Here is a 72,089-nt window from a genome sequence, read left to right on the forward strand (position 1 = left end):
GTGAAATTTCTTGTTCTAGTTCTGTGAAAAATGCCTTTGGTAGTTTGATAGGGATTGCAATGTATCTGTACATTGCTTTGGGTAGTATAGTCATTTTCACAATGTTGATTCTTCACAACGGTATACCTCTCCATCTGTTTGTATCATCTTTAATTTCTATCATCAGTGTCTTATAGTTTTCTGCATACAGAAATTTGTCTCTTTAGGTATGTTCAGTCCTAGGTATTTTATTCTTTTTGTTGCAATGGTAAATGGGAGCATTTCCTTAATTTCTCTTTCAGATATTTCATCAGTACTGTATGAGAATGCAAGAGATTTCTGTGCATTAATTTTGTATCCTACTACTTTACCAAATTCATTGATTAGTTCTAGTAGTTTTCTGGTAGCATCTTTAGGATTCTCTATGTATAGTATCATGTCTGCAAACAGTGACAGCTTTAATTCTTCTTTTCTGGCTTGGATTTCTTTTATTTCTTTTTCTTCTCTGGCTGCTGTGGCTAAAACTTCCCAAACTATGTTGACTAATAGTGGTGAGAGTGGATAACCTTGTCTTATTCCTGATCTTAGAGGAAATGGTTTCAGTTTTTCACCATTGAGAACAACGCTGGCTGTGGGTTTGTTATATATGACCTTTATTATGTTGACGAAAGTTCCCTCTATGCTTACTTTCGGGAGGATTTTTATCATAAATGGGTGTTGAATTTTGTCGAAAGCTTTTTCTGCATTTATTGAGATGAACATATGTTTTTCTCCTTCAGTTTTTTAATATGCTTTATTACATTAATTGATTTGCATATATTTAAGAATACTTGCAATCCTGGGATAAACCCCACTTGATCATGGTGTATGATCATTTTAATGTGCTGTTGGATTCTGTTTGCTAGTAATTTGTTGAGGATTTTTGCATCTATGATCATCAGTGATATTGGTCTGTGGTTTTCTTTTTTTGTGACATCTTTGTCTGGTTTTGGTATCAGGGTGATGGTGGCCTCGTAGAATGAGTTTGGGAGTGTTCTTTCTTCTGCTACATTTTAGAAGAGCTTGAGAAGGATAGGTGTTAGTTCTTCTCTAAATGTTTTATAGAATTCGCCTGTGAAGCCATCTGGTCCTGTGCTTTTGTTTGTTGGAAGATGTTTAACCACAGTCTCAATTTCAGTGTTTGTGATTGGTCTGTTCATATTTCCTATTTCTTCCTGGTTCAGTCTCAGAGGGTTGTGCTTTTCTAAGAATTTGTCCATTTCTTCCAGGATGTCCATTTTATTGGCATATACTTGCTTATAGTAATTTCTCATGATCCTTTTTATTTCTGCAGTGTTAGTTGTTACTTCTTTTTCATTTATAATTCTGTTGATTTGAGCCTTCTCCCTTTTTTCGTTGATGAGTTCGGCTAATGGTTTATCAATTTTGTTTATCTTCTCAAAGAACCAGCTTTAGTTTTATTGATCTTTGCCAATGTTTCCTTCATTTCTTTTCCATTTATTTCTTATCTGATCTTTATGATTTCTTTCCTTCTGCTAACTTTGGAGTATTTTTTTTTTCTTCTTTTTCTAATTGCTTTAGGTGTAACATTAGGTTGTTATTTGAGATTTTTCTTGTTTCTTGAGGTAGGATTGTATTGCTATAAACTTCCCTCTTAGAACTGCTTTTTCTGCATCCCATAGGTTTTGGGTCATCGTGTTTTCATTGTCATTCATTTCTAGGTATTTTTTGATTTCCTCTTTGATTTCTTCAGTGATCCCTTGGTTATTTAGTAATGTATTATTTGGTCTCTGTGTTTTTTTTTTTTTTTTTTACAGATTTTTTTCCTGTAATTGATATCTAGTCTCATAGCCTTGTGGTTGGAAAAGATACTTGACATGATTTCAGTTTTCTTAAATTTACCAAGGCTTGATTTTTGACCCAAGATATGATCTATCCTGAAGAATGTTCCATGAGCACTTGAGAAGAAAGTGTATTCTGTTTTTTGGGGATGGAATATCTTATAAATATCAATTAAGTTCATCTTGTTTAATGTGTCAATTAAAGCTTGTGTTTCCTTATTTATTTCATTTTGGATAATCTATCCATTGGTGAAAGTGGGTGTTAAAGTCCCCTACTATGATTGTGTTACTGTCAATTTCCCCAAATATGGCATTTGCCTTATGTATTGAGGTGCTCCTATGATGGGTGCCTAAATGTTTACAATTGTTATATCTTCTTCTTGGATTGATCCCTTGATCATCAATCATGTAGTGTCCTTCTGTGTCTCTTGTAATAATCTTTATTTTAAAGTCTACTTTGTCTGATATGAGAATTGCTACTCCAGCTTGCTTTTGATTTCCTTTTGCATGGAATATCTTTTGCCATCCCCTCACTTTCAGTCTGTATGTGTCCCTAGGTCTGAAGTGGGTATCTTTTAGATAGCATATATATGGGTCTTGTTTTTGTATCCATTCAGCCAGTCTATGTCTTTTAGTTGGAGCATTTAATCCATTTACATTTAAGGTACTTATAGATATGTATGTTCATGTTACCATTTTCTTAATTGTTTTGGTTTTGTTATTGTAGGTCTTTTCCTTCTCTTATGTTTCCTGCCTAGAGTAGTTCCTTTAGCATTTGTTGTAAAGCTGGTTTGGTGGTGCTGAATTCTCTCAGCTTTTGTTTGTCTGTAAAGGTTTTAATTTCTCCATTGAATCTGAATGAGATCCTTGCTGGGTAGAGTAATCTTAGTTGTAGGTTTTTACCTTTCATCACTTTAAATATGTCCTGCCACTCACATCTGGCTTGCACAGTTTCTGCTGAGAGATCAGCTGTTAACCTTATGGGGATTCCCTTGTAGGTCATTAGTTGTTTTTTCCCTTGCTGCTTTTAATATTTTTTCTTTATATTTAATTTTTGATAGCTTGATTAATATATGTCTTGCCATGTTTCTCTTTGGATTTATCCTGTATGGGACTCTCTGTGCTTCCTGGACTTCACTGACTATTTCCTTTCCCATATTAGGGAAGTTTTCAACTATAATCTCTTAAAATATTTTCTCAGTCCCTTTCTTTTTCTTTTTTTTTTCTGGCACCCCCTCCCCTATAATTCAAATGTTGGTGCATTTAACGTTGTCCCAGACATCTCTGAGACTGTCTTCAATTCTTTTTTTTTTGTTTGTTTGTTTCTTGTGGTACACGGGCCTCTCACTGTTGTGGCCTATTCCCGTTGCAGAGCACAGGCTCCAGATGCGCAGGCTCAGTGGCCATGGCTCACAGGCCCAGCTGCTCCACGACATGTGGGATCTTCCTGGACCGGGGCACAAACCCGTGTCCCCTGCGTCGGCAGGCGGACTCTCAACCGCTGCGCCACCAGGGAAGCCCTGTCTTCAATTCTTTTCATTCTTTTTTCTTTATTCTGATCTGCAGTAGTTATTTTCACTATTTTATGTTCCAGGTCACTTATGCTTTCTTCTGCCTCAGTTATTCTATTATTGATTCCTTCTAGAGAATTTTTCAGTCATTTCTTGTGTTGTTCATCTTTTTTTTTTTTTTTTTTGCTCTTTAGTTCTTCTAGTTCCTTGTTAAACGTTTCTTGTATTTTCTCTATTCTATTTCCAAGATTTTGGATCACCTTTACTCTCATTACTCTGAATTCTTTTTCAGGTAGACTGCCTATTTCCTCTTCATTTGTTTGTTCTGGTGGGTTTTTATCTTGCTCCTTCATCTGCTCTGTGTTTCTCTGTCTTCTAATTTTTCTTAACTAAATGTGTTTGAGGTCTCCTTTTTGCAGGCTGCAAGTTCGTAGGTCCCATTGTTTTTGGTGTCTGCCCGTAGTGCGTTAAGGTTGGTTCAGTCAGTTGTGTAGGCTTCCTGGTGGAGGGGCTGGTGCCTCTGTTCTGGTGGATGAGACTGGATCTTGCCTTTCTGGTGGGCAGGACTGCATCCGGTGGTGTGTTTTTGGGTGTCTGTGACCTTATTATGATTCTAGGCAGCCTCTCTGCTAATAGGTGAGGTTGTGTTCCTGTCTTGCTAGTTGTTTGGCATAGGGTGTCCTGCACTGTAGCTTGCTGGTCGTTGAGTGGAGCTGGGTCTTAGCATTGAGATGGAGTTCTCTGGGAGAGCTTTCGCCATTTGATATTACATGTTGCTGGTAAACCTTTGTTGGACAGATGTCCTGAACTTGGCTCTCCCACCTCAGAGGCCCCGGCCTGATGCGTGGCTGGAACACCAAGACCCTGTCAGACACACAGCTCGGAAGAAAAGGGAGAAAAAAGAAAGAAAGAAAGAATAAAATAAAATAAACTTATTAAAATAACAAAATTTGAAAAATGTAAAAGTAATTAAAAAAAAGAAAGAAAGAAGAGAGCAACCAAACCAAAAAACAAATCCACAAATGATAGCATGTGCTAAAAACTATACTAAAAACAAACAAACAAACGAAACAGACAGAATCCTAGAACAAATGGTAAAAGCAAAGCTATACAGACAAAATCACACAAAGAGGCATACACACACACTCACACAAAGAGAAAAAGGAAAAAAGTATCTATCTATCTATCTATATATATATAAAAAGGAAGAGAGCAACCAAATCACTAAACAAATCTACCAATATTGACAAACTAAATACTAAAGTAAGAGAAACATAAAACCAGAAACAAATTAGATGCAGAAAGCAAACCTCAAGGCTCCAGTTTCTTCCAAAGTCCTCTGTCTCAATTTTGGGATGATTTGTTGTGCATTGAGGTATTCCAGAGATACAGGGTATTGATTGTGGAGATTTAATCCGCTGCTTCTGAGGCTGCTGGGAGAGATCTCCCTTTCTCTTCTTTGTTCGCACATCTCCCGAGGTTCAGCTTTGAATTTGGACCTGTTTCTGCGTGTAGGTCACCTGAGGGCGTCTGTTCTTCGCTCAGACAGGACGGGTTTAAAGGAGCAGCTGATTCGGGGCCTCTGGCTCACTCAGGCCGAGGGGAGGGAGGGGTACGGATGTGGGGCGAGCCTGCAGTGGCAGAGGCCGGCGTGACATTGCAACAGCCTGAGGCATGCCGTGTGTTCTCCAGGGGAAGTTGTCCCTGGATCCCAGGACCCTGACAGTGGCGGGCTACAGAGGCTCCCGGGAGGGGAGGTGTAGATAGTGACCTGGGCTCGCACACAGGCTTCTTGGTGGCAGCAGCAGCAGCCTTAGCCTCTCATGCCCGTCTCTGGGGTCCGTGCTGATAGCCACGGCTTATGCCCATCTCTAGAGCTCGTTTAGGTGGCGCTCCTCTCTGGCTGGTGAGTGCTGGTTGGCACCTATCCTCTGGGCGGGAATCTCTCCACTTTGCCCTCTGCACCACTGTTGTTGCACTCTCCTCCGTGGCTCTGAAGCTTTGCCCCTGCCACCCCTGTCTCTGCCAGTGAAGGGGCTTCCTAGTGTGTGGAAACTTTTCCTCCTTCACAGCTCCCTCCCAGAGGTGCAGGTCCTGTCCCTATTCTTTTGTCTGTTTTTTCTTTTTTCTTTGCCCTTCCCAAGTATGTGGTGAGTTTCTTGCCTTCTGAAAAGTCTGAGGTCTTCTGCCAGCATTCAGTAAGTGTTCTGTAGGAGTTGTTCCACATGTAGATGTATTTCTGATGTATTTGTGGGCAGAAAGGTGATCTCGATGTCTTACTCCTCCGCCTACTTGAAGGTTTTACTTTTACAACATTTACTTTGTTGTAAAGAATTTTCTCCTTGACTTGGACTTCCTTAAAAAAGGAATTTACTTGTTTATGTAAAAGTTAAATTAGCATGGGACATGGAATCATATAAATGGAATCAAATTCAAGGAAAGTGTTTTGAGTTTTTCATAATTAATTTTTTCCATTTCATGACAACATTAAGATTATTATGAAAACTGATGTTCTATTTCCTGGAGTTTTGTCCACATTAAGCCTCATGCTAAGATTGTCCACTTATTTCTTGTATTTTATTTTATCAGCATTGTTATGGCACAGATGAGTGAATAAAATGCTTGGTGAATATCTGCTTTGTCACTCTGGCAGCTATTTCTGCAATCTTTCAACCCTCCTCTTTCCTTCAACACTCACAGAAGATGCCATGCTTCCCAGGGGCAATAGAATCCATTTGGTAGAAACATTCTCAAGTCTTTGTAGCCCCACCTATTCGTATACCTACTTTCCTGCCTATTCTTGCTTGCATCCTTCCCCCTCATAGTGGAAAATGTTATCCTTCTGTGTTCCAGATGCCATCTGCTCACAACTTTTTCAAGGACCTCAGTCTAGAGATTTCTCCTCTATCTGCTTTCTCCCCTCCATCTCTCTCATGTATTGTCAACTTCTTCTTCTCTACATATTTTGTTGTTTATTTTAAGAATAATTATTTTGCAGTATAACAACAAAACATCTTAGTTGTAAAAATTTCACATGAACATTTATAGTAAATTTTTGGATTGCCTGTTCCTTTTTTTGTGTAACAATTTTATTGTGATGTAATTCACTTACCAGCCATTTGAAGTACACAGTTCAATCCTTTTTAGTATATTCACAGAACTCTGCAACAATCTCCACAATTTTAGAAAATTCTTGTCACACCCAAAAGAAACCCTGTTCCCATTAAAAATCACTCTCTATGTTTCCTCAATATCTCACCCCCAGCCTTAGGCAACCATTAATCTTTCAGCCTCCACAGTTTTGCCTATTTTGAACATTTCATATAGTAAGAGAATTATATTTTTAAAGTTCTTTAAAGAATTCTAATATGGCTTCTTTTATTTCTCATAATGTTTTCTAGATTCATCTATATTATAGTACATATCAGTACTTTTTATTGCTGAATATTCCATTGTATGCATTTTCCACATTTAATTTATTCCATTCGTCAGTTATGGACATTTGAGTTGTTTCTACTTTTTGGCTATTATGACTAATATTGCTAATATGCTATGTGTACATAAATATTTGTGTGGACATATGTTTTTGTTTCCCTTGGGTGAACAAGTAGGATGTCCAGTAGGAGCTGGATCATACTGTAATTTCCTTGGCTCAAATTTTTGCCTCTTAAATACATAGTCTTCCTTCAAAATCCAACTGCATTTTCACTTTTCCTCTCTCCCACGAACAGTGAGTAAATCATTCCATCTTATCTGCTTTTATAACGTTTCATACATAAATATGTTGAGTGTTTTATTATTGTTGTTATAATTATGAGTTTATAAATCTGTCTCCCCACTCCTTGTGAGAATTTCTGTGGAAGGAAAGAAATTTTATTCATCTTTTTTTCTCCAGCTACTAACTCATAGTTCTCAGTAGATGGTCAACTAAGAAATCAGGCATGAATGAACAATTTGTGGCTTATTCCAGTTTAATAATTCAATTCAACAGTATTACATACTGTGGGTCAGGCATTGTACTGTGCCTTGAAGATGAGTAAAAAGAGGCTCCTGGTCATGAGGGCAAAAATAGAGAAAAATGCACAGGAAGGTTTCCTGCAGACACCCTGCACACGTTGGCTCAAAAGCCCATGCCCTTTCTCCTGATTGCTCAGCCTCACATTGCCTGTGCTCTGCTGGAAAGGAGATGGGGAGAAAGCCAGGGAACCAGGCAGGAATGTTGGAGCAGGAGCTTGCCTGCTGAGTGGAAACTGAAAGGTGATAACAGTCAGAGGCCCAAAGTAGACAGATGAGCAGGAACCTAGGTTTTAGAATAGATACTATTTCAAATGTGATGAGAGTTGTATTTATTTCAAAGGCAAAGGCAGCCCAGTATTATATCTAAAAGCAAACCACTAGCCAAAAGTGTTTTTAGCTAGACTGAAATATGGGGGAGAGGGCAGTGGGAAAAGGGGAGGCCAGTTTAAATCTGGAGATGTTGTTAAGTTATTTATTTATAGTGTAACACATGTTGATTGAGCAAATATCAATACAAAGGCCCACAGTGTGCTGGCCCTTGGGAAACAGAGGTGAGTAAGGAAATATCCTGACTGATATACGCATACATATATATATGACATACATATGTGTATTATTTCCTCATTTGTAAGATACCATCACAAATTTAATATTAGTTTTTTGGGGGAAAAGCACTATGTTAAACATAAAAGTCAATTGTAAGATACATTCCAATATTTGAAATGTAATAATATGAAAAAAAAGTTGTGTTCTAAAATTGAGGAAATGTTATACAATATACTAAATGTTATACCTATCTATAACGTATTTATGTTATATAATATTCAAATAAATGAATCTGAATGATACTGAGTGCTAAGTGTTTTTCACATGTGATCTCATCCATTCCTCCCCACAACCAAACTACAGTAGGGAACACAGATGGAGCACACACAACGTGCTCTTATATTTTCTATGCAATCTTACCAACAACTCTACCAGGTAGGTACTATACTGTTAGAAAACAAAGGCAAAGTTATTCCCCAAGGTCACTGAATAACTAGCCCACAGACATGAAGTGAATGGGTGAGCCAAAATTTCAACCCACGCAATATGTGTGTCTGTGCTTTAATTATAAGACAATACCACTTCCTACATAAGGCGGATTTTATCCTTATTTTACAAATGAAGAAATTGGAGGTCAGAGAGAGTGATATGATATTCATAAGTAGTTCATAAGAATTTTAAAAGAAATTAAACCTTTTTTTTACTATTTTATTGAGATATAATTGACTTACAATATAACTTACCATATAAGTTTAAGGTATACAGCATAATGATTTGACTTATCATGAAACAATTGTCACAATGTTTAGTGAACATCCATCATATATAGATGCAACATTAGAGAAATAAATTTTTTTTCCTTGTGATGAAAACTCAGGATTAACTCTCTTAACAACATTCATATATAATGTACAACAGTGTTAATTATATTTATCATGTTGTATATTACTTTCCTGGAAACAATTTATCTTATAACTGGAAGACTGTACCCTTCGGCTACCTTCATCCTATTCCGCTTTTCCCTACCCTACCCCCACCTCTGGTAGCCACAAATCTGATCTCTTTTTCTATGAGTTTCTTTGCTTGTTTTTGAAGTATAATTGATCTACAACACAATGTTAGTTCCTTGTACACAACATAGTGATTCAATATTTCTGCACATTTCAAAATGATCACCATGATAAATCTAGTTACCGTAAGCTAAACTTGATTTTAACCCAAACTCGTGGGTTCTAATATCTGTAATTTTTTACTATATTTTTGCCATACCATCAAGCTTTTCTAAATGAGTAGATTAGTAAATATGCTCATATAAAAATTAGTTTTGTTTTAAATGTCTCTTGGCAACATATATTCTTAAGTAAATATCTGTTGTGTATCTTCAAGGTTAGGCTCTGTTGCTCTGGGGATATATTTAGGAATGAGAATTTTGCATGACACCCCTCACATCACACTTGAAGGAATTTGGGGACAACCTCTGTCCTGAAACACATTGCCCTTTAATGCTAAGCTATGTGTCATTAGTACAGACTAGCATGTTAGGCTTATATAAATGAATAGGTAACATTTTAGTCCTTAGCCCATACTGCATTTTAAAGTGCTTCATATATTTATTATTTATCACAACACTTATTTTTAAAAATTACAAAATATTTATTATTATCACAAAAGCACACGATTTGTTGATTTGAATGGGTTGCAAGAAGAGTTTGAGAATATTTACTAGTGACCATCCTTTTGTGTATAGAAATTCATGTGAAACACCCTCACTCTTGAGCTTCCAAACACTCCCAAGCTATAAAAATAAAAACAGAGAAAAAGTTCTTTTTAAATGTGACATGAAGTCATTATTTAGAAAATGTTCTGACCTTGGACATTTAAACTCTTTGCTTCCTTTATTCTCTTTTGCTCACTATTGGAATAACATGCTTTGTCTTGAGAGTGTTAGTTTCTAGCTTTCACAGAAACTTTTCTTGAAGTCATGAAGAAAAATGTACATTTTACAGACGATCAAAGGGAAAATGTCTCAATACCATAACAGCATACTGAAGGGAAATAGAAAAAATAATCCAGGATATTTTTAAGAGATTCATTTTTGGGTTCAGGTAAAGGATTACATAGAATTAATGCCTTCTTGTTTTCTTTTCTCTGGAATGTATAAAAAAGATGTATTAGTTTCCCATTGTTGCTGTTAACTACACCTTACAGTTCTTTCCTTCCATTCCATTATGAAACCCTCTGCTATGTTTAAAACCCTCCACCTCTGGCTTTAATTTATGTTCAATTTACTAAAAAATATATATTTTTTTTATGAAATATCTTTCTTTTTCAAATCTGATATGTTTTCCTTGTATCAAAAGACATGGGGAGGGAACTAAGAAAAACATTGTTATCCTTTGGTACATTAGTTATCTGTTGCTGAGGAATATACTACCATAAATTTAGCATCTTACAACAACACACATTTAAGTATCTCACAGTTTCCATGGATCAGGAGTCTGACACAGTTTTCTGCTTCAGGGGCTCACAGGTAGCAATCAAGTTGTCAGGAGGGCTGGAATCTCATCTGAGGCTCAGGGTTCTCTTTCAAGCTCATATGATTGTGGCTGTTGGCAGAATTCAGTTCCCTGGAGCTGAAGACCTGAAACGCTAGGTTCCTATAGATTGCCCACAGTTCCCTGCCATGTGACCCTCTCTATAGGTGGTTTACAACACAGCAGTGTGCTTCCTCAAGGTCAGCAGGAGAGCAGACTGAGTCTGCTTGGAGTCATAATGTGTATAGATAATGTGCTATAATCATGGGAGTACTATCCTTACCTTTACAGTATAATATAATCACAAGAGTGACAGCCCATCCCAGTTTCTATATTCTATTGGTTCAAAACAAGTCACATGTCCCACTCACACCCAAGGGGAATGGATTACACAAAAGAACGGTAATAAATAGCCTGACTCCATTTTTGATGTTTTATTGCATACAACGTTTATGCTTCACCCTTCCTTCTTCCCCTTCTGCTCACATCTGAGCAAGTGATAGCAAAGTCCTTCCTCTTTGGGGCCTGTGGGAAAGTCACATCACACAAGCCCTGTCTACATGTAAGTACACTGACCTCAGTACCCACTCTAACTACCATAACAACCCCAAATCAAATTCCTTTCCCTGCTCTGTGAGGTCATTGTCAGACCAGGCCAAGACACCTGTCTTGCTCTCCTACAAAGCCTCGTTATGTGAGTGATACACCTTTTCATACCCTCTGGTGTAAGTATGACATCATCATTCTTGACTTCTGAACCATATTTCAGGTGCAGGGTCCAACCGTTTCTGCAGAGTGTTTACAACAAGCATAAACACCAGGGAGTGGGGATCACTGACAGTCACCCTGGGGTCTATGTACCGCACCAACTTTTGATGTCGCAGCAGGAAAAATGCATAGTCCCTCTAATTTGAAGCTTTTTTAGAGCTTCTGTTATGGGAGGTATAGAAACCATGTTACAGGAGATTCTGCCTTGCCATTATAAAAATAGGTTGGATAACTATAGATATAAGAAAAACAACACTTCTGATATTCCATATTTTCAGATGTCAGTAGGCATAATCACAAACTTGATTATATGTGCAATTGACAAAGAATATTTTGAAAATGAAATGGTGAGAAATGTTTAAATATTGAATGAGCATGAAATATGTGTGTATGTATACATATATACATGTCCCCAGCTGTACCTGGTCATAGGGAAAGTCCAAATGGTCATAGGGAAAGTCCAAATGGATCCTGATTAGTTCTGCATTGGTCAGGAAGTGAAGTGTTTTTTAAACTCCCATCTCCTCACCAGGTTTCGAAGACCTCCAATTTTCATTCAGTTAAACTTCCAGTATGTTTTCCATTTGTCTATAGACAATGGGTCAGTAAGGAGGAGGGGGAACACATATTGGAGAATAGCGAGTAATGAACTCTTTCAGTTTTGCTCCCCAGTACTTGTAATAGAAAAATCCAACCTTGTCCTCTCCTTGGTGGAATCAGACCCCTCTACTCTTCCTCTCTAGATATAGTCCTCCTTTCCCACTGTCCTTGCTTTACTAATCTTTGACTACCAAAAATATACCTCCATTAGTACATAGGTGTGTCATTCTGACTTGTACTTGTACACGTATCTTTTTGAGTCTTTTTTTATTTCAGTGTAGGGTTAGGGAACTAAAAATAGCTCCCAGCTTAATAATAGAGAGTAGAAGAGAGGGGCAAAAACTCAGAAGAAGCAGAAATTAATATTTTGAGCTATAACTCTGCCTCCAGAAATAGATTTGTTTGTTTTAAGTTAGATGCTCTTCCTCAACCAATAATAAGGTGCATTAGTTAAATATACATAAACACAGTATTTTTAATATATCAACTTTGTGGGGAGCTTATTGTGGCAGGGAATATGTTTTTTTCTTCTGTATAATTACAGTGTTAATAATGATGCCTGGCAATGAAGGCACTCAATAAATACAGATTTAATTGAGTTTTATATGCTATACTTAATAACAAATAGTTTAATTAGAACAGAGGTTCTCACTTATGCTAACATACTATTATTCTTTATCCTTTGACTTGTGAAATAAATTTATTGTACAAATCTTAAAACTGCTTTTAGTTTCCCCCTAAAATAAAAAATATGTGCTTTTGGTAGGGTATAGGAGCTGCAATAGGTTAATTTTTATCCTTTCGTTACTAATTGATTAACATGGCATACTGACTTGTGACTCTGCCACTCAATATTCAGCTTTTCTTTCTTTGTTGCAAAGTTGTATCATTTAGCTATTGCTGCATAACAAACCATCTCAAGACTTGGTTACTTAAAATAATAATTATTAAATCTCTTATGTCACAAGGCTGTGTGTTGGTTGATCTTGACTAGGCTTGCTCGTATTGCTACAAGTTAATTCTACTTCCTGTGTCTCTCATCTTCCTCTTAAGCCCTGAGGGTCAGTCCAAGCACGTTCTTCTTGCATTATGACAGAGTCTATAAGAGCAAGATTTCTCAAATTCAACTGTATTTCTATTTTAGATTGAATAATTCCTTCTTTTGGAAAGTTGTCATGTCCATTACAGGATGTTTACCAGCATCACTGGCCTCTACTCACTAGATGCCAGTAGAATCCCCCAAATCGTGACAACTAATAATGTTTCCAGAAATTGCCAAATTCCCCTGGGAGAAAAATTTCCCCAGGTGAGAACTACTTCTCTAACAGCAGAAATGTGCAAGGCTTCGTGAGTCCTGTGCTTGGAGCTGCACACCATCACTTCTACTTCATTCTATTGGCCAAAACAAGTTAGATGGAGAATGAAGCAAGAGGAAGCGCAGACCAACTTGCTCATGGCAAAGTTACATGGGAAGGGGTATGAATACAGGTAGATTGGAAGAACTGGGCTGTTAAAACAGTAAATGTACCTTAGCAGTTATAAGTTCAGGAATTTTGCTCTAGTATAGACTCTCTTCCAAGCCCATAATGTTTTCCATAATTTTCGATCTTATTAGAACAAATTTCCAGGACTTGGATCCTGTGCTATGACTAATTCTCTTTTGGTCTGATTGTTTGCAATATCTACAAGACATAATAAGTAGAACATAAATAAAATAACATTACCTCTTTTATACTTTACATATTAGGTTTTTCCAATATAACACACAAAGCAGTCCAATCTAAAAATTATTTTTTTTTAATTGAGGTATAGTTGATCTACAATGTTGTGTTAGTTTCTGGTGTACAGCAAAGTGATTCATTATGTATATATTCATATATATTCTTTTTCATATTATATTCCATTGTGGTTTATTAGAGGATATTGAATATAGTTCCCTGTGCTATACAGGAGGACCTTGTTGTTTATCTATTTTATATATAGTCGCTTGTATCTGCTAATCCCAAACTCCTAGTTTATCCCTCCCCCACCCCCTTTTCCCTTTGGTAACCATAAGTTTGTTTTCTATGTCTGTGAATCTATTTCTATTTTATAAATAAGTTCATTTGTGTCTTTTTAAAAAGATTCCACATACAAGCAATATCATATGATATTTGTCTTTGCCTGACTTACTTCACTTAGTATGATAATATCTAGGTCCATCCATGTTGCTGCAAATGGCATTATTTCATTCTTTTTTATGGCTGAGCAGTATTCCATTGTTTATATATACCACAACTTTATCCATTCATCTGTCACTGGACATTTAAATTGCTTCCATGTCTTGGGTATTGTAAATAGTGCTGCTATGAACATTGGGGCACATGTATCTTTTCGAATTATCATTTTCTCCACATATATGCCCAGGAGTAGGATTGCTGGTAACTCTATTTTTAGTTTTTTAAGGAACCTCCATACTGTTTTCCATAGTGGCTGCAGCAATTTACATTCCCACCAACAGTGTAAGAGGGCTCCCTTTTCTCCACACCCTCTCCAGCATTTTTATCTGTAGAATTTTTAATGATGGCCATTCTGACTGGTGTGGATTTTTTGTTTTGTTTTGTTTTGTTTTGTTTTGTTTATTTTTGGCTGTGTTGGGTCTTCATTGCTTCGCACAGGCTTTCTCTAGTTGCAGGGAGCAGGGGCTACTCTTCGTTGTGGTGCGCAGGCTTCTCATTGCAGAACACAGGCTCTAGGTGAGGGTACAGGTGCTCAGTAGGTGTGGTTCACGGGCTCTAGAGCTCAGGCTCAGTAGTTGTGGTGCATGGGCTTAGTTGTTCCGCAGCATGTGGGATCTTCCCAGACCAGGGCTCAAACCCATGTGCCCTGCATTGGCAGGCAGATTCTTAACCACCGCACCGCCAGGAAAGTACCTCAGTGTAGTTTTGATCAATCTAAAAATTATTTATACTGCAATATTAAGTTCTATAAATGATAATAGTTATTCCTCACTTTAAAAAGGTATATTCAGGGACTCCCTGAAATTCAGCTTATTCAGCCAACAAGTATATTAGACTGGATCATATGAAATTGCCAATACTGAATTGAGTTTTTTAACCTTCAAACATAGCAATTTTATATGAGTCAATACGACATATAATAATATCAGTCCCACAACGGTTTTTAGAGTATTAAAAGAGTCGATATTAGTTGATTGTGAATCAAACCAAGACATACAGTGGTAAATAAAAGAGAAATACAGAAATCCATGATATTCATACAGAACAATCTCTAAATCAAGGCACAACAGTATTTTTCAAGAAACATCTGCTCTTTTTTAATAGCTTTGATCAAATTCCAAATTTTAAAAAATAAGATCACAAAAGTTAGAGTTATGACAATGGTTGGAGGTGGTGAGGAGAGGGAAAAAGGATAAAAGAGAGAAAAGAAAATTTTCTTCAGAAAGAGAAAAAAGTAGAACAAAAGAGATTAAAAATGAATTCAAGGTCTGTTATTCTGAAATATTCCTGTGGAGGAAAAATGAATCTATTGTGTTTTGTTTTGTTTTATTTTAATTCTCTAAAGCAATCAAACCTTACCCTGGAAATTAACACAAAGACTAAAATGTTTTCTTTTGAAGCTGGATAAAAGGTGAGTCATCCTTCGAGACCAGTTTCCTAAAAAGAGAATTTGAAAAGAATGAAGTGATAAAAATACAGAGTGAGCACAAGTTTTTATTAAATTTTTGTTAATTATAAGAGAAGACTGTTTAGTAGTGAAACAGTTGGCCACTGTGTTGTTATACTCACTTTGTGATGAATATAAAATAAATGATATCTTTCTTTAAAAAGCAGTAAAAAATAAACACTGTAATTCTTAGATTAGAGGTTCCAAAACCAAATTAATCATCAGAATTACTAGGGATGCTTTCTTAAAATAAAAAATAAAGCACAGAGACCCCACCCAACTGACAAACTTAGAATCTGGGCTTGAGGTTCAAGAATATGGTTGTTTAAGAAGCTCCACAATTCATTTTTATCACTTAAGTTTGAAAAATCTCAGTTAAAACTAGTGTTCTTTTTTATTTATTTAAATTGATTGTATTTCCACACATGAGAGTCCAAGTCTTTTTTCAGATTCTTATGCCTAGTTGCTCTTTAGTGTTCAACAAGTGACACTTTGTCTTCTCTGTGCTCCGAGGTTCTGTCTGACATTAGGTTAGTAACTATTAATCTTCTAGGTTGCCATAACAAAATACAACAGAGTGAGTGGCTTAAACAGAAATTTATTTTCTCACAGCTCTGGAGGCAGGAAGTCAGGTCAGTGTGGCAGCATGGTTGGTTTCTGGTGAGAGGTCTCTTCCTGCTGGTAGATAGCCAGTTTCTCACTATATCCTCACATGACTCTTTCTCTGTGCAGGTGGAGAGAGAGAGAGAGAGTCTGAGCTCTTTGGTGTCTTTTTTTCTATAAGAACACTAATCCTATGGGATCTCATCTCACCTGATCTCATATAAACTTAATTACTTCCCTAGAGGCCCCATCTACTAATACAACCACACTGGGAGTTAACACTTCAACATATGAACTTGTAGGGAGATACAAATATTCAGGCCATAATAATAACCAATTACTTTACTCAAAAGAATCAAACTTAGCTGGTTTCAAGATGTGTTTAATAGTATCACCTATGATGAAGGAAAAAACCTTAAATGAAATGGGCTGTGTTTACATCTTTTTTCTAAAATGCACAGATATCCAGAACATTGTATAATCCCTAAAACATTCAATAAGTTGTTGTGTGTTACATAATTTTATTCTCTTTAAAGGACCAAGGAGAATACTTGCAATGTCCTCCCTTAAACATTGGCTTTGTTCTCTGGCTTCATCTGCTGCAGAACCCTAAACATCTTTCAAAGGCAGGAGCTGGGAGGAGTTATTGTGTTCCTGATGGAAGAATCTGAAGAAAGGGTGTGTGGAGAGGTATATGCTTCTGGAGCAGTCGCCAATTTACAAAGACAAGTTTTTTACAAGTAGTTTACAAAGACAAGTTATTGATTTTTTTCCCTTGGAGAAAGAAAAGCTATAGTAAAAAAAATCAGGAACATTCATGCTATGCTACTGATTAATTCCAAATCAGACTGAATAAGAAAGATTGGATCTTGGTTAGTTAGTTGAGGCAGAGAAAAAAAAATCCTAACTTTAGTCCTAGCAATTTCTAGGATTAATTTAAGGAAAATAATCAGACATGAGATCAAAGATATAGGTAAAGCATGTTCATCAAAGAGCTATCTCCTCCATCATTTCATTTTCCTTTCTCAGCTTCTTTCTGAGTTTTGTCAGTTCTCAGAGTTGGGTTTTTTGCCCTCTCCTCTTGACTTATGGGTTTTAAAAATAGAAAAATAAAAATTGAAATATCTAAAGTACCAATAAAGGGAGAATAATGAGATAAATAATAGTATATTCAGACCATGGGACACATTACAGTCAATAAAAGTGGGAATTACAAGAAATTTTAATGACATAAAAATATTCCCTATATAATAATAGTGAAAACAGCAAATACAGAACTGTACTTAGTATTGTGGTAATTTTACCTCAAAATAAATAGATAAATAAACAACATTCTATTAAGTAGATTAAATATATACTCATACAAAAAAGATCAGAATGAAATATAATTTTAAACTTTACCTGTTCTAATTTCTGGATGGTGAACTTAAGAGTCATTTTTATTTTTCTCCTTTTGTTTTTTTAAATTTTTATTCTAATTATTTGGTAATAAATTTTATTACATTTATGATCAGGACAAAAATGTTTTTAAGGAATAAAAATGAAACAGAACATAAATGAAAGAATCATAGTGTTGCTCCTTCCAAAACTTGGGTAGATGGGATGAATTTTTAAACCTACATGCATCTATTGACTTTTCTCTATGGTAAATTAACATCTAACACTCATAAATCTGAACTTCCTACATTCTAAATTCTTCATCATTCTTGAAGATTTCTTCATCTTGAGACAACAGAACTGGCTTAAAGTGTTAAGAATATAAGAACAGCAGCTTTCTTTCCCCCATTTCTTTAAGATCAGCTTTGAACATCTGCAGTCAGCAGAGACTGCAGAAGAGATAAATGGCTCCATTAAAGAAATGACCTGCTTCAAGAGAAATGTTGGGAGTGGAGATGCAGCCGTGGGAGCCATTAGCTAGAGATAGTAGTTAAGAACAAGGGACAGGTACAATAAGCCAAAGAAAGCCCACAAGACAAGAGGAGAGGACAAAGAAACAAACCCTGAGAGCTGCCAATGCTCAGAAGGGCTGAGAAAGAAAAATAAAATGATGGAGGAGATTGCAAAATTAATCAAGTAGGGGGCAAAACAGGCAAGAAAGGTGAAGAGGAGAAGCCAGAAATAGTTTTCTTCAGGAGGGAATTGTGAGCAGATGAGAGTGAAGAGAGAAGGGCATTTCAGTTTGGGTAAGTGGTCTAAGCAGAAATAAAGCTATGAGTCCTTTTGGAGACAGAGATTTTAAAAACAGAAAGATAGGTTGGCAATTGAATTGTGAAAGATATTGATTCCAGATTAAAAATATAAGACTTTATTCTGCATGCTGTAAGAGCTGAAATGTTTCATTTTAGTGAGTCTTGAAAGCCTGGATTTGATGAGAGAACAAAAGGTTTCCTTAATTCCACAACTCCCTTGTACGTATTAAGAATAAAGCTGAGAGGTCTAAGAATACAATTACTATAAGTAATACTCTACAGAGATATTGAGAAATGCCTTTCTGGTTTTTATGCTGAATCCAGCCTCTCTACACCAACACCGAATTAAATATTGGAGACAGAGTTTTGAGTGAAGTAGAAAAGAATAGCTTTATTGCTTTGCCAGACAAAGGGGGCCACAGCGGGCTAATGCACTCAAAACTGTGTGTCCCGACCTGGAGGGGGTAGTGAGAAGTTTTATAGTATTGGTTCAAAGAGGGTGTGATCAGCTCGTGGGCATTCTTCTGATTGGTTGGTGGTGAGGTAATTGGGAGTCAGCATCATCTACCTTCTGGCTCCAGTCTGTCTGGGGTCTACATGCTTGTGGGCAGCATACAGTTCACCTCTTCACCTAGTGGGGATTTCAGTATCTGCAAAACAGCTCAAAGATATTGTTTTATTTATCCCTTGAGGGGGAACCAGGACCCTGTCCCAAGGCTGCACTATTGCTTCTTGACTGTTCCTCTTTTGTCTCTGCTTCCTCTCCCTTCCCTGATTAGCAACTATTTGAACTTGCCTGTTGGAACTCAGGGAAGGTCATGGAGGCTGAATGAAGCCTATTTCCTGTAATCAAGAAACGGGGGCCACAGAAATATTTTTGTGTCCAGGAGCCCCACCAAGTCCTGCTGGGTTTCAGTTTGGCAGGAGCTTGAGAGAGATTTTGAAGCGATGCATTCATGTAAAGATATTGCCTGAATCCCTGCAAAAGGGAGGAGAAAGCATGACAGAAAACTAACAGAGACTCCAAATAAGTTTAGAGAGAATCTAAGAACATTTTGGCAGTTTCCTTGCATCCCCACCTCTTCCAATATGGCACAAGAAGATGGTCTCTAGGGGAAGCTACCTGCACCGGTGCATCCTGGCCCACTGACTGTGTGCAGGTGTCCAAATGGAGCTCCCATGACACCAAGTGGAGTGCAGGGGTGTGAGGGGACTGGTAAATGCCAGGATGCCAGGGAGTGGGGACATCAACTAGATGGTTGAGGCAGGGACCACAAATGTCAGCAACAAGTGCCAGTACACTGTCCAGAATGAAAGAAGATGGGACTACATCTCAGCAGACCATAGCAGAAGATGCAGGAACAGGAGGAATGGAGGCATTCTCTTCCCCTGTGGTTGATGCAGACCCAAAGGACAGCAGGAGGACAAGAGGCTCTTTCCCCACCATTGTAAGGATAGCTGACTTTCCACCCAAGCCTGGTTGCAATCATGGAGAAAGGGAGCGATGAAATCCTAGAGGAAAAAAACAGTCCTGAAAGGGAGTTTAAATTGACTAAATACTTATCACAAAGAGAACTTTTAAATGAGACCGATTTCTTTTTAAAGGGCAAAGTTGAAATTTTCCTGCTTTGGGAAGGAAAGAAGCCTTAAAAATAAGATGAGATGAGATCAGTTATAGAACATACAGAAAGTGGCAATTTCAATGGTCTTGATGTGAAATTATCATGACATGCACCAGACCAGGGTCAAAGGGAAGTATATTTTTTTTAAAAAAAGAATGGTTTTGAAGACCAAGGAAATGATACTTGGAATTAGGGAGTCCAATTTGAGAAGAACAATATTTTCTACTAAATATTATACTTAGTCTCAAACAGCCCAGTCTCTTTTAGCCATGTTACCTTTCCAAAGTTCATTGTAGATTTCTTGGAAGGATGAAATTACATTATGTAAAGCATTTGGAATAATAACTATAATATAGTAAGCACTCAATAAAAATAAGCTTCCATTAATATTACAGTTATCTCTTAATCACATGTTGATGAAAGTACAATTTAGTCAAAACATTGGACTTGAATGAAGGAAAACTGAAGCTATCTACACAAGTGTGTAGCCTGCTACCAGGCATTTAACTTCTCTGTTCCTCAGTTTCATAATGAGTAGAAAGTAGTGGAGTAAATGCCATCACCAAGGAGCTGAAATACCCATATATATCCCTAGGGCAGTAGCCTGAGTGACAAGGCCATTAAATAAAACCAATCTTCATATTTAAGCATCATGTATATGAAACCTTCTAACTGCATCCATTTGCACATAACTGGGAGCAAATTAGAACTCTTCTGAGGAGCTTACTTTGCCAACAAAATCTCAGGCTTGGCTGCAACAGCTTTTTTGAACCCCTAAATCTATGCAACAGCTTTTTTGAGCCCCTAAATATATCTCTAGGTCCCCCAAATTATACCCATGGGACAGGTTTTAGAAAGGTGATTCACCAAGACATCCTCCCTCCTTTAAGCCCTCCTCAGAAGAATCAGTGGAAGGAAGGAGTAAACAGGAATCCTCCCCACAACTTCCTCCCAAAACATATAGAGTAGAAGAAGCCAAAGAAAACAAACTACAGACATTTCCTAGAGAGAACCAGGAGTTGCCAGATTACCTTTCTGATGTTGTTTGGTACCTGCCCAGATGTCCTTTACCAGGCCCAGTTGTTGTGCTGTTGGCTGCTAATGGCTGACAGCTGCACCCTCCTCCAGAGACTTGCTCTTTGCTAATCAGAGCCCCCTGACTCAGAGATGTCTGGGTAGTTACCCAAAACCCTGTAGCTGAGTGGTGGCCAGCAGCTAAGAACTCACTGATACAAGTGTAAAAGCCCAACACCATTGCTTCAAGGAGGGACAACTCCCTGGTGCCATTCCTACTTGCAAACTCCCCATGGGATGAACCTGAGTCTCCCTTTGCCTAGCTTCTTCCGCCTTCCCCTCACACTTCCCTCATTTCCTTACAAGATTCTCTTGAGGATACTGTCTCAATAAATGACGTGCATAAGAATCAACATCTCAGGTTCTGCTTCTAGTGAAACATACCTGATGTATTGCCAAGGAGCTTACATCACAACTGCAGCCAGTGAGACTTTACTATAGCTGCCCTGAAGGGTTTGGCATTTGCTGAGAAAAGTAGTCAATGTGTAGTTCCCATTGTTCCTTTTCTGAATTGGAATTTTAACTGTAATTATGAAAGAACCATAAAATTATTACTTTATGGTGTGTATTGAATATATCAGAGGCAGGTGACTAGTCTTTTAGCTTATAAGTCACCAGACCATGAGATGCCTTTCATGGAATACTTCCTTGGGATGATGGTAAATAGATCCTACGTATGAGAAGATATCTATTGATGTTGGGGAGCCAGACTGGTATAGAGTGAAAGATTTTGCTGTTGCCTACCCAATCCATTCTTCCATACTTTCTTACAAACAGCCCCTGATTCTTTTTGAAGTGACAATTCCTCTGTCCATAGAGAGGTATGTTTCCTGCTTCAGAGTAGCTAGGGGTCACAACATGACTTAGTTCTGGATAATAAGATAGAAGCAGAAGTTACAGGACAAAGCTTCTGGGAAAACTTTAGAATTTGGAGAAACATAAATGATATAAGCCTTTACCCCATCTCCTTCTTGCTCCTGGAGAAACAGTGAGAATATCCATCTTATACCAGAAGGTGACAATTATGAGATGAAAACCACATGTTAAGAGTGTGAAAAAAAAAATTGTGGAGTCTACGATATCCACCTTTACTATTTAAGACACTCTATGGCAGATTTCTTCTACATCAAATACAACTTAATTCACAAGGTGTGTCAGAAGAAATATGTTCAAAAGATATAATAAGGCAATTTACAAAAGAAATTTCAGTGCAGATTTTCAATAATCGGTACAAATTTTAAAGTCTTATTTTGGGATAAGAGATTGGCAAAAGTTAATACAGAAAAGTACACAGTATCAGAAAACCTATGACAAAGCAGCTATTCGTACATCCAGGAAGACACACTGATACATTTCTGAAGGAAGTTTTGGTAAATTGTCTATATGTAAAATGTGTACATGTCTGGTCAAGAAGTCAGTCTAAGTAAGTGCATCTATATTTTCTCCCACCCAACAGCTTCATAAAGGCATTGTAAAGTCAGTATTCACAAATGAATTGTGTAGGTAGAAAATTCAAAAGAATGATAAGCTACTAGAATTACTAAATTGTAGGGTCACTATTGATAAAAGCCAAAAAATGCAAAATGTACATTAACAATAAAAACGCCAAATTAAATTATGACATTTCATACAATGTAATAATATAACAAGGTGAATGAAACAACATATATTACAGTGTGATTGGCTCCCACAAACATAGCATCTAGTAAAAAAGAGCTACATTCAGAGTATATACTCTGTGATTCCATTAAAATTAACCCAAAAGCAAGCAAAATTAATCAATGGATTTGAAATTAGGATAGAGGAGAGGGGTTCTAGAAGAGACACTGGGATTGGGGACTTTTGTGATGCTGGTAATGTTCTACATATTGATCTAGGTACAATTCCATGGATATGTTCACTTTATGAAAATTCATTGAGTTAAAAAAATCTGTGCACATTTTTGTAACTATGTCATGCGTCCTTAAAATATTGATGTTAAAAAACATAGTAGCAAAGGAATATCCAAAAGACATAATACAAAACCACCATATGATGAAGTGAGGGTCATCAGAAGCTTAGGGAATTCAACAAATTTCTGCAGAAAGAAATCAAGTGGTGTCCAAGCCACATGAAGAAGTCACGTGCATCCGCTCCAGTTGACAGCTGCCCCTGAGCTTTCAGCTAACAGCCTGCATCAATTACCACCTTATGAATGATTTATTTTGAATTTCCAGCCCAACAGAGTCTTCAGATAACTACAATCCCAGCTGAGTCTGCTGCAACTCCATTAGAATCCCCAAGTGGGACCCGCCTAACAAAAAGTGTTTCCAAAAATCCCAATTTACAAAGTCATGAGTAAAATTAAAAGGTTCTTTTGAAGAACTAAGTTCCGGAGTAATTTGTTACATAATTATAGTAACTTAAAAAAGAAGAGCACCCTCAGTCCTAGTAATAGGAATCTCATATAGAGAGAAGAAAGAAAACTAGAGATGAAATTATTTTTAAAATAAAAACAATGATATGATAACATTCTCCAGTTTTCAAAGGAAACAACAGTTGTTAAATTGAAAGGACATGATTGATAAGCAAGTTAAATGAAAACAGATGTGAAATTTATGTATATACTTGTGAACTTTCAGGCATCAGTGTTTCCACCCCTGGAGCAATCAACTAAGCCAAGGGCCAGAGGGCAGAGCAAAGTCAGGTAGTTACCCCAATTCCCCTCTACTGAAAAGTAACTGGTTATTTTTTTTAAATATTTTATGGTGTAGACACACACATTCACATATCAGGTTACTATGTATTCGTTTAAAATTATGATTTAGCCCTATATTTCTTGACCTAGAAAAATGGTCAAAATTTTTACTGAGAGAAAAAAGCAGATTACAGAAGAGCCTATGAAAAAAATTGTCAGGGAGTTTGCAAAAGAAAAGTCAACATTTGCTAGATAAGGTGATAAAACAAGGAGCAAATAGGCTTAGTGGTGAAAGAAAACAGTAGTGGTTAGGTGTGTGATCATTTTCTAGACTTGAATTGACAAGAAAGCATAGTGATAAGAAAAATGGACCAGATGGGTAAGTCAAGCCACTCCTCTATAACTACTTGTTGTAAACAAACATTAATTGGATTAATTCTTCACACTCCTCAGGTATACATTAAGAATTCTAAATTTATTTTTAAAACATGCAAATTATTTTATAACTATATACTATCTTGAGTCAGAGATTAAACTGTTAATAATACAAAAAGTTTCCTATTTTCTCATTTGTGCTGTTGAGTCTTTCTCTTGATAATAAGTTTCTGGGACACTCCATAATTTAAGTGAAACAAAGGAAAACAGAACAGAAATTAAAGGTTAAAAAAGCAAACAGATCAGGTGTTGTAATTTAAAATACTGTCTGATGTTTATAGTTTGTGAACTATATCAAAGTATGAGTATTGACCTCCCAACCTTATCTTTTTAATTGATTACTGCAGAAGCTCTCCTAACTGACCACCATTTAATTTGTCTTATAAACTAACATTTTCCATTTCTTATGTAAAACCTAAATACAGATGCTCACAGAACACAAAATACTCTCCAACCCTAAACTACCCTTTTGTATGTCTGAATACTTCCTCTTGCAGTTTAATTGTATGCCTAATAAGAGTTTATCATATGCAGTTCCAAACCAGTTTGTCTGTTGTATTTGTATTATGATTACAGTACTCAAGGAAATATTACACATACACATGAAATAAGTACAAAAATAAGGGAGGAAATCTAGAAGGATCCTGCTCTGAGATTGATTGTGCTCAACTTTCAGAGAAATAATAATTGGATACTAAATAGTGAGTTATGGGATTGATTTATTCAAAAAAGATGCCACAGACCTATCACCACTGAGTCCATACTCATAGAAAATGCCTTTCAAAATATAGGCAAATAAATTTGCCCTTCTGTGTTTCAAATTTAAGCCAAAGGATTTTTTTGTATGTTCATCAGCTAGATGTCTAGGTTACACTGGAGTTACAATCTACAAATTTCAGTCATTTCAAACAACAGTTTATCACACATTCTATATATATATTACAATATGCCTAGAAGAAGTAGACTTTAAATATTTATGGATATCTCTGATGAACACCTGTGTTGAGTTTAGCCAACTGCAAAATTACAGTGCACACGAGACTACCCTCACTTCTAAAACTGATTGAAATTCAGTAGGATGGAGAGTCCCTCAACCACCTTCAGGTTAAATAACTCACTAGAAGGACTCAAGTAATTTACTAAATGCTGTTATATTCAGTTATCGTTTACAGCAGGGAAAGGGTACAAGTTAATATAAGCCAAGGAAGAAGCACAGTGAAGAGTCCAAGAAAGGTAGCAAATGTGGAGTTTCTTCTATCCTCTCCCCAAGGAATCTTGAATGTAGTACTTTCCCAGCATTGATGCATGACAGTATGTACAGAGTATTGCCAACCAGGAAGTATTTCCAACTCTGGACACCCAAGCCTTTAGTGTCCAGAGTTTTTATTGGGGCTCTATCACATACCACCCATGTGGCTGTCCTTTGGTCTCCAGTCTCTCCTAGAGGCTCAGGCTGATACCTTTAGTCTTCAGTCCCTTCCTCCAGGAAAAAAGACACTTCTATTAGGTAGGACGTCCCAGGAGACTAAAGATCACCTCCCAGCAGCCAAAGGGAAAGGCCAGACCTGTCTTTAAGTTAACTTAATTCTTCACTGCACAAAACCATATTATACTTTCACATTTGACTGGATTAATTGACCAAATATATAACCCAATTTCTTTGGATAAGATAAGAGGATTCCTGCTAAAATTAATTCATCCTAACTTACCTTTTAATATCAGCTGCTTATTAATTATCTCAACCATTTATGATCCACACAAAGTACACACAAAACATGCTTCTCTATCCTAGATGGGGAGGGTTGTTTGATAAAGGTAACTTCTGCACAGAAAGGAAAACTTTTCCAGGTAGCATCCTATCTGGTTGATGTCTCTTAACCCTAAAAGCTGTGATTATCTTTGTTACAATTCTCACTTCTTGACTACAATTCAGAGAGCACATTACAGGGAAAGTAAAGTGATTCCTGAGTAAAAGTTATTTTAAAGATAATGCATTGAAAGAAGGAAGCTTTTAAATTGAGCATTGCATGAATCTGTGAAGAAGTAAATTAGGAGCCATAAAGAATTATGGTGGCTGGAAGCTCAGCATTCAAAATGTGAGCAATTATAGAGAGAAAAACTGAGACCTCTTTGCAATTCAAATAAAATCCTTGATAAAAGCATAGCCAGATTGTCCACATGCCAATGAGTATATAGCTGTCATTTCTGTAGCAGTTCATAGGAATTAGGATTGGGGCATTTGGAGAAAACTTCATAAACCATGTGTGACATGAGTATAGATTTTGAAAGAGATTTATAATTAAATGTACAGAAAGGAGGGAAAAAGACATTCCAGACGAGGAGAGTGTTATGATCCAAGACAAAGAGGTAAGTCGTGTCCAGGTATCTGTAAGAAATCTAATAGGCTTGGGTAAAAGGGAGAATCTTGCCTGGGGTTGGAGGGAGAAATAGCAGTTAGAGTTGGAAACAGTTACACAGGAACCCAATTGTGTAAGGTTAGCATAAAGTCTAGATTTTATCTATAAACTAAGGGAAACCCTGAAATTTGGGAAGCTTAGGTGATGTGTGCAAAGAAGTATTTTTAAAATATTCTTTAAGCAGTAGTATAAGGGATAGATTGAAGTAGAGAAAGATTGCAAACCAGAAGGTCACACGTTTTTCTCTTGGAAATGTTATTAGCTTCCACTCCTTATTTGCATGTTGCATAGATACATGTAGGAGAATTGAATTTCAAAGACATGATACTCTGGAATTCAAAAATGTAAATTTATTTTCTTCACCAAACTATTTTTATCATGTCTCCATCACACTGTTGGAGGCATATTTAATCCCAATTAGTGTTATTCAGTCATTTCCATTGCAAAACTCAAAATCAGGATTCTCCTGTTCCCTTCATCTCCACAGAGCTAAGGCAGCCTGAAATATTAGCATAACATGCTGGGAGAAGAGAAGGTGTATGTTTCATATTTAACCAGTGTCAGCTTTGATCCTTATAGGATGTAATCTTTGCTCATTGACATCTATCTTTACTGCCATCTACTGCTGAAGTCCCAGCTTCTTCATGGAGCCTGGCTGCTAGGGTCCACACACCACATTTATAGATGGTATCACCTCACCATTACTATGATGTCTTCTAGTTTTTAGAGCTTTCTCAGTCTGAGCAATTGGCAACTTCTGCATCCTCTCCCATGCCATTTTGAGATGAAGGTGACACAGTTTGGGGGGTGGAGAAGTGGAGATAGCAGGTGTTGTCTCAGCATTACCCCCTGATAAACATTCCCTGACTTGGGCATAATCTCAGCCTGGATTCTCCATCCTGACATACCAAGCTGGTGTGCAAATTTCTGTGTAAGGCTACTCCCTAGCAGGTGAAATACAGGCTCACTCTGTTCTCAAATACCTCCTAAACCCAACGAGGGTCTCTATCTCCTTTCCTCTAATTGGACTTAGGGAGTCCAATTGTCTTTTTCTAGTTGTTCACTTTATTGTCTTCCCTGAGCCATCAAAAATTATCTCCTTTATGATTATAAAATAGGCTCTTACAATATCATTCTATCTGTCCAACCATTTTTTTTGATAGTATAAACTTTATTTTCTGAGAACTTCAGGCCTTTTGCAAATTCCCTTCAAACACTTTTCTCTATTGGTGAGACTCTTGCAGTTGAAAGTCTTGGAAGCAGAACAGAATGATCAGGTAAGTAAATTCTGTAATTGGATCTCCAAGGGTTGAAAACTGGCTCCACAACTTACTATCAGTATGAAGTGATGCAAATTACTTTAACTTGTCATTATAAAATGTAAGTTATAATTACCTACATTTGCTGGAATTTTCTGAAGATTAACTCATTTAAGCATGTAAAAATCTTAAACCAGCATGTGGCACATACTGTGTATTCAATAAAATTGGGTCATCTTTTTTTTTTTTCAGAGTATTGTATCAACTATGGGTTTTTCAAAACTCTCTACATCAGAGCTTCTCAACCTCAGCACTACTGTCATTTAGGGTCAGATAGTTATTTGTTGTAGGAAGCTGCACTGTGCATTGTAGGGTGTTTAAAAACCTCCCTGGTCTTGACCCAGTAGGTTTCCTAGTGTGACAACCAAATAAATCTTTAGACCTTCCCAAACATCCCCATAGGTGGGCAAAATCACCCTAGACTGAGAACCACTGCATTAAATGGAAGTCAAAAGCCAGAACTATGAATCACGCAAATGTGAAGGCTAGCATAGGTGCCACAAGAGATACAATGCACATTTATAAACCTGTGTTTTAGAATTCAAGAAGAAGTCAGAGGATCTGAAGACTAAAAGATGAAGCTTATATATTTCTTATGAATTATCCCCTTCAGATTACATTTCATACCTGAAAACTGAGATTTGAAAATTGGAAACTTGATGTTCTTTATTACAATTTTATACTATTTATTTAAGTCAAGAATATTATAATCATGTAGGCAAACAAAATAACTAGGCTATACAACATTTTAATTCTGAGGTGGAGTTAAAAAGATGGCCCAACCATAATTGGAGAAGTGAAATGGTCACATGATGAATTATCCACTACAAACAAATCCCATATAGAAACAAAAACTATAAATTAGATAGTAACCAAAACTCAACCCTGGAGTGTCACTGCACCATGTTAAGTTTCCAATCTTACTTGGTGCTGATTATCCTTAAACCAGGTGATATATGTACATTTTGAGTAGAGATCCTGTGAGGAAGCCAGTTGCAGGTGCCAGAAAATATGTCCGCATATTTCAATGAATAGGAATGTTTTTAAAAATTAGATGCAAAGCTATGTTGTGCCCTTTTTTCACCAAAAGGATGGACAAAAAGCAAATGAGGAGGAATAAGAACATGTCCATATTTACTAAGGAGGTAGAGAGAGAAGTCACAAAGAAATTCTCCTCCTCAATCTTCCAAAAAAGGAGACTGATTAGGAAAAGATAAAGAATTTCTGTTTGTTTTACTTCACTGAATTTCAGAGGCTTTTTACAATTCATTGTACAATAAATCTAGAAAGACAGTAGAGAGAAGTTGGATCCAGAGATAATCTGTATATTGGAGAAAGTTCAAACAAGTCTCTTCAATCATCAGACATATGATGTATGAGTGAGTGTCTCGTATAAGAGACTACAAGCTGTGGTATAGACTGTGGTAAGCTAAGGGATGCATGTACATCTAAAGGAGGCAGCCACTACTCAGCTCCAACACTTTGCTGCTTTGTTGAAATACTTTATGAGTAGCTCTAGATACTCAAAGTGTCTTAAGCGAAGCTGGAAATCTAGATTTCCATTTAAATTCTCCAACATTTTTTAATGATAGCAACATGTATATATTTTAGCAATATCTTAAGGACCAGGACTTCCCTGGTGGTTCAGTGGTTAAGAATCTGCCTTCCAATGAAAGGGACATGGTTCAAGCCCTGGCTGGGGAATTAAGATCCCACATGCCACAGGACAACTAAGCCCATGCACTCTAGAACCCAGGCACCACAGCTAGAGAGAAGCCCGCACACTGCAGCAAAATCCCACATGCCACAACAAAGACCTGACGCAGCCAAATAAATAAATAAGATATTTAAAAAAAAAAGATATCATAAGAACCAAGATAGCGAGAGCCAAATAAAACTTGCCTGCAGACCACATAGGCCTTTGGGTCATGAGTTCACAACCTCTGCTGCATGTGCTAAATAACCTCAAAGTCAACTAGCATTTTCTTATAAAGAATCAGTTATAAAATTCTACTTCTTTTCCTCCTTTCAAATGTAACATAAAAACTTCTAGATATGTTTAAATATAACAATTTTTACTAATAAACTGGGATGTGCCCCTACCCTTCAATTATGAGTAAGGAATAGACATGTAAGAAAGTTATATAAATAAATAAACAAGTAGATTTTCTTGCCAAATAAATAATTTTCAAAAGTTTCATCTATTTCTTCAAGTCAGGATATATAAGATTGTTTTTAGCTGCAAATAAAAATAACTAAGCAAAACAAAATTAGTTTATATGAGACTTTCTCCTGGCCAAGATGGGGTAACAGGAACGGCATTTTCCACCTTGCCTGAAAAAATTTTAAAAATAGACAAATTATATGAAAGAGTGGCTTTTCAAGACACTGGACCACAGGCAATGTCAAAGACAGGTACACAGGAAACTTCTGGGGTAGTAGATATGTCCATTATATTGATTGTGTGATTTCATAAGTATGTAGAGATGTCAAAACTTGTCAAACTGCACACCTTAAAGTACAATTTATTGTATGTCAATTATACCTTAGTAAAACTGGTGTAACATTTTTATACATAATAAGGCAAATTTATTATTTCATGTAATAAGATGTCCCAAAATAGATCATCAGTTAAATCAGTATTCTAATATAAAGATTGCTCTTGACAACTGTAGGCTTCACTTCTCATTGTATTAGAATGACCACAGTATCTCCAAGCATTGTGTCCCTATACCACAAAGTCCAATGCAAAGAAAAAAGGGGACATATGCTGTCCTAAGTATCTTTTTAAAAGTAAAGATTACTTTCCTAAGAAACTTACCCTCACCTGTGATAGGTCAGGATTTTATGACATGAAATTCTAACAAAGACAATGGAAATATATATTGGTTTAGCATATATACTTCACTCCCTAAAATATATGGATCCCCCCATATCTGAATAAAATCAGAGTTCTTATAACAAGGAAGATGAATGTAAATGTCTTTGAGGAGACCTGTCCCATCAGTGACTGCCTTAGTCATAAGTGGCTCTTCAGTTAGGATTATTTCATCAGCTCCTTGGTGGGACTAAAAGAATTCCTTGTTACTAATGAAAGATATATTTATTTTGAAACTCTGGGGGGAAATCTTGGGGTGGAACAGCCTTTGAAAACTCTTATTTATTCAAAATTATTTTAGTGGGATATAATGAATTTTAAGTAGCTTTTTTTCACACTTAAAGATGAATCAGTGCTTATACTATTTGCATATCCCCTGATGTCTAAAATTAATTAGAATTGTGTGATGCTTTAAAATATAAACAGACAATTACCTGAGGTACGTGAAAATGGAGCCAATGAAAATTCACTTTTGGAATATTCTTTTAGGCATTGGATGCATCTGTCAGGCCAAAGTTCATAGTCAGGACAGATACAAAGAGGGTTAAGGTATGTTTTGGAGGGGATACATAAAACTACAAAAATTCCCCATTGAGAAAACTTGAAGAAAAAAAACAAGAAGGTTTGTCAGACAAATTTTTAGAAAGCAAATAAATTCCAAAAATGGAAGATCTGAGAATTATTAACAATAATGATGGATGCCCTATCAAATCTGGGAACATTTCCCAGTTTTGGCACAAATTCTAGATTAGAAGCTGAGCAAATCTTTAATCCAGCTCATATGTCTGACATCAACAGAGCAGAAGACTAATACTACAAAGTCTCTGTGCTAAACCAAGTGGGCAGAGCCAGGAAGTTGGTATGTCACCAACTTCTGAAGACTAGGGTCATATCCATCACGTTAACTCATTCATTCCCTGTATGGGACAAATAACATGGAAGATCCAGAAATCATCAGGTGACAAAAGGATCTAAAAAGACAGTATAAACTTCCAATTATAAAATAAATAACAGAGATGAATTTTACAGCACAGGGAATATAGTCGATAATTTTGTAATAACTTTATATGGTGTTGGTTGGTAACTAAATTTATCATGGTGATCATTTCCTAACGTATAAGAATATCAAATCACTATGTTGTACACCAGAAACTAATATAATATTGTAAGTCAATTAACTTCAATAAAAAGTAGCTTACCTAAAATAAATAAATAAATAAATAAAATCTAAAAATAGAATAAAAAGAACAATGTCAACACCTCTTCCTATGTTAACAGATATGAAAACTTGACCAGGCCCCCCTGACTCCCTCTTCCCAAAGTAATAAATACTGAGGTATGGGGCTGGAGAACAAGATGACATACTACATGTCATTTTGACCACAGTAACCCCAACAAATGGGTTTCTCTCTTTTGTACTCTTTTACTGTATAAAATATAAACTGCTCTTTTAATTCCCAAAACGAAGATGTTGAATTAGAAAAGATAAATCTGGATGAATGCTTTGATTCTGTACCTCTTTTTGCACTGCATTCTTCTTCATGCTATGTGATTGTCTATCTTTTCAGGACATGGTGATTGGCCTGACAGATGAGGCTGCAGGTGGAGGTGAATGGGTAATACACAGTTTGGATGGAGATCCATTGATTTAATATGTCCTTCAAAAGTTTAAGTACTTTAATTTGCTTATTAATCACTATACAGCACTCTGAAAACACCATGAGGACAGGAACCAGTAACTCTTGGCTGATTAGAGCATGAAATTATTTGCATTCCTAGATTCCCCATGTTCCTATCCTCAAGACACTTTCTAGTTTCCTGGTCAGAGGGTACAAATTCTTCTTTATATTCCAATATTTCTCCGGCACAATTCTCATGTCTTCAAAATGCCTTCTGTCAAATGCAGACGTTATTGAAATGACTTATCAAGTAGGGCAGTGCGGCGGGCCGTTTCCGACCAGCAGAATAACGAGCCGCCACACGCAAGATTCTTCTCGTATCACACTTTATTGGAGCACAGCTTGGTTGAAGAAAGATGGAAGGAAGACCCCGCAATCCTAGAGCAGTCTGCTTATATAGGGATTAAGAACATGTGTCGCTCTGTGATTGGCTTTCGCCGATGGTGCGATTTGTGAGCCAGCATCGGATAGGTCGCTACTTTAAAACCTCATTAGTATACTTAGCGCAAGCGCAGTGGCCACAGGAAGGATGACTCAGCTTATTTCAGCTTCCTGCTGCGTAGCAGTTAGCTGACCGCGCCCTACATCTCCCCCTTTTTTATTTATTAGAACACCAAACAGAATGTAGCCCGTACAAGTGTTCACCTCATGATGTGCTCACTGTTCGAGGGCAGTTTTCTGTTGGCATGTTTGAGACTCAGAATAATGGCTGATTCCCTATAGAGGTGCGATGGCGACAAGGCCTCTCTGTGCAAGGGCAATCAGGACAATGAATGACTCCCTATAGAGGTGCAATGGCAACAAGGCCTCTCTGTGCAAGGGCAATCAGGACAATGGATGACTCCCTATAGAGGTGCAATGGCAACAAGGCCTCTCTGTGCAAGGGCAATCAGGACAATGAATGAATGACTCCCTATAGAGGTGCAATGGCAACAAGGCCTCTCTGTGCAAGGGCAATCAGGACAATGAATGAATGACTCCCTATAGAGGTGCAATGGCAACAAGGCCTCTCTGTGCAAGGGCAATCAGGACAATGAATGAATGACTCCCTATAGAGGTGCAATGGCAACAAGGCCTCTCTGTGCAAGGGCAATCAGGACAATGGATGAATGACTCCCTATAGAGGTGCAATGGCAACAAGGCCTCTCTGTGCAAGGGCAATCAGGACAATGAATGAATGACTCCCTATAGAGGTGCAATGGCAACAAGGCCTCTCTGTGCAAGGGCAATCATTTCGAATTATTCAGGGCGGAGAGCCAGGCTGCGGGAGAATCTCCTTCATTAATAGCCAGAAGTGCCTGAGTGAGCAGGACCCTATCTCGATGTGCCCTGATGCGCACACGACAGACCAACCAGAGACACAGCATAATCCCAAATACACAGCAGACTCCAAAGATTCCTACCCCCACCCACTCCCCAAAGAAAGAAAAGGCAGAAGAGAGCCAAGAGGCAAAATCTCCAAAGGCAACGGGCTCCAGCCCGGCAGCACTCAGTTGCACAATTTGAATAATCCTTTGTGGAATTCCAACTAATACAAAGACTTCGATTAAGAATCATCAGGAACATCCAACTCAGCATCTTCTCTGAAGTTTTCTTCAACAATTCTCGTCAGTCTTGATGGCACCCAGATCGGATCTTGATCCTGTGGGGAGACACAAAGAGATCCCCTGGATCGAGTAATAACACGATCCGGGCCCTTCCATTGATTGGACAACACATCTTTCCACATCACTTTGCCATATTTTTTATGGTTTGTTGCCACATGGCGTTCAGCAGAGGTTTCTTTATCATCATTTAAATGTAAAAAATTTATGGTAAATAAGGCAAGTGAAAGTCTCTGTCTAGGGGTACAGTTCTCTGCGATTCCCCCTTTTTGTTTTATTAAGAGTTCTTTAAGCTGATCTGCCTCATTGACAAACCCTGTCGTTCACAATAGGCTTTCATTAGTTTACTAAGTGGTGTATGCCTCTTAATCTTAAACTGCACCACAGAACCATCCTGCCCCGCCACCTTCAAATTAATATGATCGTTGTTCTCAGTCTTGACTCCTTCCTTGGGCTTTTCGTCGGCCATGGCCTTGTGGATTATAGGGCAAGCCTGTAATATGAATCACCTGCATTTTTTGACAAAAAAGAGCAAAGCTTTTGGAATGCCTCTGGGGTTAACCCCAGTCTTTTGGGTAACAACTCTTACACATGATTCCTAGCCAAAGCTCTGGTAATGTTAAATTTTTTTCTTAAGACTGTAGATGACACATGATATAGCTTATGAAACTCTTGAGCCTGTGTCGTAGAGTCTAGCGCTGTTAGAGCGCGTGTGGAAATTAAATTAAAAGGACACATCCAAACAGGTTGAGAATCATCACAGCGTTCTAATTGTGCATTTGTAATAGCTTGTTCTACCTTTTGAAGTGCCTGATGGGCTTCTGGGGTCAATTGGCGTGGGGAATTAAGATCAGGATTTCCCTCTAATACACTAAACAAAGGTTTTAGATCCAAGCGGGTTAAACTTAAATATGGCCGAATCCAATTCACATCTCCAAGCAACCTCCGAAAATCATTCAATGCTTCTAAGCAATTAGTCGCAATCTCAATTTCTTGAGGTACTATCTTATCCCCATGTACAGCAGCTCCTAAAAAATTTACAACATCTCCCTTCTGTATTCCCTCGGGAGCAAGAAACAATCCCCCATTCCCTAAATATTTAATCAAAACGCCTAAGGCCTGTTCAAGCAACTCCATACAAGAGGCTTTATCTCGACTATTCAAAGGAATAGAAAAGACGCCATTTCCCTAATTTTTTCTTAATTATTCCAGGGTGACTAGGAGGGTTCTAAATGCCCTAATTGTAACTGCTCATCCACTAGTTTGGATGCCGCCTCCAGCTTTTCCTTTGACAAAGGCCACTGAGGTACCCACACAGGTGTTGTGGTCCTCCATGTAATCATAAACTCAGTGACCCTTGAGAAAAACCCAAGCCTCGGCGGTTTAAATTTCCGCGGGCTTCTATAGGGGCGGTCATGCCTTATAACTTACGTCTTATCCCTCTATTAGATATCAGGTTGAAACAAATATAATTCCTTAAACTCATCTAGGATTGGATATAATCCTGGCACCGTTTCTTGCTTTTCCTTTTTTTTTTTTTTTTTTTTTTCATATTTTCAGGCCTGTCTACCGTAGTCCCTGTTTGTTCATTCTCTGATGCGCTATCTTGACACATGCTAAGAGCCTTGCGTCCTCGTTGAATAATTTCTTCACATTTTCCTTCCTTTAGGCAAGAAAGTATCATGCTCCACAAGGGGAGAGCGCCTCGAGAAAGTTCTCCCCTTGTGTTACACTCCTTTAGGTCTTTTCCGAGTTTTTCCCATGACGGAACAGTCAAGCTGCCTGATACCCCAAACCACGGCGCGGCACTTTCGATATCTTGTAGCAGCCTACTTATGTTTTTATGAGAGAGCTTTAGCCCTCGGTCCCTTAAAAGGGCTTGAATAGGCTCATGAAAATCAGTTGTAGGCTCCGTGGACGAACTATTCCCAAAAATGCTTGACTTATCTATCGGCCAGGGAAGACACACTCGATCGGGCTGGTGGTACCGTAGCCACAAGCAAACGAAAAACATGAGAAACACTAAAAGGACAAAAGCGAAAGTAAAAACTTCAGGCTCCAAACCCCCGAAAAACATACCTGACTGGACTACTCACCGACGGTTACCACTCCGTGTGTCGAGTTCTGAATCGGTCCTCCATGCAGGGCGCGAAGTTCCCGGGTTTCGGCACCACTTGCGGCGGGCCGTTTCCGACCAGCAGAATAACGAGCCGCCACACGCAAGATTCTTCTCGTATCACACTTTATTGGAGCACAGCTTGGTTGAAGAAAGATGGAAGGAAGACCCCGCAATCCTAGAGCAGTCTGCTTATATAGGGATTAAGAACATGTGTCGCTCTGTGATTGGCTTTCGCCGATGGTGCGATTTGTGAGCCAGCATCGGATAGGTCGCTACTTTAAAACCTCATTAGTATACTTAGCGCAAGCGCAGTGGCCACAGGAAGGATGACTCAGCTTATTTCAGCTTCCTGCTGCGTAGCAGTTAGCTGACCGCGCCCTACAGGGCAGGAAAGGGGAGCTAGCATCTCAATGCTCGTGCCTGGCTAACAAGAGTGTGCACATCAATTCCATCCACCTCTATAATAATAGAATTCACAATATCCCCTCCCCTCATGCTTTACCCCATGCTCTCCGTCTTGAGTTCACTGTTTCCGAAGAGAAGTCTATGTATCTCTCATCCATTCATCCTTCATCCTCTTCAAACGTCTTCCCTCCCTTTCATATATGTGTTTGTGACAATATTCCCTCAAACCATTCCTTGAATCGCATTCTTTATTTAAATGTTTATTGGAGTATAGTTGCTTTACAAGGTTGTGTTAGTTTCTACTGTACAGCAAAGTGAATCAGCTATACGTATACATATATCCCCTCTCTTTTGGATTTCCTTCTCATTTAGGTCACCACAGAGCACTGAGTAGAGTTCCCTGTGCTATATAGTAGGTGCTCAATTTTTATCTATTTTATACATAGTATCAATAGTATATATACGTCAATCCCAATCTCCCGATTCATCCCACTCCCACCCCTTGGTATCCATGTGTTTTTTCCCTATGTCTGTGTCTCTATTTCTGCTTTGTACATAAGATCGTTTACACCAATTTTTTCAGATTCCACATATATGCGTTAATATACGATATTTGTTTTTCTCTTTCTGACTTACTTCACTCTGTATGACAGTCTCTAGGTCCATCCATGTCTCTACAAAAGACCTAATTTTGTTCCTTTTTATGGCTGAGTAATATTCCGCTGTATATATGTACCACATCTTCTTTATCTATTCATCTTTCAATGGACATTTAGCTTGCTTCCATGTCCTGGCTATTGTAAATAGTACTGCAATGAATATTGTGATACATGACTCTTTTTGAATTATGGTTTTCTCAGGGTATAGGCCAGTAGTGGGATTGCTGGGTCATATGGTAGCTCTATTTTTAGTTTTTTAAGGAACCTCCATACTGTTCTCCATAGTGACTGTATCAATTTACATTCCCACCAACAGTGCAAGAGGGTTCCCTTTTCTCCACACTCTCTCCAGCATTTGTTGTTTGTAGATTTTCTGATGGTACCTCTTCTAACTGGTGTGAGGTGATACCTCATTGTAGTTTTGAGTTGCATTTCTCTAACAATTAGTGATGTTGAACATCTTTTCATGTGCCTCTTGGCCATCTGTATGTCTTCTTATAAGAAATGTCTATTTAGGTCTTCCACCCGTTTTTTGATTGGTTTGTTTGTTTTTTGATATTGCGCTGCCTGAGCTGTTTGTATATTTTGGAGATTAATCCTCACCCATTGAGTTGTATGCAAATATTTTCTCCCATTCTGAGGGTTGTCTTTTTGTCTTGTTTATGGGTTCCTTTGCTGTTCAAAAGCTTTTAAGTTTCATTAGGTCCCATTTGTTTATTTTTGTTTTTATTTCCATTTCTCTAGGAGGTGGGTCAAAAAAGACCTTGCTGTGGTTTATGTCAAAGTGTGTTCTGCCTATGTTTTCCTCTAAGAGTTTTACAGTGTCTGGCCTTACATTTAGGTCTCTAATCCATTTTGAGTTTATTTTTGTGTATGGTGTTAGGGAGTGTTCTAATTTCATTCTTTTACATGTAGCTGTCCAGTTTTCCCAGCACCACTTATTGAAGTGGCTGCCTTTTCTCCATTGTATATTCTGGCCTCCTTTGTCATAGATTAGGTGATGATAGGAGTGTGGGTTTATCTCTGGGCTTTCTATGCTGTTCCACTGATCTATATTTCTGGTTTTGTGCCAGTAGCATACTGTCTTGATTACTGTAGCTTTGTAAGAAGATGCCATAGAGTATAATGCATGGATATTTATTATTAAAAAAGAAACATTTAAGAAATTCTAAGTATTCTACAAGACTACATGTAACTCTGTGTAATTAAAAATTTAACTAGTAACTTGTTTGGGAATTCACTGTTAAATCAGCTGGGACTGACATTCATTCTCCAGATATCCTCATCCCCATTGTTCATTGCTCATTATAAATTACCATCAATATAACTTTCAGTGGAATGCTCATCAAGCCAGCTCTGCTCCAGTTGTGTAAAAATTGCAAATAATAAATTAAATTAAAAATAAATAATGAAGGCAAAAAACTGAAATATTTCAGTTGCACACATCTTCAGCATTAAATTCATCCTAAAGATAAGTGTGATGATATAAATCAATCCACAGTGCTAATCAAGCTCTAACTACTCCTAGAAACTACAACATTACAATTTTTTTTACACTTATTCTATCAAGAGAGCAGGAGTAGATGAGAACTCACTCTTTATTTGTGCATAAGATAGTTTCTATAAAGTTATGTAAGATATTTTTTGTTACTATTCTTATGAAAGCATAGGAAAATGAAAAAGAAGAACCTTCTCCTGAAGACAACATACATTTGAGGGCCTACTGTGTATCATAAATAATGTTTTACATATATTTTATATATGTATATGTACATATATATATGTATATGTACATACATATATATGTATACGTGTATTACATTGCATATATTTTACTTATGGTAATCTTTTTTTTTTTTTTAAAGTAATCTACCTTTTTTTTTTTAATTAATTAATTTATTTATTTATTTTTGGCTGTGTTGGGTCTTCATCTCCGTGTGAGGGCCTTCTCTAGTTGTGGCAAGTGGGGGCCACTCTTCATGGCGGTGCACGGGCCTCTCACTATCTCGGCCTCTCTCGTTGCAGAGCAGTCTCCAGACGCGCAGGCTCAGCAGTTATGGCTCACGGGCCTAGTTGTTCCGCAGCATATGGGATCTTCCCAGACCAGGGCTCGAACCCGCGTCCCCTGCATTAGCAGGCAGACTCTCAACCACTGCGCCACCAGGGAAGCCCTATGGTAATCTTTAATCTTCATAAGAAGACGGAAAGATAAGTAATATGCTCATTTTACAACTAGCAACCTGAAGCTCGGCAAGCTTAAGTAACCTACTCAAGTTCACATAAGCAGGAGTAGTAGAAGGATGCTTTCTGACTCCGGTCTGTCTCTTTCAAAGCCTACATGCTTTGTACTATATCATGGAAGAAGATATGATCTCTGGTGAAATTTATCAAGTGAAGATCATTTAAACATCTGCTCTACTAAAGTCATTTCACTGGAATTTGCCCAAATCCTGAGGTGACTCAGACCCTGGGGGTACTCAAAAGATTTTAGCTTTCTGCCAAATACATCTGAGTTAGAAACAACAAGCAAACAAAGGAAGAAACATCCTCAAGTATAGGGACTGAAATAATATCTAACAGCTCTAAGAATGGGTTAACCTGACTACACATCAGACTGTATGATACAAGTTATTTACAAAAAGAAGTAGCCTAAACTTCAAATAAAAGGAGGAACATTGCCATTATTAGATGCAAGTAGATATGATCCAAAATGATGTTTTTCCTTGTGAAAGAGAAGCTTAGCAACCTCTGTAGCCTCCTGGGTGTTTACCCACAATATGTTGGGGGAGGTAGGAAATTAACTAAATGTAAAACTCTATAAATCATCTTCTCCCAAATGACAAGCAGGAAAGCTAATTTACTCTATTTTTCTGCCAACGTAGAATGACCATCAACAACAAAATATCAAGTAGTACAAAAATACTCTGAAAGAAAGATATCGTACAACATAGTTGCACTAAAGCCATAAGAAAAGCAACCACGATCAATGCAAAGAGATAATTAAAGCATTCTTTCAAATCATCATTAGTGACAGCTAAAACAACCTAGCCTCATTAGTAAACCATGAGGTGTAGTCCAACTAATGGAACCCACTGGCAGTCTCAATAAATATTCCATTTCTGGGATCTTCTGGAGAGAAAACAGCTTAAGGGCAGAGGAGGGGGAGAAATGCTTAATCAATGTCCTTTAAAGACCCTTGCTACTTATAAAATTATAGATCAGTCTCTCATGTGTTGCTTAGGAGTCTAAGACAATGGAAGTAAACGGGAGAAAATATTCTTTCAAAGACACATCACTATTGTTGATTTTAAGCAACAGATCATAAAAGCAATCTGAACCACTGCAATTTTTTCCAAATGCATAAAAAACATCAGAGCTAATCAACTATCATATTGTCAAGCTCAGTCATACACAATCCTATATTCACTACTTTAGCACTTCTCTTGTTATTTCAAACATTTACTTTGAAGTTAAACAAGGGATAACATCCTTTTAAAGGGTGCTGAATGTATAGGTCTTTTAACAGAAGGACATTTGCAAAAGGAGAAAAAGCATGCGGCATGATGAAGGTGAAATAACTGACTCTTATCAAGTAGAGTTTTTAGTAGAAGAAAAGTTTTAAATTAAAGTTACAGTGACATAGTTCAGATTAGAAGGGCCTCCCTTACATCTCAAGTTCATTTCTCTTCTGAATCATCCAAAAAGATTTAAATCTAGTGTATATTCATCTTATGGTCTTCCAGAAAAGACATAAAATAAAGCACTGCAATTAGTCTGAAAAATATGACAATCTCAATATCATTACATATAAATGAGAATGAAAACCAGGCAGCATATGGCAAAACAAAAAGCTTTTCTAAAGTCAAAAAGTCAACAAAAAGGTAGGAATTCATTTTCTCACATGGCCAGACATTAATTAATTTACTGATTTTAATACCTCTGGGAATATCCATTGTCTAGATTGAAATAGATCTGCGTTATTCACCCATCAAGAATAGACGTACATCTTATTCTTTTTAGGTTTCCATTGATTCTGATTTACACAGGTTTAGTGAATAAAAAGTGTCGCAAAAGAATTTTTTCTAATACATAAAATATTCTGAAATCCCTGATATCTAGCAAGCTAGATAGCTCAGAAATCTGCTCCTGTATTTAGCAAACATAAAACATATGATCTGTGATTTTTCTTCTACATACTTTGGAACAAAAGATTTTAAAGAACGTACCTTAAATAAATTCTCTAAAATCACATTTTAAGTGATTCAGAAATTTGTGAAAAATAACCCAAATCTAACTGGTTTCAGATTTCAGATTTAATTTTAAATTAAAGAGTTTCATTAGACATAGAATAATCTCACATTAAACTTTTCAATCCTGATTAAAGTTGGCCAAACCTACGGACATAAAACCAAGAATTTACATGCAGTTTTAGTTGGCTTCCAGTACTATTAGATTTAAAATTCATAGTAAGGTTGTGCAGTAGACGTATTCTTTTTCTGTTGCTGTGTGACAAATTACCACAAATTCAGTATCCTACAATAATCTGCTTATTATCTCACAGTTTGAGAAGACTGGGAATGTTTATAATTAGATTCTTTGCTCAGGGTCTTGCCAGGCTGAAACCACGTGATGAGTGGAGCCGTGGGCTCATCCAGACCTCAGGATCCTCTTCCAAACTTATTTAAGTTTTGTCCAGCCTTTGGTTCCATACAGTTGTAGGACCAAGGTTCCTGCTACCTTGCTGGATGTCAACTTGGGACTGCTCTCAACTCCTGGAGACTACTCGCTATTACCTACCACATGGCCTTTTCCAAAACATAGAAATTTGCTCCTTCAAGGGTAGCATAAGAATCTCCCTCACTTTGAATCTCTTTACCTCTTTTAAGGGTTCACGTGATTAGCTCAGGTTCATCCCAATAATCTCTCTTTTCGTTAACTCAAAGTCAACTGATTAGGGAGCTTAATTATATCTGCAAATCTCCTTCAGCCTTATAACGTAACATAATCATGGGAGTGATATGCCATCATATCCACAAGTCTTACCGATAGCAAAGGAGAAAAATTTTACAGAATGTGTGCACAGGGGTGGGAACATTAGAATTCTGTTACCATAGATGCTTGTAAGAATAACACTACCATAAAATGTTACTTTATATTTTGAAAAGTTAGACATTTTGTTTTTTTGAAGTAATAGGGTTATTTCAATAGGATTTATTTATATACACAAGCAGTGTAAAATGTTACAATCCATTACCACAAGGCTCTAGATGTCTTATAATGTGGTGAAGCTCTGAGGTATTCCTGCTATGGAAATACGGTCATTCTCTCCCAAATGTAAGCATACTACTCAACCAGGAAAAGAGAAATCAATTTTGATTAGGTTAGTCTCTCCACAGTGTAGCTCAACCACAGATTCTAAAGCTGTACACTCAAAATATCTTGATCTTGTGGTAGTCTGAAACAGATTATGGAAACTATCAATAGGCTTAGTCCATTATGAAGTGGAAACTGGAATTCATAACACTCCTATAGATATGGTATCTGGTATGTGGGCCATTGCATCCTGAGCACTGCAATGGCTACTCATTTCCATGACTCCTTTACACTTGCCTAGTCCATATAACTGGATTTCTGACACATTTCTTCAGTAGGACCTATGTCCTGCCTTTGAACAAGCTTGTTGGTGTGAACCTCTGACCACATGTCTCAGATTCTGCCAGGCCCTGCCATGGAGAACTGGGCATTCTCCTCCATGTCTTTGGTTGCTGGCCACAGATTGCTCCCTGGAGGTAGAATAAATAGGATCTAACTTCAAGTATCACCTCTTCTCTGGATTTCTGTTAACTTGTCCTCTTGGAATTGAACTTTCTTAGATGAAAATACCAATCAGAATAGCAAAAGTAGTTGTGACTGATTTAGTGTCTACCATATGCCAGGCCTCAGATGGATATTTTACATTTATATAAGTCTTTCAACAATTCTTGCAGAATTATTAACTCCATTTTACTTATAAAAAGACTGCAGCTCAAAGAGATTTTGTAACTTACACTAGGCCACCTACTTGGTAGACATCAAAACTGGGATTAAAACCAAGGTCTAGCTACTACTAAACCCCATGATTTTTCCTCTTTAATTAGAAGAAATATTTTTTGCCTCAGATAAGCTACTTGTGAGACTAAAAGAAAGTCTTATTAATAACTACAATTAATAAAAATTAGTTCAATTAATAACTATTACAATCAAAATCAAAAACATAGATGTAAGACAGGCCTGTGCTAAGCCCATCAAAAGTACAATTTCTTTAACTTTAGCTAGAATACCCTATCCATTCTAGACCCTGATTCTACAGTTAGTTGCCACTTAGTAGCCAATCTAACAACTGGGGTGACTTCCCAAAGTGGGTTTCAGCCTTCTCTCCTTCCCCATGGATCAATGATACGTGGGTCACTGATGAATATAGATGCAAAAATCCTCAACAAAACACTAGCAAACAGAATCCAATAGCACATTAAAAGGATCATATACCATGATCAAGTGGGATTTACCCCAGGAATGCAAAGATTCTTCAATATATGCAAATCAACCAATGTGATACACTGTATTAACAAATTAAGGAACAAAACCAATATTATCATCTCAATAATACAGAACAAGCTTTTTACAAAATTCAACACCCATTTATGATAAAAATTCTCCAGAAAGTGGGTATAGAGTAAACCTACCTCAACATAATATAGGCCATATACAACAAACCCACAGCAAGCATCATTCTCAATGGTGAAAAACTGAAAGCATTTCCTCTAAGATCAGGAACAAAATAAGGATGTCCACTCTAACCACTATTATTCAACATAATTTTGGAAGTCCTGGCTATGGCAATCAGAGGAGAAAAAGAAATGAAAAGAATACAAACTGGAAAAGAAGTAAAACTGTCACTGTTTGCAGATGACATGATACTATACATAGAAAATCCTAAAGATGCCACCAGAAAACTACTAGAGTTAATAAATGAATTTGGTAAAGTTGCAGGATACAAAATTAATGCAAGGAAATCTCTTGCATTCCTATACACTAACAACAAAAGTTCAGAAAGAGAAATTAGGGAAACAATACCATTCACCATTGCAACAGAAAGAATAAAATATCTAAAAATAAACCTAGTTAAGGAGGTAAAAGACCTCTATGACACTATGACACTGATGAAAGAAATCAAAGATGACACAAACAGATAGAGAGATATACCATAATCCTGGATTGGAAGAATCAATATTGTGAAAATGACTATACTACCCAAAGCAATCTACAGATTCAACGCAATCCCTACCAAATTACCAATGTCATTTTTCACAGAACTAGAACAAAAAATCTTAAAATTTGTATGGAGATACAAAAGACCCTGAATACTCAAAGCAATCTTGAGAAAAAAAAAAGCAGAGCTGGAGGAATCAGGCTCCTTTGCTTCAGACTGTACTACAAAGCTACAGTAATCAAGACAATATGGTACTGGTACAAAAATAGAAATATAGATCAATGGAACAGGATAGAAAGCCCAGAGATAAAGAAAATGCATGCATCTATGGTCACCTAATCTTTGACAAAGGAGGCTAGAATATACAATGGAGAAAAGATAGTCTCTTCGATAAGTGGTGCTGGGAAAACTGGACAGCTACATGTAAAAGAATGAAATGAGAACAATCCCTAACACCATACACAAAAATAAACTCAAAATGGACTAAAGACCTAAATGTAAGATTGGACACTATAAAACTCTTAGAGGAAAACATAGAAAAACACTCTTTGACATAAACCACAGCAAAGTCTTTTTTAACCCACCTCCTACAGTAATGAGAATAATAACAAAAATAAACAAATGGGACCTAATGAAACTTAAAAGCTCTTGCACAGAAAAGGAAACCATAAACAAGATGAATAAACAACACTCAGAATGGGAGAAAACATTTGCAAACAAATTAACAGACAAGGGATTAATCTCCAAAGTATACAAACAGCTCATGCAGCTCAGTATCAAAAAAACAAACAACCCAATCAAAAAATGGGTGAAAGACCTAAAGAGACATTTCTCCAAAGAAGACGTACAGATGGCCAAGAGCTCATGAAAAGATGTTCATCATTAATTATTAGAGAAATGCAAATCAAAACTACAATGAGGCATCACCTCGCACTGGTCAGAATGGCCATCATCAAAAAATCTACAAACAGTAAATGCTGGAGAGGGTGTGGAGAAAAGGGAACCCTCTTGCACTGTTGGTGGGAATGTAAATTGATACAGCCACTATGGAGAACAGTATGGAGGTTCCTTAAAAAACTAAGAATAGAATTACCATATGACCCAACAATCCCACTACTGGGCATATAATGAGAGAAAACCATAATTCAAAAAGAGTCATGTACCACAATGTTCATTGCAGCCAGGACATGGAAGCAATCTAAGTGTCCATCAACAGATGAATGGATAAAGAAGATGTGGCACATATATAAAATGGAATATTACTCAGCCATAAAAAGAAAAAATTGAGTTATTTGTAGTGAGGTGGATGGACCTAGAGTCTGTCATACAGAGTGAAGTAAGTCAGAAAGAGAAAAACAAATACCATATGCTAACACATATATATGGAATCTTAAAAAAAAAATGGTCATGAACAACCTAGGGGCAAGACAGGAATAAAGACATAGACCTATTAGAGAATGGACTTGAGGATATGGGGAGGGGGAAGGGTAAGCTGTGACTAAGTGAGAGAGTGACATGGACATATATACACTACGTAACGTAAAATAGATATATAGTGGGAAGCAGCCTCATAGCACAGGGAGATCAGCTCAGTGCTTTGTGACCACCTAGAGAGGTGGGATAGGGAGTGTGGGAGGGAGACGCAAGAGGGGAGAGATATGGGAACATATGTATATGTATAACTGATTCACTTTGTTATAAAGCAGAAACTAACACACCATTGTAAAGCAATTATACTCCAATAATGATGTTAAAAAAGAAAAAGAAGTTATAGGTGAATAAGTAGGACTATAGAACTTTATCAATATCTAGAACCTTATTCTGTCTCCATTTGGTTTCAGACAAAGATGTGATACATATATACAATGGAATATTATTCAACCATAAAAAGGAATGAAATTGGGTCTTTGTAGAGATACGGATGGACCTAGAGACTGTCATACAGAGTGAAGTTAGTCATAAAGCGAAAAACAAATATCATATATTAACACATACATGTGGAATCTAGAAAAGTGGTACAGATGAACCTGTTTGCAAGGCAGAAATAGAAACACAGACTTAGAGAACAAATGTATGGACACCAAGGAGGGAAGGGGGTGGGGGTGGGATGAATTGTGAGATTGGGCTTGACATATATACACTAATATGTATAAAATAGATAACTAATGAGAGCCTGCTGTATAGCACAGGGAACTCTACTCAATGCTCTGTGGTGACCTAAAAGGGAAGGAAACCCAAAAAAGAGGGGATATATGTATTAAAAAGAATGATAAATGAGTCAGAGCATGCCTCAAGGGCATGCTTACCAAGCTATTTCATGTGAGTCCAACAAAAAGACACAAATTTGAACTTCCTTGTTGAAAAGCCTGGCAAATCAGTTTCACATTTGTTAATATGTTTACATGTAGCTCCTCTTCTCTAATCATTAGCAATATTTCTCAACTGCATCTTAGAGACCAAGGAAGCTACAGAGTAACTGATATTTTCTCAATGAAATCTAAAGACTAGTTTCTAGCACAGTGATTAACACAAAAGTGGTCTTTAAAATGTCTATGGAATGACAAGCATGGACATATACACAAATGTAATATTTTTGAATATACAGATGAAGGCACACACATGTAGATGTGTTTTATTTCTGACAAATTTTTAAATAATTTTTATATTTTTTATTGAAGTATAGTTAATTCACAATGTTGTGTTAGTTTCTGGTATACAGCAAAGTGATTCAGCTATACTTACACATATTCTTTTTCATATTCTTTTCCATTATAGTTTATTAGAAGATATTGAGTAGAGTTCCCTGTGCTATACAGTAGGACCTTGTTGTTTACCTATTTTATATATAGTAGTTTGTATCTGCTAATTCCAGACTCCTAATTATCCCTCCATTCACCCTTTCCCCTTTGGTAACTGTAAGTTTGTTTTCTATGTCTGTGAGTCTGCTTCTGTTTTGTAAGTAAGCTCATTTGTATCATTTTTAGATTCCACATATAAGTGATATAATTTGTTTTCCTTTGTCTGACTTACTTTACTTAGTATGATAATCTCTAGGTCCATCCATGTTGCTGCAAATGGCACTATTTCATTCTTTTTTATGGTTGAGTAATATTCCATTGTATATATGTACCACATCTTCTTTATCCATTCATCTGTCGATGGACATTTAGGTTGCATCCATGTCTTGACTACTGTGATTAGTGCTGCTGTGAACATTGGGGTGCATGTATTTTTCTGAATTAGAGTTTTCTTTGGATATAGGCCAGGGAGTGGGAATTGCTGGATCATATGGTAACTCTATTTTTAGTTTTTTAAGGAACCTTCATACTGTTATCCATAATGGCTGCACCAATTTACATTCCAACCAACAGTGTAAGAGGGTTCCCTTTTCTCCACACCCTCTCCAGCATTTATTATTTATTTTAATGATGGCCATTCTGACCGGTGTGAAGTGATACCTCATTGTGGTTTTGATTTTCATTTCTCTAATAATTAGAGATGTTGAGCATCTTTTCCTGTGCCTGTTAGCTGTCTGTGTGTCTTCTTTGGAGAAATGTCTATTTAGTCTTCTACCCATTTTTTAATTGGATTGTTTACATGTAGATGGTTTTTACACAAGACCTCTTATATCTGGATACATATGTAACATATATCTCTCTATATTTCATTTTAAGAATTCTGTTCTAAATTTATTTTTTTATTGAAGTATAGTTGTTTTACAGTGTTGTGTTAGGAGAATCCTGCATTATTTAATAAAAGCCTCATGAGTTGAGGCTATGATATAATAGTACACGATGTTCAGTGTGTAGTAAGAACACAATAAAGAATACAAATAAACTGATTTCAACTAACATGACATCCCAGAGTCTACAGGTTTCTTCAAAGCCCATAATAATATCCACAATTAATTTTCACTTTCTTTTCTATTAAATAATTTTCCAAAGGTATTCTATGGATACCTAATCCTTTGAGATTCCTTCAAAAGAAGTGTTATGTTTAATTTAGGGAATTCTCATTCAATTCTTTAAACTTTTCAAACTTATGTTGAGGATAAATACAAATGACCCTGGAATACTGCTTATTGATCTGGCCTTACCTTCCACAGAAAGCAAGAATAAGGCAATCAAGTTGTCTTTATAAACTCTGCCCTGAAAATATAAATTTCCATATAATTTCCCACCATATTATTACAGTAAAGGCTTGGTTAATATTCTCCTATAAAAAGATCATCTATATTCAAATAAATTTGGGATACACTTATACTTTATACTTTCCATTTCCTTTGCAATTTTTTTTAAAACGATGATGACAGCTTTTTTAAAATTTATTTTATTTATTTATTTGGTTGTGCTGGGTCTTAGTTGCGGCATGTGTGCTCCTTAGTTGTAGCATGCATGTGGGATCTAGTTTCCTGACCACGGATCAATCCCAGCCCCCCTGCATTGGGAGCGCTGAGTCTTAACCACTGCACCACCAGGGAAGTCCCTTATACTTTCCATTTCCTATCTCAATACTCATTATCATCTTAAAGGTTAGAGTGTGTAGTCATGTCTCTCACTGTGAACAAGGAAAGCTACAGACAAAGAAATGCACAGATACATACAAAAATAAAAGAGCTCCTCCTAGCTAACCCCCTAAGGAGGGAGGGTGGGCCATAGACTCATAGATTGAGTGAGGAGCAAGGTACTATACCAAAGACTCCCTTATGGTGAAGTGTGGGTAATCCCATAAATTAGAGATATTTCCCAGCTCCCCTGGGGACTGACATCCTCAAGTAGAACACTTTAATACGGATCCTCACTTTCTGGAAGTAAAGATAGAACCAGAAACCCTGCATGGACTTTTCCAGTTCTCTAAAAGGATAACGGGAACAATGTAGCAGAGTGGCCAGGGTAAGATAAATAGTCAACATCAGAGCTGGGACAATGTGGAGAAGTGTACTTTTTAGCATAACGCTGAAGGAGAAATTTTGTGTCAACCAGTAGTGACAGTGATGAAGCAAACATACGTTGGTAAAGGACAAATTGACTGGGCCAGAGCTTCTAGGTGTTCATTGGCATGCTCGTTGCAGAAGCTCAAGAAGAACTTCGGCCAGCAAACCCAGCAGCCAAGAGGTAAAAATTTCCAAGGCAAAGTGGTAATGAGAAGTCATCAGAAAGATAAATAAGAAGCTCACACTGGAAACTTTTGGGCTTAACCACAATTTGTCATTTGGGAAAAACATATACCCATGGTACTGAAACTATTTAGAACAGAAAGAGATCAATATTCTTCTCTTTTTTTTTTTCTCCAGCATCCACCTAAAGGAAGGACTTATTAAAAGCATAACATATGCTTTCCATGCCTGACACTGGGACTCACTTACATAAGACATGAATTGGCTTTCCAAAAGTGGAACCACTTATTTAAAACAGAAAGGCATCAGAGCAGGATTTCTGATCCTCAGCAGCACATTGGTCATTTGGGGCCAGATAATTCTTTGCTTTAGATGGATATTCTGTACATGACAGGATGTTTAGCAATATTCCTGGTTCTACCAACTAGATACTAGTAGCACCTCATAATGACAAATTAAAGACATATACATATATATTTCCAGACATTGCAAATGTCCCTAAAATTTCTGGTCACCAATTCCACCAATTCCAATGTGTGTGTATGGGAGGCGCGGTCTCCACTTCAACGAGCAATTCTCGAACACCAGTAGGATGTCTGAAAATTCAACTCAATTCTGACACTACCTACCCAGGAAAAGCATCAAATTCCTACAAGACAACCCCTTACCCTATTTTAGACAGCAGTCACAAGCCTAGGTTGTTAATTGTACTTCTGGCCCAACTGGCTATAAAATCAGAGATTCAAACAACCCCCTCCTTGGAATCATTTAATTTGCTAGAGTGAATCACAAAACTCAGAGAAACATTTTACTTAGTAGATCACCAGTTTATTATAAATGAATGACACTCAGGCACAGCCAGATGGAAGAGATGAAGAGAGCAAGGCATGAAGAAAGGGCAGGAAGTTTCCATGCCCTCTCCAGGAAAGCCACTCTCCCAGCACCTCCACGTGTTCACCAACCCAGAAGCTCTTCGAATCCAGTCCTTTTGGGTTTTTGTGGTGGCTTTGTTACATAGGCATAATTGATTAAATCATTAGCCATTGGCAATTGATTCAACTTCTCCCCTTCTCTGGAGATCAGGGATGTGGGACTGAAAATTCCAACTCTCATCCCATGATCTGTTCCACTGGCAACCAACCCCCATCCTTAGGTGCTTCCCAAAAGTCACCTCATTAACATAAAAAAGACACCTTTCCCACTCTCAGTTCCAAGGGGTTTGAAAGCTGTGAGCCAAGAACCCTGAACGAAGACCAAATATATATGAGAAATATATTTTGGCCATCTGAATAACCAAATATATATTTTCCTCATAAATCACAAGATCACAGTCCCCTAGGGTGCAAATTTCCCCTGGCTGAGACTAAATAAAGGAGCTGAAAGAAAACTCAGTTACTACATGAAAGTAAAGAATGGACTGTATTTATATCAGTAAGCATTAGCAGGAGGCTGAGGTTGAGGTTAATGGAGTAGTGATGGGATTTTGAAATTCTCTTCCATATTCACCAGCTGTATCCCAAAAGTCGGCTACATTTGGGAAAGTTTAGCCAAAAGCTTATTATAGTTGATATTGGTCCTTGTGTGTTCCTTTCCACATCTCATTTATCTATTTGCCTAGGGTTTTTTTGTTCTTTTGTTTTGTTTTGTTTTGTGTTGTTTTTCCTTGTTGAGGTTGCCAAACTCTGTGTGACTGGTGCTAGGTGAGTAATTTGGCCTGTCACAGACTGGGTTAGTGACAAATCATTTCAGTTCAATAGGAAAAAGGACTTTTTCTTTTCCTAATATTCTAGAGCCCATTAATGCCTATAGCTGAGGTAGGAATGGGGAGACATACACATTGTTCACAGTCATCTATTCTGGAGAATAAACCTATGGAGATAGGTGTGAACTAACCATATTGCAGAGTGTAATAAGGTTTTTTGCTTTTGGGGTGTTTTTGTTTTTGTTTTTAGTAAACGTGTAGGGAGGGAGAATTCTGAAAGTTATTCTTTCAGATGGACTCAGTAGACCCAAATTTGTTGAAGTTGGAGGAAAGATTTTATATCTGCCACTGCAGAGAGCACAGATTTAGGGCAGGATCAAAAGAGAGACCAGAAACTACCACTCCATGATAGGAATTCAAGGAGGATTGATGGCTATCCCAAGATGTAAGCTGCACATATAGGAACCAGACTTTAAGTCACCTTTTCTGGTTATTTGTTTTCTATCATATATATATATATATATATAAAATATGATATATATATACACATATATTTGGGCTTCTATAAACTTTTCTGTTACCTTGAAATTTTCCATAATAGCAAAATATTTTCCAAGAAAATTAATTAATACTCTTCTACAATACTAGGTATTTTATTTTGGTAGCATCTAGTATTTATACTGTTTAAGCAGAAAAGGAATGTACCATTTGTAAAGTCACATTCCTAATTGGACCTTTTAAAAGCAATGAGGAGTTTCTATAATGTTGTAACTACCTAGTTATTCAAATTGTATTTTGATCATAGTTATGAACTTTCTGAAGAAATTTTATTTCCCTTGCATGCGATGTATTAGAGATTTGAACCCTTCATTTTACTAAAATGCAAAGTAACTATGCCATCTTGTTCTTTTGGAAAATTCAATTACAGTGAAAATCACCTAGAGAATATTGTCCCTGAGTTAAGGTGATTCAGTGAGCTATGAAAGTAGTCAGATTATCATGGAAGAAAATAGACAAAATAATAATGGCAGCTGCAATTTGCTCATCAGTTAGGATTTACAAATCACTTTCATGAATGTAATATTTTTTTCCACACATTGTTCTATATCCCCCCTCACTCCTGACCTCCCAACCTCCCAAATAAGATGAATTCATCAATCTATTACCAGAATCAGGAAAAACTATTTAAAAGTTGTTTATTGGTATATTTACCAGTTTATATATTTTTGTCCCTATACTATATGATTTATATGAAGAATGTGTGTGTGACATAGATTTCCTGCCCCATGAACTCTTCTATCACACCATTCAAACAATTAAGTCAAAGTTCACAGTTCAAAAGACTGGTGTTTGGGTTCCATATAATAGCAGAGGCAGTGCTATCTTAACCTCTCTCATATGGGACTCTTGTATTACTTCACTAACACACAGTTAGACCACAGAAGGCAGGTCTGTAGGCTCCTTGTCTAGCTTCTCACACTGAAAGGCATTTGGAGGAGCTGCAGGAAGCCAAATTATAATGAGCAAACATATGTCTGCAGGATGTGAATTCCATTATCACATTCTCTCTTCACGTTCATAAGAAGACCCTTCGAGTTCCCTAATGCTGCTTCTTGGCCTGTGAGTTGTAGTCAATTACCAGGCATTTTAATATTGCAAAAAAAAAAAAAAACTTAAATGAAAAACATTATGCATTTCACTGACTGACTAAATGACTAAATCTGCTAAATGATACTTTATCAGATTAAATTTGTTTTTATTGAGGTAACATTGGTTTACAACATTATATAAGTTTCATGTGTACAACATTATATTTCTATTTTGTATACGCTACAGCATGGTCATCACCAAAAGTGTAGTTTCCATCCATCACTATACAGTTGACACCTTTTATGCATTTCACCCTCCCTCCATCCCCTTTCCCCTCTGGTAACCACTACTCTGTTCTCCATATTGATCAGTGTGTTTGTTTTTATTGATTTCATTTGTTCATTTATTTTGTTTTGTTTTATATTCCACAAATGAGTGAAATCATACTGGATTTGTCTTTCTCCATCTGACTTATTTCCTATGGCATAATACCCTCAAGGTCCATCCATCCATGTCACAAATGGCAAAATTTTACCTTCTTTTTATTGACTAAGTAGTATTCTATTATATATATATATTACATATATATGTAATATGTATATATTACATTTTTTAACTTTTCTTTTTAATTTTTTTAGTTTAATTTATTTTTTTTATACAACACGGTCTCATTAGTAATCCATTTTATACATATTAGTGTATATATGTCAATCCCAATTGTCCAATTCATCACACCACCACCACCCTGCCCCGCCTCTTTCCCCACTTGGTGTCCATACATTTGTTCTCTACATCTGTGTCTCAAATTCTGCCCTGCAAACCGGTTCATCTGTACCATTTTTCTAGGTTCCACATATATGCGTTAAAATACGATATTTGTTTTGCTCTTTCTAACTTACTTCACTCTGTATGACAGTCTCTATATCCAACCATGTCTCTACAAATGACCCAATTTCGTTTCTTTTTATGGCTGAGTAATATTCCATTGTATATATGTACCACATCTTCTTTATCCATTCATCTGTCGATGGACATTTAGGTTGCTTCCATGTCCTGGTCATTGTAAATAGTTCTGCAATGAACATTGGGGTGCATGTGTCTTTTTGAATTATGGTTTTCTCTGGGTATATGCCCAGTGGTGGGATTGCTGGGTCGTATAGTAATTCTATTTTTAGTTTTTTAAGAAACCTCCATACTGTTCTCCACAGTGGCTGTATTAATTTACTTTCTCACCAACACTGCAAGAGGGTTCCCTTTTCTCCATACCCTCTCCAGTATTTGTTGTTTGTAGATTTTCTGATGATGCCCATTCTAACTGGTGTGAGGTGACACCTCATTGTAGTTTTGATTTACATTTCTCTAATAATTAGTGATGTTGAGCAGCTTTTCATGTGCTACTTGGCCATCTGTATGTCTTCTTTGGATAAATGTCTATTTAGGTCTTCAGCTCATTTTTTGATTGGGTTGTTTGTTTTTTAAATATTGAGCTGCTTGAGCTGTTTTATATATTTTGGAGATTAATCCTTTGTCCATTGATTCATTTGCAAATATTTTCCCCCATTCTGACGGTTGTCTTTTCATCTTGTTTGTAGTTACCTTTGCTGTGCAAAAGCTTTTAAGTTTCATTAGGTCCCATTTGTTTATTTTTGTTTTTATTTCCATTAGTCTAGGAGGTGGATCAAAAAAGATTTTGCTGTGATTTATGTCAAAGAGTGTTCTTCCTGTGTTTTCCTCTAAGAGTTTTATAGTGTCCAGTCTTATGTTTAGGTCTCTAAACCATTTTGAGTTTATTTTTGGGTATGGTGTTAGGGAATGTTCTAATTTCATTCATTTACATGAAGCTGTCCAGTTTTCCCAACACCACTTATTGAACAGACTGTCTTTTCTCCATTGTATATGCTTGTCTCCTTTGTCATACATTAGTTGACCATATGTGCATGGGTTTATCTCTGGGCTTTCTATCCTGTTCCATTGATCTATATTTCTGTTTTTGTGCCAGTACCATATTGTCTTGATTACTGTAGCTTTGTAGTATAGTCTGAAGTCAGGGAGTCTGATTCCTCCAGCTCCGGTTTTTTCCCTCAAGACCGCTTTGGCTATTCGGGGTCTTTTGTGTCTCCATACATATTTTAAGATTTTTTGTTCTAGTTCTGTAAAACATGCCATTGGTAATTTGATAGGGATTGCATTGAATCAGTGGATTGCTTTGGATATATAGTCATTTTCACAATATTGATTCTTCCAATACAAGAACATGGTATATCTCTTCAACTGTTTGTATCATCTTTAATTTCTTTCATCAGTCTCTTATAGTTTTCTGCATACAGGTCTTTTGTTTCCCTAGGTAGGTTTATCCTAGGTATTTTATTCTTTTTGTTGCAATGGTAAATGGGAGTGTTTCCTTAATTTCTCTTTCAGATTTTTCATCATTAGTGTATAGGAATGCAAGAGATTCCTGTGCATTAATTTTGAATCCTTCAATTTTAGCAAATTCATTGATTAGCTCTAGGAGTTTTCTGGTGGCATCTTTAGGGTTCTCTATGCATAGTATCATGTCATCTGCAAACAGTGACAGTTTTACTTCTTCTTTTCCAATTTGTATTCCCTTTATTTCTTTTTCTTCTCTGATTGCTGTGGCTAGGACTTCCAAAACTGTGTTGAATAGTAGTGGCAAGAGTGGAGATCTTTGTCTTGTCCTTGATCTTAGAGGAAATGCTTTCATTTTTTCACCATTAAGAATGATGTTTGCTGTGAGTTTGTGGTACATGGCCTTTATTATGTTGAGGTAGGTTCCCTGTATGCCCACTTTCTGGAGAGTTTTCATCAGAAATGGGTGTTGAATTTTGTCAGAAGCTTTTTCTGCATCTATTGAGATGATCATATGTTTTTTCTTCTTCAGTTTGTTAATATGGTGTATCACATTGATTGACTTGTGTATATTGAAGAATCCTTGCATCCCTGGGATAAATCCCACTTGATCATGGTGTATGATTCTTTTAATGTGTTGTTGGATTCTGTTTGCTAGTATTTTGTTGAGGATTTTTGCATCTATATTCATCAGTGATATTGGTCTGTAATTTTCATTTTTTGTATTATCTTTGTCTGGTTTTGGTATCAGGGTGATGGTGGACTTATAGAATGAGTTTGGGAGTGTTCCTTCCTCTGTAATTTTTTGCAAGAGTTTGAGAAGGATGGGTGTTTCCTCTTCTCTAAACGTTTGATAGAATTCACCTGTGAAGCCATCTGGTCCTGGACTTGTGTTTGTTGGAAGATTTTTAATCACAGTTTCAATTTCATTACTTGTGATTGGTCTGTTCATATTTTCTATTTCTTCCTGGTTCAGTCTTGGAAGGTTATACCTTTCTAAGAATTTGTCCATTTCTTCCACGTTGGCATAGAGTTGATTGTAGTATTCTCTTATGATGCTTTGTATTTCTGTGGTATCTGTTGTAACTTCTCCTTTTTCATTTCTAATATTATTGATTTGAGTCCTCTCCCTCTTTTTCTTCATGAGTCTGGCTAATGGTTTATCAATTTTGTTTATCTTCTCAAAGAACCTGCTTTTAGATGTATTGATATTTGCCATTGTTTTCTTTGTTTCTATTTCATTTATTTCTGCTCTGATCTTTATGATTTCTTTCCTTCTTCTAATTCTGGGTTTTGTTTGTTATTTTTTCTGTATTTCCTTTAGGTGTAAGGTTAGATTGTTTATTTGAGATTGTTCTTGTTTCTTGAGGTAGGATTGTATTGCTATAAATTTCCCTCTTAGAACTGCCTTTGCTGCATCCCATAGGTTTTGCATTGTCATGTTTTCATTGTCATTTGTCTCTAGGTATTTTTTGATTTCCTCTTTGATTTCTTCAGTGATCTCTTGGTTATTTAGTAACATATTGTTTAGCCTCCATGTGTTTGTGTTTTTTACATTTCTTTCCTGTAATTGATTTCTAATCTCATAGCATTGTGGTCAGAAAAGATGCTTGATATGATTTCAATTTTCCTAAATTTACTGAGGTTTGATTTGTGACTCAAGATGTTATGTATCTGAGAGAATGTTCTGTGTGCACTTGAGAAGAAAGTGTAATCTGCTGTTTTTGGATGGAATGTCCTATAAATATCAGTTAAATCTCTCTGGTCTATTGTGTCATTTATAGCTTCTGTTTACCTACTAATTTTCTGTTTGGATGATTTGTCCATTGGTGTAAGTGAGGTGTTAAAGTCTCCCACTATTATTGTCTTATTGTCAATTTCCCCTTTTATAGCTGTTAGCAGTTGCCTTATGTATTGAGGTGTTCTTACGTTGTGTGCATATATATTTATAATTGTTATATTTTCTTCTTGGATTGATCTCTTGATCATTATGTAGTGTCCTTTCCTGTCTCTTGTGACATTTATTTCAAAGTCTATTTTATCTGATATGTGTATTGCTACTCTAGCTTTCTTTTGATTTCCATTTGCATGGAATATCTTTTTCGATCACCTCATTTTCAGTCTGTATGTGTCCCTAAGTCTGAAGTCGGTCTCTTGTGAACAGCATATATATATGGGTCTTGTTTTTGTATCTATTCAGTGAGTCTTTGTCTTTTGGTTGGAGCATTTAATCCATTCAAATGTAAGGTAAATATCGATATGTATGTTCCTATTACCATTTTCTTAATTGTTTTGGGTTTGTTTTTGTAGGTCCTTTTCTTCTCTTGTGTTTCCCACTTAGAGCAGTTCCTTTAGCATTTGTTGTAGAGCTGGTTTGGTGGTGCTGAATTATCTTAGGTTTTGCTTGTCTGTAAAGCTTTTGATACCTCCATCTAATCTGAATGTGATCCTTGCTGGGTAGAGTAATCTTGGTTGTAGGTTCTTCCCTTTCATCACTTTAAATATGTCACGGCACTCGCTTCTGGATTATAGAGTTTCAGCTGAGAAATCAGCTGTTAACCTTGTGGGAGTTCCCTTGTATGTTATTTGTCATTTTTTCCTTGTTGCTTTCAGTAATTTTTCTTTGTCTTTAATTTTTGCCAATTTGATTACTATGTGTCTTGGCATGTTTCTCCTTGCGTTTATCCTGTATGGGACTCTCTGCACTTCCTGGACTTGGGTGGCTATTTCCTTTCCCATGTTAGGGAAGTTTTTGACTATAACCTCTTCAAATATTTTTCAGGTCCTTTCTCTCTCTCTTCTCCTTCTGGGACCCCTATAATGAGAATGTTGTTGCATTTAATGTTGTCCCAGAGGTCTCTTAAGCTGTCTTCATTTCTTTTCATTCTTTTTTTCTTTATTCTGTTCCACAGCAGTGAATTCCACCATTCTGTCTTCCAGGTCACTTATCCGTTCTTCTGCCTCAGTTATTCTGCTATTGATTCCTTCTAGTGTATTTTTCATTTCAGTCATTGTATAGTTCATCCTGTTTGTTTGTTCTTTAATTCTTCTAAGTCTTTGTTAAACATTTCTTACATCTTCTCGATCTTTGCCTCCATTCTTTTTCCGAGGTCCTGGATCATCTTCACTATCATTATTCTGAATTCTTTTTCTGGAAGGTTGCCTATCTCCATTTAATTTAGTTGTTTTTCTGTGGTTTCACCTTGTTCCTTCATCTGGTACATAGCCCTCTGTCTTTTCATCTTGTCTATCTTTCTGTGAATGTGGTTTTATTTCCACAGGCTGCAGGGTTTTAGTACTTCTTGCTTCTGCTGTCTGCCCTCTCTACATGTTCTTTATAATTCATTCATCGATGGGTACTTAGGTTGCTGCCATATCTTTGTTAATTGTACATAATGCTGCTCTGAACAGAGGGGTATATGTAAATTTTTGAGTTAGTGTTTTTGTTTTCTTTGGATAAATATCCAGAAGTGGAATAGCTGGATCATATTGTAGTTCTATTTTTAATTTTTTGAGGAATCTCCATAGTGTTTTTTCCATAGTGGCTGCACCAATTTACATTCCCGCCAACAATGTATGAGTTCTCTTTTCTCCACATCTTCTTCAACATTTTCTATTTCTTGGCTTATTGATAATAGCCATTCTAACAGGTATGAAGTGATATCTCATTGTGGTTTTGATTTGTATTTCCTTAATAGTGATGTTGAACATCTTTGCATGTGCCTGTTGGTAATCTCTATGTCTTCTTTGGAAAAATATCTATTCAGGTCCTCTGCCCATTTTTTGATTGGGTTGTTTGTTGTTGTTCTGTTGTATGAGTTCTGTGTTTATTTTGGATATTAACCCTTTTTAGGATATATAATTTTCATATATTTTCTCCCACTCAGTATATTGTCTTTTTATTTTGTTGATGGCTTTTCAGGGGAATTTTTGTTTTTTTCTTTTTTTTTTTTTTTTTTTTCTGTGCAGACACTTTTTAATTTGATGTAGTCCCATTTGTTTATTTTTGTTTTGTTTCCTTTGAGTGAGAAGACATTTACAGAATGTTATTGCTAAGACTGATGTCAAAGAGCATACTGCCTATGTTTTCTTCTGGGAGTTTTATGGTTTCAGGTCTTATGTTCAAGTCTTTAATTCATTATGAGTTTATTTTTCTCTATGGCAAGATAGTGGTCTAAATTCATTAGTTTGCATGTAGCTATTTACTTTTCCCAACACTATTTATTGAAAAGATTATCCTTTCTCCTATCAGATTAATTTTGAGAAACAACAATTTATTAATATACAAAAAAAAATTTGTCCCCAGTATTCTACTTAATTACTGCCCAAGCTAAATTCAAGATGGTTGGTATTAATAATTACATTTTCAAATATTGGGGTCTTTTTCATATAATTAAAAGGCATACTTAATGCTACCATGAAAAGTGTCCCCTCCATGAGCCAGCTGACCACATGACATGCACTAGGTGAAATTCTAGAGGTTTAACAATTGATTTCCCTGCAAATTGTGAAGGTGAGCACAACACTATAAACAACTAGTACTTTAAGGTAAGAACCATAATTAACAAAGCAAGCTTATGAACATAATTTTAAAAAGAGGAAAATGAATACAGTCCTAGAAGAAAGACCCTGAGTAACTATTTAACTTAATATTGTTGCTAAGGTAACATCAATTGCTTACAAAAGAGGATTAATGGTAAGAAGGACCTAGATTCAAATAACAGACGGATCTCATGTTTTCATTCTACAGGCAGGATAACAAATTGATGAGGGCTTGTCAATTGAATCTGCAATATCCGAGTGCCACATGTAATTATAAAATACATATAATAGATGTGGCTTCCCACTAAAAGCACCAAGTACATGCAAAGATACATACTGACTTAAATGTACACAAAATGCAAGCTAAAATGATCTGGAAAATAAGGTCACATATCCAATATATATGAAATGAAGAACAAGTCTAAAGTAAACAGAAGTTTGCCTAATGAAATTTTAACAGCTTGCAAAAATAGGGTTTTTTTTTTTTCCTTTTTTTTTTTTTTTTTTTTTTTTTTTTTTGCGGTACGCGGGCCTCTCACTGTTGTGGCCTCTCCCGTTGTGGAGCACAGGCTCCGGACGCGCAGGCTCAGCGGCCATGGCTCACGGGCCCAGTCGCTCCGCGGCACGTGGGATCTTCCCGGACCAGGGCACGAACCTGCGTCCCCGGCATCGACAGGCGGACTCTCAACCACTGCGCCACCAGGGAAGCCCCAAAAATAGTTTTTTTAATAATTTTTCTAATTTTATCCTCTTATATTTTAGGATAATTGAAATTCTCATTTAGGAATGTCATTTAAGTGTGTAATTTAGATGGAAAAAGAAAGACTAATGCTCTCTTCAAGTTTCAGCTTCCTTAAAACCACAAGCAACAAAAATTCTGATTTGCAGGATCATATTGGCCCATAAGATACCTCAGTCTTTGGCAAAGAGAGTGGGAGATGGGTTTCTATGTACTAGAATGCAGAGAATCCTCTTTCTACCTTGAAGGATGGATCAATGTGCATCATCAGTGTGTCTCAAGAAGAGAAGGTTATAGAATGGGTTTTACCAGCTCTCTGGGGTTATTTGCTGGTCAGCATCCTCTGCCTGGTAACACACGAGGTGAGAGGGCCAAGAAGCCCCTGTCCCTGAGATCCAACAGAAGTCTGAATAATCTTTTACAGAAATATCAAGTAAGTATCTGAAAGGATTACAACACAGGACCAATTGTAACCTAATTTAATTAACACATTTCCTTGAAAATAAAGCTTCTCCATCCAGGCCCTTAGAGAAACCCCCCTACATGGGAATGCCCTTGTTCCCTAAGCTCTTCTCCCTAGCAATCCCATTCCATTCCCACAGTGACGCTTTGATTCCCTCTTCCCTTGGAAAAATCCCCTTTCCCCAGAACCCACTCCACTTCCAGGAAAATTCTACATCTCCCACAGAACAAAAGTCTATTGATGTCTTTACCTCATTTTGCATTTTGCAAACTCAGACTTTAGCAAAGTGTTATTAGGAGTTTTCTCTTTCCCAGGCTCCTGCTGATTCTAAGGGAAAACCATGTGCTGTGCACCCATGAGTAGAAGCTCTTTCTCAGTGATGGCTGCAGTCATGCTCCTCTAGAATCACCAAAGAAAAGAGAGTATAATCTCCTAAGAGGAAAGCACATTCTTCCCATTCGCAGGGTTTTTCTTCTACTCTTTGAGAATAAGACCTCGACATTAGTGCATCCAAGGATTGCTGCTTCCTTCCTGCCTTGCTTTCATTGCAAAGTCCTCTCCTCTCACATAAAGGAATATTGGCTGCGTCTGATCCATCAGATCATAAATACTGCAGTCACCGAATGAATTCTCTCAAACTCCAAATGCTTCCCTTTGGAGGAGAGGGAGTGTCAGTTAATGTCACCATGTATGTAGATTCCCTTTTCTGGGGCCTAAGACCATGTTCTCAGAAATACAAAAACATCCACAGAGTTATTGGACCCATAGTTATTTTTATCAATGAGGTTTCTGTCTGACCATCACGGCTGAGTTATTAGTAAGATTGTTAGACAATTTGGTCATAAAAATAACAGAACTGCAGATAACAAAAAAAATAGACAAAATATTTATAGACTCATTATTAATAATCACTTAATTATTAAAGTAACTATAGTGGAATCAACCATTTCACCCCAAAATATTTATTTATTCTTTCAACAAATATGTAATGGACACGAATTACATGCTAAGGGTGGGGTGGCAGAAAGAAAAGCAAACAAAGATAGAGCAGCATCTCCCAGGTCGATGGAGCCTCTCCTCTTCTCTCCCACCTCCACCCAAGCTCTCTGCTCAGCTGTGTAGATTTATTGCTCCCTAAAGTGAGAAACTCGACACTGGAGCTTGAGATAGCACTGAGCTGGCTTCTCCACACAGGTTAGAGCCACAACCAGAGATCCCCGGAACACACACCTCTCCTCCTTCCTCACAGTCTCCCCAGGGCTTGCCACTGACGACTCTAAATTGTTCTAAGTGATGCTGTGGTTTTGGTTCCTAGACAAGCATTGGCCTTAGACACAAACAAACCAAGGGTGATTTCCCCTGTGAATGTGACTGGTGTGGACAGCCGTCCACAGGTCTCCATGACCCATGGCCCCACCACACCAAGCACCTCATTAAATTCAGTGGGGGAATGGCAGCCAGTTCCCATGGGGAACACACATGGCAAACTTCACCGGAGGGGAAACAAGGGGGTTCCCACTGTCATCACAATAATGGCTTCTGTTGCTCACAGTATAGAAATGGTGCCCTTGTTCTGCTCTCTGGTTACCGTCTGACAAAGAGTGGCCAAGCAGCCAGCCATGCAGGAGCAGAGCAGCAAGAGCAAGTGTCCTTGTGACAGCATCTATCTCAACAAAGGAAAAAGGTTCTAAAAAGGCAAATACAATCCCCAGCTCCCCAGAGAATTAGACATTGCTCCCAAGTGCTCCCATGTTCACACCAAAGTCTCTGCATATGGCATATACTTTACTCAGCATGATCACACCAAAAATATATTCCTCCTAGCAGGGAAAATGACTCATCAGCAAACTGGTTTACATTCTCAACAAGAAAATCTGTGCTCATATTTCCACTTTCTCCTTTTCTGCCAGGTCAATTCTTCCATCTTTTTTCATGTTTGCCTATATTTTGTCCATCCTTTTCCTACCTATACATGTTTGGTATTTGTTCACTAAGCTAAAAAGGCTTTGTGTCCTTGCCTCCAGAATAACTTGGGCCTCAGAAAGGAAGGTAAGTGGGTTTGGGAGCTGATAGAACCTCTGATACCTGCATGATTCTGTGAGAAATGGCGTTATATGAGGGTGAGGGTGTCCTTGGACATATTTCTGGACAGTGACCAGCAATGGAGAAATGAGGTATTGATGGACAAATTTGGAAAAGATGGCAGTGTACTGGAGGAACAGAAATGCTTTCATTGTAGATAACCCAATGCCCTAAGTTAAGAAGGAAAGAGAAGAGAGATGACAACCCCCTTCTCCCCTAAATATATCTCATCCCCAACCTCAATCGTACACAAATGTTGAGAAAGCTACTGCAATAAGTGCAAATTTTAGGCAAAATTTTGATCATGGAGAAATGTACCATTTTTCTTCAACTCGATTTATACTTTAGGTCTTCATTCTACTGAGTGAAGAAAACTACATTTTAAGCAATTTAGTCCCCTCCCTATTCTGAGGTTACAGGTAAATTCTAGAGGGTTTACATAGTACCAAGTGTGAATGTACAGCCTGGGAACACATACATCTGGCATCAGATGAAAGAGTCTGTTCCTATCAGATCACTGGCCATCAGTCCACCAGGTGGGTCAGTGTCTTCCATGCTTCCTGCCTGCAGGTGCCCTTAGGTCCAGCTCGGCCTTAGCTATCTAGGAGTGCTTTTGGTTTCATACACTCATCCTATAGCTTCCATATTAGTTGGACCATGGAAACTGAACTACGTACAGCACCATCTAACTTCTCTGCCACTTTGGACTATCAGAATTATTCTTTTGTACTAATCACACAGGGGAAGTGAAAGTCTCCCAGGGTTAATTCAGGCCCCTCTGCCTAAACCCATCATGAAGTCATTCCTTCTCTGGGGTTCTGCCACCTCCCCAACTCTGCCCAAGAATCAAGGCCCAGGCTGTCTTTGCTCTTGGTCCCCCAAACATATCTGGGATTTTTATTATCCCCCTAAAGCATGGCCTTGTAGAAAGCATGGGAAATAGCCTCTCACCCTCCACCTTGTCCAGGGCCCAGTGCACTTTTCATTTTCCTTCTGACTCTCCCTCACACCAAGGACCTTCATCGAATTTGATCATCAGGGAAATGGGTGTGTTTCCTTTATTGAGATCTTTTAATGTTCATGCCTTTTCTCTCTGAAGGCTGGGCTAGACTTTTGAAATTCAAAACCCAGAGGAAAACCCTGAGTTTTTGTTTTTGTTTTCTCTTTCTGCTGTCTACTCTTTCTCCCAGGAGGTGATAAAGTTGGAATGGCAGAAGGACCACTGATTAAAAGGAAATATCAGAAGAACACACACACACACACACACACACACACACACATACACACACAATTTATACACATATGTGTTATTATATATAATATATTATTTATAATATATACATTATATATTATATAGCAATATATTATATGGCATATTGTATATAGTAATATATACAATATGTATATATTATAATATTTTCCTGAAACCATTGCACTATTAATCAAAACCTAAATTACTGGACAGGGCAGCCTGTATTCTTCCCTTGTCTCTTCTTGCCTCTCTGTCACAGTGGCAGTCTGCAAAAATAGCATTAGTAGGTAGAAGACAATACATTTAAGGAAAAGAAACTAGCTTAGTGTCCTCATTTTTTCAAATTAAAGAAATTTGGGAATCCCCTGTGAGACCCTTGAGAAAGAAAGAGAGAGTGAGCTTCCAGCTCCATGCGCCTGGGAAGAAGTCTAGGGTTCAATTTGCAATTAAACTATAAGTGCTTCTGAAAGCCTCAGAAACTAAGTAAGTGCTTCTGAAAGACTCAAAAACTAAGTCTTGAGAAATCTGAATAATATTTGAATCAAGGTTTCCAAATGCCATTTCACAAATAACCTACTGCCCTACTAGATAGTTATATCTAATCATAGTAAATAACATTTTTTTAAAAATCTGATATGTCTGGTTATATTTAAAGCAAATGCCCCAAAGTTCTGTTGTCCTGTTTCTCTTTGAATCTGTATGTTCTAAGAATTCCACATATTCTGTTTAAATCAGACATTTCTCTTCTCTCTAATTTTTCAAATGCTTCTAATCTCTGGATCTGACACACAGACTCCAATAGGTACCTCTGCTATATGTTCTCATTCTCTCTGTCTCTGTGTATCATCTTTCTATTTATCTATCAACTATCTATCATCTCTCTATCATCTATCTGTTATCTACCATCTATCATCTAGCTAGCTAGCTAGTTAGGTTCATAAGATTCAGGCTCCTCTTCCCCTAAGATTCACTGACCAATCTCTTGTTAAATATCTGCCTCCCCTGAGAAACTGTCAGGCAGGCACTATGTCTTTGGTGTTCACCACTGTTCCCTGTGGTCTAGCAGAGGAGGTAGCTTGTATAAGGGATGAGTAAATATTTGTTCACTGAGTGAATGATCATCTCTGAGAGCAGATACTCACTGGGTTATATATTCTGTGTGATGATAACTCTACTACAGTCACCAACTTACCCTCCAATAGCCACAGCATCTCAACACAATCACTCAGATATGTGCAATGTATGTAGTGGTTCATATATTTATCTCTAAAGACCGATCTCAATACTTAGTCTCCCACTCAGGAAATGCACATGAGTTTGAGTGAGGGTACTGTTTGAAGTACTTCAAATTTGTTCTATTTTAAAGTCTTTCCCAAAAAGTGTGTCTTTATTTATTCTCAGTAACAGTATATTTGTATTCACCTCACAACTCATCATGACCCATCAGCCTGCTGAGACACAGAAATTCAGAGTAGCTGCTCTAGACCTGTGCTTCCATATTTTAGTACATATATAAATCACCTGGCATTTTTGTTAAAATGCAGATTCTAATCCAGTAAACCTGGAGTGGAACCTGAGACTCAGCATTTCTAACACACACTCTCCCAGGAGAGGCCCTTGCTCTGGTCCATGGACCACACTTTGAATAAGAAGGGTGTGATTACTGCTCACTAAACCAATGGGAATAAAGCCTTAAAAATGCATAGTCTAACAAAATGTTTATATCTATCTTAAAGATATTATTTTTCTTTTCTTGCTCTACTCAAAGGTTTATCAATTTATAAACCTGATGACAGCATGAATAGGATTCTCTTTGCTCATAAAGTTCCTTCATGGGAGCCTTAAACATTAAATTCAGGAGAATTGGCTTTATCATTGGGGAGAGAGGAGATGGGATCACAGAAGTGTATCCAGGAGTGTTAAACTTCTCTGAAATATGTGATTTCATTAAAAGAAAAGAGAAAATATGACAAAATGTTAATATTTGAAAGTACTGGGTGATAGTTAAATGTGAGTTTGTACTTATATTAATCTCTGTACTTTTCTGTAAGTTTCAAACATTTCATAACTTTAACAGCTTTATTGAGCTATTAATATACAAAAAAACTGCACATATTTAATGTGCACAATTGATGCCCCTGGACATATGCAAACATCCATGATACCCTCATCACAATCAAGGTAACAGACATATCCATCACCTCTTAAAGTTTCCTGTGTCCCTTTGCTTTGGTGGGGTTTATTTGTTTTTGTTTTTATGATAAGAACATTTAATGTGAGATCTATCCACATAACAAAGTTTGAAGTGTGCAAATACCATATTGTTCCCTTTAGGTACTATGTTGTAAAGCAGATCTCTAGAATGTATTCATCTTGCATAACTGAAACTTTATAACCATCAAGCAACTCCCTGTTTCTCCCACCCTCTAAACTCTAGCAACCATTATTGTGTTCTCTGCTTCTATGAGTTTGACTATTTTAAATACTTCATATAAGTAGAATAGTGTATGTGTCCTTCTATTACTGGCTTATTTCACTTAGCATAATGTCTCCAGGTTCAGCTATGTTGTCACAAATAGCAAGATGTCCTTCTTTCTTAAGGCTGAATACTATTCCATTGTACCCATATACCACATTTTCTTTATCCATTCATCTGTCAGTGGACACTTGAGTAGTTTCCATATCTTACCTGTTATGAATAATGCTGCAGTGAATGAGAATGCAGATATTTCTCTAAGATCCTGATTTCAATTATTTTGGATGTATACCCAGAAGTGAGATTGCTGGATCATATGGTAGTTCTAGTTTTAATTTTTTGAGGAAACTCCATCTTGTTTTCCAAAGCTGCTGAACCATTCTTCTTGGATATGTTACCCAAAGCACAGGCAACAAAAACAAAAATAAACAAGTGAGACTGCATCATACTAAAAAGCTTCTGCACAGAAAAGAAAAGTCAACAGAATGAAAAGGCAACCTACAGAATGGAAGAAAATGTTTGCCAATCATATATCTAATAAGTGATTAATTTCCAAAATATATAAGGAACTCTGACAACTCACTAGCAAAATAAATAAATAACCCAATCAAATATTTCATAATTTTTAAAGCCTAAGACCACTACTATACTGTAAATGAGAACTTTTTGTTTTTTTATTTTCCATTTCTCTTATTGAATACCCTCAGTGAGGTGAGAAACAAAGGAAGGAAGAAATCACAGAAAAACAAGAAATTTATAAGCAAAAGAAAATCTATTATCTTTCATATTTTTACATGTGTATTCAGAATTTGCAGGGGAGGAATTACCTCACATATTTTAGATTTTCTTTTCCTCCAGAATTCAGAAGTTCTCTTCTCCAGAATGAAAAAAAACAAAAACCAAAAACCAACCAAACAAACAAAAAAACTGAGAGGGTGGATCCTTTCACAAAATGCCTTAATCTGGATATTTTTTCAGAAGGAAATTAGATTGAGCCCAAGGGAGAAAAGTCTTCTGGCAAACACTAAATTTAAAGCCCATTCTTATTGCTAAACTCTAATTATGTTGTCACTGTCTTGCTTTTGGTACTATGGGGAAAACAGATTTAATTTTAAGAGTCCTTGAAGCTCAGTACCAACTGACTCATCATTCTTAATTCCTCCTCCATATCTCCCTGTTTTTACTTCCTATCTCTATATTTAGAAAACTCTGGTTATTTTATCTATTTTCAGGAAACTAGAACAAAATCTGCTCTAGAATATGTTGAACATCTAGAAGTCACACTATATTTTCTTGCACTGAACTAAAAGATATATAAATAAAAGGGAACTGAAATAGCTCCTATTTAGAGGCAATGAGTCACTTTTCAAGTTTTCACTGCTTCATCCAGCATAGGAATATCCTTTCTTTTGCGTTGTCTGACATTTTCCAATAATCTATGAGCAGAGATTATTTAGCAGGGGAACACATGGAGAATCTTTCTGCTAAACCCATGTTATGTCACTTTATCTTTTCCACATTTCTATTTAATTTAAAAATTTGAATCCAAGTTTCCAAGTATTAGGAATCCAATTATGTCTCAGTTTAATCTTTGGGAAATTGTTGTCTTGAAATTTTGTAATTTGAAGTCATCTGAAGACTCAAGGAGGTCATCAGTGAGTATAATCAGAATCTATTAAACCATAAATAAATATTTTAATGCAAAAATAATTTTAATAATTGCCTATGATAATCAAATTAGATGTTTACTTTCCAGCTAATCTCATATTTCCAATGATATTTCCTTCTTGATCCAATTTCACACCCTTTCCTTTGCCTTTTCCAGAGGCACTAGTTTGGTTTGCTTTTCATGTAGTTTATTATGCATATCCATCCTTCTTTTCCTATCTATTCATTTATCCATGTGAAAAGTGTGTTGACATAAAGTATTTTATTATAGAAGAAAAATCTTTGAATGATTCATTATCCTCGAGGAGCTATGAAAGGTAAGTGTTCTATTGTTATATTGCATTCCTCTTATTTTTACTCATTGCCTAGGAAACGCCCAAATTATGTATCTTAAGTCTAAAGCATCAGAGCCTCTGTTTCCATGAAAAATTTACAAATACAGACTGAGTTATAGTATTAATATAGTAGACTTGAGAAAATTAATAAATTAGATCATGAAGTCATAAATTGGTCTAAAAAAATGCTGAAACTTGCCACTCCCTTTTCTTTTCCACTTGTTTTGGCAGCTATATAAGTCCCTCTCTTCTGCACAGACTTCTTCCAACAGTTGCCGGCATTCTGGCCAGACCTCTGGAGCCTGAATTGCTCCTTTCCTAATACAAGAAATATTCCTTGGCTGTCAAGGTCTGTCATTGTCTTCCACATTACCCCAAATCACTATACCTCACACCCTGTTCATTACTAAATAAAATCTGCATTTTTCCCCCATATTCTCAACTGACCCCTGATCACTACATCTAAAAATAAGCCATGCATCAGGCATCCAGAATAAGAAAAAACATTACTAATTCTGCAGCCCTCCAAGTACGTTTATTTTATTTTTTTAACTTCTTTATTGGAGTATAATTGCTTTACAGTGGTGTGTTAGTTTCTGCTTTATAACAAAGTGAATCAGCTATACATATATCCCCATATCCCCTCCCTCTTGCATCTCCCTCCCGCCCTCCCTATCCCACCCCTCTAGGTGGTCACAAAGCACCGACATGATCTCCCTGTGCTATGAGGCTGCTTCTCACTAACTATCTATTTTACATCTGGTAGTGTACATATGTCAGTGCTACTCTCTCACTTCGTCCCAGCTTACCATTCTCCCTCTCATGTTCACGAGTCCATTCTCTACATCTGAGTCTTTATTCCTGTCCTGCCCCTAGGTTCTTTGGAACACTTTTTGTTTTCTTTTGATCCCATATATATGTGTTAGCATATGGTATTTGTTTTTCCCCTTCCGACTTGCTTCACTCTGTATGACAGACTCTAGGTCCATCCATCTCACTACAAATAACTCAATTTCGTTTCTTTTTATGGCTGAGTAATATTCCATTTTATATATGTGCCACATCTTCTTTATCCATTCATCTGTTGATGGACACTTAGGTTGCTTCCATGTCCTGGCTATTGTAAATAGAGCTGCAATGAACATTGTGGTATATGACTGTTTCTGAATTATGGTTTTCTCAGGGTATATGCCCAGTAGTGGGATTGCTGGGTTGTATGGTAGTTCTATTTTTAGTTTTTTAAAGAACCTCCATACTGTTCTCCATAGTGGCTGTATCAATTTACATTTCCACCAACAGTGCAAGAGCATTCCCTTTTCTCCACACCCTCTCCAACATTTATTGTTTGTAGATTTTCTGATGATGTCCCTTCTGACTGGTGTGAGGTGATACCTCATTGTAGTTTTAATTTGCATTTCTCTAATGATTAGTGGTGTTGAGCATCCTTTCATGTGTTTGTTGGCAATCTGTATATCTTCTTTGGAGAAATGTCTATTTAGGTCTTCTGCCCATTTTTGGATTGGGTTATTTGTTTTTTTGATATTGAGCTACATGAGCTGCTTGTATATTTTGGAGATTAATCCTTTGTCAGTTGTTTCATTTGCAAATATTTTCTCCCATTCTGAGGGTTTTCTTTTTGTCCTGTTTATGTTTTCCTTGCTATGCAAAAGCTTTTAAGTTTCCTTAGGTCCCATTTGTTTATTTTTGTTTTTATTTCCATTTCTCTAGGAGGTGGGTCCGAAAGGATCTTGCTGTGATTTACGTCATGGTGTTCTGCCTATGTTTTCCTCTAAGAGTTTGATAGTGTTTAGATCCATTCTTTTATTCAGAACTTGAGATCTTTTAGAAAAGGAGAATATCATGTAGTGGTAAGAACATGGGTGATGGAATAAGTAGGACCTGATTCAAATCCAGCCTACACCTAGTTGTGTGACCTTGAGCAAGTTATCTTTTTGTATCTCACCTGTATACTGAGGATGATTGAATGAGATAGCATAGAAAAAATCACCCAGCATGTACTAGATACATAATCCACAATCTGGTGTTTTAAGTCTTCTTTATAATTTCATAATATTCTTTATAAGAATGTTTAACTAGTGTTTTGCTCCCTTTTTTCTCATTACCCACAAACCACACCACCCCACCCGCACAATGGGGATGGGGGGACTTCCCTTCACTGTGCAAGTACAATTTAAAAATCCTTCAATGTACCTTTCAGCATGGGTCCTAAATTTACCTTCTGGCAATGATACATGTTCAGCATAACTAAAGTGTAAAATAACTGACACAAAGAAGCAGACAGGTGTCTCATTTTTACTCATGGGATTTTAATTTATGGAGGTGACTGAGTGACAACACAGAGATGTCATTGCTATTGAAAGAAGAATTTATTATTTAAATCTCTTGAGACAAGGGAACACACCATGCTATGCAGGGCCACATGGGAAGCATCAAGTTTGGTCAAGACACAGAAGAAGGAGTGAGGGTAAAGCCTAGGCCAGAGCACTTATTGGGGTTTCCATGGAAAAGGCAAGACAGAGCAGGGGAAACAATTTAGGATTGGCTAGTTTGAATATTTTGGCAGGTTTTTGTCTCTAGGAGTCTGTAGCTGCCTGGTACCTAACCCTGGGATGATTTAGGGCAGAAAAGTTGGTATGTAAGGTAATAAAGTGGGTTGTTGGGGGTATAAACTCAAGATTGGTTGATTTTGATAAGAAAGGCATACTCCCTGACAAGCCCTTTTTTCTCTAATAATTGGCTGGCCCTGGGAGGGGCAGTCCCTCCCCAGCCAGCAAGATTTTTAAGATGTCAAAACATCGTAAGATAATGAAAATTAATAACATGATTAATACAATAAGGAAAAGAGAAAGAAAATCAGTTGTATGATGTTAAAAAGAAGCATTTTTAAAATGGGGAACAATTGATGCCATTTTTAATAGAAAAAAATGCATTTCAGCCATGATGCTTTTTTTTAGCACTAAATATTTTTAATGAATCTCTCATCAGTGCCTCCAAACAATTTTATCATACCAACTCCTTGTCTGTGAGTACTTCTTATAAATATGGGAATGAAAGAAATACCCCTCACTTTTCTCAGCCACATTTGCTTCAGTGGGGATTACAGGGGAAAGGTACAGTTTCCTAAGTCAGGGCTGAGTTAGGCTAAGACGTATAAATCTTCCCTTTTATCCCCACACCTACATCCATATCTCTACTTCCAAATATAATATCAGGCCCAAAATCAGCATTCTCTGCTCCACCTATATAGCAATCATTCTGGGAGGACTTAACTTCTGTTAGAAACCCTGTCATGCCTTACAGCTTTAAACATCAGTAAAACCAGGCCACACTTCTAGAAGCTCAATG

At 37.0% G+C, this 72,089-nt stretch overlaps 1 long non-coding RNA gene across 1 annotated transcript; it reads left to right on the plus strand.

The window, feature by feature from the left end:
• Positions 1–32,823: 32,823 nt before the first annotated feature.
• LOC141276900 (uncharacterized) lies at positions 32,824–34,041 on the plus strand. The gene is made up of 2 exons (XR_012327227.1): positions 32,824–33,208; positions 33,549–34,041. It is a non-coding gene; the product is annotated as an uncharacterized lncRNA (long non-coding RNA).
• Positions 34,042–72,089: the final 38,048 nt, after the last annotated feature.

This window comes from Tursiops truncatus, chromosome 17 (genome assembly GCF_011762595.2).
Source record: "Tursiops truncatus isolate mTurTru1 chromosome 17, mTurTru1.mat.Y, whole genome shotgun sequence".
Taxonomy (NCBI): Eukaryota; Metazoa; Chordata; class Mammalia; order Artiodactyla; family Delphinidae; genus Tursiops; species Tursiops truncatus.